This window comes from Micromesistius poutassou (genome assembly GCF_964030765.1).
Source record: "Micromesistius poutassou genome assembly, chromosome: 7".
In the NCBI taxonomy this organism is placed as follows: domain Eukaryota; kingdom Metazoa; phylum Chordata; class Actinopteri; order Gadiformes; family Gadidae; genus Micromesistius; species Micromesistius poutassou.
The window spans coordinates 19,009,367-19,080,503 of NC_140277.1; the positions used below are offsets into that span (position 1 = coordinate 19,009,367).

The window sequence follows — 71,137 nt, forward strand, 5'->3', positions numbered from 1 at the left end:
TTATCTAGTCCAAATATCTCGGGCTGGCCTTTCCTATAACTCTTTCATGCTTTCTGTAGTACTGCCAGCTGATTCCTGGCTGTTCCAGGTCTGTCCTCTCACTTTGGTTTCATCCTTCCTCTGGATTCATCCTTGGGCCAGTGGGATCTGCCAAAACCCGTAGAGGATCAGGAGGAGGCTCGCCAGCTTCAGCCTCATCATGTGGCTGTTGCTCCTGTTGGGGACCACAATGGAAATAAGACTGGGACTTTTGTGTTTCAATCCTCAATTGTATTCTTTTGTCTTTTCATGTGTGTGTAAGTGTGTGTCGATACAACAAATCAAATCAAAATCAAATCCTGGCTCGGCTGATCGGCTCCGGGCATCTCTGCATCCGGTTCCTCCTCACGCTCTGGAACTTGTGTTTCTATTGTTGGAATATAAACTCATGTACAGCAGTGAGTGGACAAACATATTTTCTTAATTCTATTTCTTATTGCTCTAATGGAGGTCCCGTATGGGGCCTTGAATAATAGGTGAAGGCATGGGTCGACCCGTAAGCATTTCATGCGGGGTTAGATGCATCATTCTATTAGCATGCATGTGATAACTCATTAGTGGTAGTGGTAGTGCATCTACACAAGTCAATTAAGTCAAAAGTTTGATTACAGTATCCACACTTTGCTCTAATTTCTCACTACTTCCCTCTTTTCTTATTAAATGATAAGCAAACCCAAAAACGCCATTGGTGCAACCAACCTTGATGTCCCTAACCTTAACAACCTTTAAATAAAACCAATCTGGTGGGAAGGGAAATCAAAGCCAGTATATCCAAAACCAAAGGTCGATATTAGTGGGGTTTACCATCAGCCGCCCGAAACCAAACTGTTCCCGAAATTAACAAAGTTATGCACTAAACCGAAAACGTAACTTGAGTTAGTATATACCATTTTATAAACGAAAACGTGTCTCATTCTGAGTCCACCACTTCCGCTGCCTGAGCCAACATATCTGACTCCTGTTCCTCCTCCACCTTTCACCCCACCCGACTCTTCCTATGATGGTTGGAGCTCGTCACTTCACGATCAAGTGAGTCAATGCTCACAGTGACTCTGCCAAGTAATCGTGACTGTGCCTGCCTTAGGTTGTCCCTGGTTTCAAGGTGGGATCTTACCCGTCGTTGGCTAACCAGCCTTCCATACTGGCTTACTGCAGGATGCCGTGCCTGGGATACAACCAATTTCCACCCATTAGGTGGAATAGATTGCGAAGTGGCGGGATGGAGACAGAGTCCTCAGCCCCAGCTACTCATGCAGCCAAGTGTGTGTGTAATGGAGACACATCAGGGCGGTTACCCTGTGTGTGTAAGTGGGCGGATGATGGGGCCAATCAGAAAGTAACTTTCTGTTGGAGTGAGAAGTAAAATGTTATCAAATGTTAACATGTTATGAAGGTAGTAGAAGTGGCATTTCAAAGGTAAACCCATTACTTCTGAATGTAAATTGAGAACCTAGCTTGTACGTTAGATCCCTTCCCAGCAGATGTAGTGCTAATCCACCAGTTGTCCTTAACCAAAGAGATTTACCCTATATTTTAATTGGTGTAGTCCCACTTGTACAGTTTATTAAGATTACGTTTTATTTAATGTATTTTTATTCTTATCCTTATCATATCCATATTTATTCAATTATCCTTTCCAGTGTAAATAATAATAACTTAAGTTAAATCACTCGGTTAATAACAACACTTTCTTAACTTCAATTGCAGTAACATTATTATTTTAAATTAGGTGGGGGTTATTGTTAGGGTTACTGATATGTATTCCCCTTTGATTGTGCATTGGCATTTATATAGGACCATGTGTAATACAGATTTAACATACTGGACCCTTATCATAGGTATAAAACAAAATTATTATGAATACCATCACTATTGTCGCATCAACTCATCAACGCTTCTCTTTTAATTAACAAATACTAAACCAAAAGAAAAACAAATTAGCCATAATGTAAATAACTGAACATCTTTTACAATTTAGTTGACACAAATGTAATTGTAATTAGTTATAGTAAAGACCATTTCCTTATTAAAGACCGGGTAAACCAAGAATAATTATGGGTTTTGAGTTTATAATACCACAGGAAAATATATTATTAACCACCCTGCCAAATTTGAAGGACTAAAAAAATCGCGAAGTATATAAAATTATGCTTCAAAGTTGATGAAAAATGAGCAGTAATCCCTGGCTCAGGACGGTGGGGGCGTGTGCGCTGCAGGCCAGGAAACCACGCCCACGCCCGTCTTCGGTCGGAAACTTAAATAAAGTAAACGAACCGTTAACGTTACGTTTCCCACTGTGGCATCCAGGGAAGATGCACCAACAAGGTTGAAGAGGCATAACGGGCAAGCTAGCTGCAAACTGACAATTCAAACCAGACTCGTGAGCGGTAAAACCATAGACGGGTGAAACCACAGAATGCTAGTGCGCGGTTAATGTATTTATACCTAGAGGGCAGCAGGGGGCGGGTTTATGTGAGTATGACCGCTTTACGTAAAGCGGTCATCGATGTAGACCCGCCCATTTTAAACCTGCACACAGAACATTCTCTGAGGCCTAGCTCCTCAAGGAAATGATGAATGGGAAAAATATTTTTTACATGTTTTGAGGGACACATTTAAGGCCTAATTAATATGATAAGAAGAAAAATACTGAATTTGGTTTACCCGGTCTTTAACTCTATTGTTTCATCTGAAATATGCTTCCAGAACCACCTTGTGTGTTCCAACACTCTGCGCAGGGGAGTAACCTCCCTTATCTCAGTGGCCCTGGTGAGGCCTACTACCCGGGCTTTCTCTGTCTTCCATCTCTCGCTGTCTAGCTCTGGCGTGGGCCTCTCGGCTCCCCTGGGGTTATTCTTCTTATGTATCACGGTACTTCCCTTTGTACCGGGTTTTTTCGTTTCTTCCTCTGGGTGGGCCTCTATTGGTCCTCTAATGTCAATTATTATCTCTAGATTATCAATTATCAAATTTAATATAATGTCTGTTATTACCGTAATACCGTAAGAATTTTTACATTTTTAATTTGTGCTGTCTTTTGGTACTTAAACCTCGTCAGGTCTGTTGAACTGTGCATTAACTCCGCCGTCCCCGAGTCCTTTTAGGGCGGGTCCTTCTGCTCAGATTGGTGAGAGAGGATTTTCCCTGAACTCTTAAAAAGAGTCCCCAGCGCTGGTTGACCCCTGGACTTCTGTGGACGAGCGGTGTGCATGCTATGGACAACTTTAAATGCTAATCGTTCATGTTATGGAGTCTATAATTATCCCTAAATCTCTCTGCTTGTCTCCCTGTGACTCTCTCACAGGTTGCATTCCTCTCTTATCTCTACTGTCCTTGCTGCTGGTGGACAGCGGCTTGCCTGCTTGGGCGTTGGCTGTTGAGTGCCTAGCTGCCGTGGCTCTCAGCTAGGCCGGGGTGTCTGATTCGGGTTTTGCCTCTGCCAACTGTGGGTGCACGTTAGGTACGGCCATTGTGTCTCGAAGCGCACATGTTTAGAGGGGGTGGTGGTAGTTCCTCTTCTCGGCCAGCAGGGGGTGGTGTTAAAGTAAAACTTTTATTATAAGGACTACAAATTTGTCAAATGGGAGAACTTCAAATATGGCGGACAGGGGGACTACAAATCTATTGAATGGGAGAACTACAAATATGGCGGACAGGGGGACTACAAATCTATGGAATGGGAGAACTACAAATATGGAGGACAGGGGGACTACAAATCTATGGAATGGGAGAACTACAAATATGGTGGACGGGGACTATAAATGTTGGGGGACTGACAGCTCTACGGGGGCCCTGGTTTACCTTACAGATAAGATTGGAATGTGGTCTCTCCCTATCCTCTCTCTATCAAGCTCTCCTTGTCTCTCACTCTCTCTCACCTCAACGAACACACACACTCATTGACGCACACACAGCCTCTTTTTCTCCTCCTCGAGCCGTCTTTCACGCAAACGCATACACGCACACGCTCTCACTGACCTTCTGAGGTACTCTTACTCTCTCTCTTAAGCTGTCTTTCACGCAAACGCACACACAAACACACGTTGACGCATACACGCTGACACACGCGTACACACTGGCGTCCACACTCACACAAACGCACATTGTCGCACCCACACTGACACGCACGTACACACTGATGCACGCACACGCTCACTCACAGACGCACATTTTCTGACACACACACACACACACACACTCAGGGGGCCTGGACAGAGATATATGCCCAGCCACTCACACCTAACTAGTGAGGGGTAAAAGGTGTCCACTATTCCTGTCTACTGTGGTCAATGTAACTATCCGTCTGCCACGGCATCCACAATCATCAGACACAGCAATACAGTGTTGAGCGTAACAAAGCAAGCAAGCGTTGCGCACATAGCAGGGTTATTTGCACAAAAAATCTTACTATCCAAGCAGGGTAGCACAATATGATTAACAGTGTTGCTGTGTCAGAATCCAAACAGCACCTTATCACAGCAAGGAGTATCTTCTCTGGGCCCGCCAGACTTATACCACACACAGTTCTCCCCCGACTCGAGACAAACAGAGCCAGACTTATATAGCGTCCCCCGACTCAAGACAAACAGAGCCAGACTTATATAGCGTCCCCCGACTTGAGACAAACAGACATACAATTCTGGCCTCTTGCTTTCAGGACACACTTTTACCAGATTTTTTTTTTTTTTTTTTTTTTTCAATTCTTAGCGAGTTCTTAGCGATTGTTCAGTTTCACGTCAGTTATCCGATATGCGTTTTCTTACCCCAGGGCCGGAATCATGGAGCGTTGGCTGTCCACCCCTTCCACCTAAGTTTTCTATACCTAAGTCCTATGCAGATTCAGCCTTTTAGACAATAGGTTCTGCTCACCTGTTTTTGTGGCCACGTGGATGGGGTGGTGAGCCTCGCGCCCACCGCTCGCCTCTGGCCCTCCCGGTCCCTGACCTTTCCTCAGAATCACCGTCGGGGTCACCAAATTGCCGTGTTCTTTGGAAAATCAGGATCAGAGTCAGGGTCGCTTTTAACTCACTCTATTTGGTTAAAGGTCCGGTATGATGTATATGAAGCAAAAGGAGGGGGATTGTACGAGCACATGTGGAGATACACTTAGTAGGGCATTTGATAAAATGCGTTACCTGGAGCGTTCTGCCCCCTTGGACTATGTGTTGTGACTTTATGAATGGGTGGGCGTGGCCTCCGTAACGCGCTCTGATTAGCTAAGCATGGTGCTGAGCTCCCGCCTTTTGGATACCCGTATGTGTGCTCGGTGCTGGTCCCTTGTGGCTATGTGTAGGTATTACTTATTTTCGTGGCCTTGGTCCCTGGACTTCTCAGACACCTGGCCTGCTGATGTCACAATAATTGATACGTGTATGAATGGCTCTACACATGAACGAGTTATTCCCGAGTTAGTCACCAAGGACATGTCCGGCCTGATGTATGCTAGAATATGCTACAATGCTAAAATACGCTACAGGTTGTATACAGCCTCAGCCATGTAGGCCTGGAATTGGGCTCTAGTCTGCGGGGTTGACAGGGCAGTAGTAATGAGGCCATTAACTAGGGTGCGAGTGCCAGGGATACAGCAACACCCCAAGATCACCAGGATGGCCCCGGCCACTGCTATGGAGGTTAGAGCTGACACAATAAGCCCTTGCCATTTACCAAGCATATTCTCCTACAGTTTGTAAAGGGGTCATTGATGCCGGCATTTTTGGCTAGTTCCATGCTTAGGGCCTGTAATCCGGGAGCGTACCTATGTTCCCCGGGTCCTATGTTCCCCGGTCGCGACTGTGATCCGGAAAAAGTTCTGCCTCAAGCGCTAGGATTGGACAGGCAGCCTGTCAGGCAAACTCACACGCTGACTCCTAACCCTAAACCTAACCCTAACCATAACCGTAACCCTCACCCTAACCCTAACCATAACCCTAACCATAACCCTAACCATAACCGTAACCCTAATATTCATGACTCTTCCGGATTACACCTACGAAAAACACATTCGCTCCCCGGTCACATACAAAGCGGGGAACATAGGACCCGGGGAACATAGGGATGACCCCTATAATCCAGCCAGTTCTTTAGTGACTGATCCATCCGGGGCAGTGTTATTGGGGGTAAATGTACAGCAAAGGTCACCAAACATTTTACATACGCCCCCCTTCTCTGCCAGGAGCATATCTAGGGCCATACGGTTCTGATGAGCCATAAGGGAGGTGGCATCTAATTGGGTGGCTAAGCCTCCTACCACATCACAGGTCAAATGTACAAATCACTGCTGGTTGTAAAAGATGTAGTTTATCCAGTCTACATTTTTGCTGATGGTGGACCACCAAAAGGAGAAATGACTCAAAACTTGCTGTCACCAGATTATGAGCTTTAAACTCACTGCTCTGGGCAGCCCTATGTCCTCTATGTACACCTGAGGGTTGAATGACCCTCCTGGGACTGTACTTCTATTCCTATTCCTGCATTAATGGAGTAATTTAGTCGTTTTTATAGTTTTTATAGCTTTTTAGCTTTTTTATAGCTGCTAGGCGTAAAGATTTGACCGTTCAAAGCGGGATGTTTATTGCGGAGGACGAGCCGTGGCTGCAGTCGCCATCGTTATTTCCGGTAAGTGCACCACAGAGTATTGGATTTGTAACAACACTGACATCTGAAAATCGGAGCACTTAGTGAGTGCGGATAGTGTACTACGTTTAAGTGTACTCATGGATATCGGAACACAGCATTGGTGATGTTCTGCGTATTTAGCTGGGCGTGCCTATGGTATCGTGTTTTGACGTAGGCAACCTTGGGTTCAGCAGAATATGCCAATGTGTTATGTGCCCCCCCCCCCTTGGTCTGGCCTTGGTTTAGTTCGTCTTCAGGTGGGTCTTGATTTGGTCCTGACTCGGTCTGGTGTGCTCTACCAGCTCTGGGGTTAGTTCTGATCTTCAAGCCCCAGTGCAGCTCGTATAAATAGCTGCCGTTTGTTGATACATGAGAACATGAACACAGCTGGTGCACCTGTGAAGATATCCCACACACATTTCTAGTTGCACTTACAGAGCTGGTGTGACCTTAGACAACGGGCCAAATAGATTGTGAAACTGAGCACCACCTGTCATGGCCACAGGCTGAAAACAACCAAACGTTAGGTGCCCAAGCCCCCCCCCACCGGGCTTGGGCACCCAACGATTCAGGACCAAATCAAGATCCACCTGAAGACAAACTAAACCAAAGCCAGACCAAGGAGCACCTCAAGCCCAAACAGAAGTCCAGAAGAGAACCATGGAGCGCACTTTCCTCCTCTCGGTGGCCTTCATCTTCTCCAGCGGCCAGTGCCTAGATACGGACCCCTCCAGGGGCCCCGGCGCCAGCCTGGCCGTCTGCTAGCTTGACAGCTGCTCCCTCATCAGCGAGCAGATCCTGGAGCTGCAGAGGCTGACCCAGGAGCAGGCCCAGCAGCTCAAGGCTTTCACCGCCGTGCTGGGCCACCCCCTCAGCCCCGTCTCCATTGACACGGCGGTCAAGTACCCGGTGATCATCTCCAACATGGGCAACGGCTGCAACCCGGCCACGGGCATCTTCACCGCCCGGGTGCCCGGCATGTACCGTCTTTAGCTACACCATGTACAACGATGGGAATACACTCTCAGCGATGTCTCTGATGAAGAACGGCCAGGCTAAGATGTCCACCTGGGACACCATCGGGGACGACCGCCAAGACAGTGCCACCAACGCCGCCGTGCTGCAGCTGGAGGCCGGAGACAGCGTCTACACCCAGCTCTACGCCAACCGCCGGCTATATGACGACGGCGGCCACTACAACACCTTCAGCGGCCTCCTGCTCTTCCCTCTGTAAAAGGCCCGTCGGCCATTTAGTGAGTTGTGAGGTTGATTTGCCAGTGTGATGGTGGGTGAAAGGAGGGGTTGGCTGGATTGGCAGTTTTTGTTGACAAAAATATATATTTTGGCTCTGTATAAAAGTAATGAAAAACTTTAATACAAATAAAATAACATGCCCACTGACATTTTATTTGAGTCTCACTCCAGCCAAAGTCCCAAAGTTGGCAACCCTGGGTACAAGTTAGCAGCCGGTTTGATATTCACCGGATATTTGGTTTTGATTTACCACGCAATCGGATTCATCAACACAATTGCACTACATTACGGTGTTGACGACACCGTATCGATAAAAATCACAAAGACATGTTGCTGCTATCGATGTCTGTGCGAGAACATCTACGTTGTGGCTTCCTGCTATCTGTTTAAGGGACCGTCTACAAGTTACACCCACAGACTGGTGGCATAGACGTTACCATGGAATTGTTCCAGGACAGAAATCACAAAAGAAATCAATAAAAATACATTTTTCATTCTGATTGTTGTGGTAGTTGCCAATGTTGGGCTGCTACTTACTACAGGTAACACTTGTGATTTCTTTCCTGAAACAATTCCATGGTAACGTCTATGACCTAATGTTTATTTTCTTGTCTTCTGCTACTTTATTACCGTATGGAAGGGGAGATTTGGAGGTGCCTGGTATCAGGTCTTGGTAAGCCTACAAATCCCAGGTGTGGAGACTGCAATGAAACCACACAGACTCATGTTGGCGAATGAACACAAAGATGCTCCCCTAGGCAGATTGCTGCATGACATTCGCCACTTATTCAAATTGTAGAGGTTGAAGCAGTCTGCATTTTGGTCACTTGCCATAACACTGTCACACACAGTAACATTTAAATTGAGTTGATGTAGACAGCTCTTTTGTTTGTCAGATTTTTTCAGGGTTCAGTGCCTGTTTGTGAGAAACACACACACACACACACCACTCATTTTATTCTGTAAACCTTTCTGCATTACACATAATAAATACAATAATCTTACCAGCAGGTGACATGGGCAGTTTGTCCTTGAAATAACCTCTCAGACGGGCCTCGTCTCTCTCCAACTGGGCTGGGGGTCTCCGGCTCACTCTAAGACAACGGTCATTTAAAAGCAGTTCTACAACTACCTCTAGTGTAGCTAATGCTGCGGATCACTCCTGCCATCTCAATGTATGGATTTTAGCCTAAATTCTGTGTCATTACCGTCATGACGGCTTCGAGTGGGTGTACTTTTCGCAGGGTTCGCAGGTGATTTGGTCCTGACTCGTTGGGTGCCCAACGTTTGGTTGTTATCAGCCTGTGGCCATGACAGGTGGTGCTCAGTTTCACAATCTATTTGGCCCGTTGTCTAAGGTAACGCCAGCTCTGTAAGTGCAACTAGAAATGTGTGTGGGATATCTTCACAGGTGCACCAGCTGCGTTCATGTTCTCATGTATCAACAAACGGCAGCTATTTATACGAGCTGCACTGGGGCTTGAAGATCAGAACTAACCCCAGAGCTGGTAGAGCACACCAGACCGAGTCAGGACCAAATCAAGATCCACCTGAAGACGAACTAAACCAAGGCCAGACCAAGGAGCAGCTCAAGCCCAAACAGAAGTCCAGAAGAGAACCATGGAGCGCACATTCCTCCTCTTGGTGGCCTTCATCTTCTCCAGCGGCCAGTGCCTAGATACAGACCCCTCCAGGGACCGCAACACCAGCCTGGCCGTCTGCCAGCCCGACAGCTGCGCCCTCATCAGCGAGCTGTCCGCCATGCGGGAGCGTCTGGCGGCCGTGGCCCGCACGCAGGATGGCCTGCTGGAGAGCGTCCGCTCCCTCAAGACAGAGATGGCGGCGAGCCAGACCGAGCTAGGGGTCTGCAGCACCCAGACCCAGGAGCTGCAGAGGCTGACCCAGGAGCAGGCCCAGCAGCTCAAGGCTCTGCAGGAGAGCACATCGGCCGCGGTGCCCCGGGTGGCCTTCACCGTCGCGCTGGGCCATAAACTCAGCCCCGTCTCCATTAACACGGTGGTCAAGTACCCGGTGATCATCTCCAACATGGGCAACGGCTACAACCCGGCCACGGGCGTCTTCACCGCCCGGGTGCCCGGCGTGTACTACTTTAGCTACACCATGTACAACGATGGGACTCCAAACTCGGTGGTGTCGCTGATAAAGAACGGCCAGAGGATGGTGTCCACCTGGGACGCCCGCGGGGACGACCGCGAAGACAGTTCCACCAACGCCGCCGTGCTGCAGCTGAAGGCCGGAGACAGCGTCTACACCCTGCTTTACGCCAAACGCCAGCTATATGACGACGACATGTACTACAACTCCTTCAGCGGCTTCCTGCTCTTCCCTCTGTAAAAGGCCCGTCGGCCATTTAGTGAGTTGTGAGGTTGATTTGTCAGTGTGATGGTGGGTGAAAGGAGGGGTTGGCTGGATTGGCGGTTTTTGTTGACAAAAATATATGTTTTGACTCACAAATACAAATAAAATAATATCTATAATAATATATCATTAATTCTGTGTAGTGTGTGTTTTTTGAAGATAAATAGAAGGGGAGAGAGGGGTTACAAACGAGATGCAGTGGGTCCTGTTAACTGGATAAGTGGTGCAGTTTGGGCGGGGTTTTGAATTAAATGCCTCTCCTGTTAGGAGTGATAGAGGTTTATAGTTCTTCTTTTCCTTCTCCTTAAAACTTTGTATGGGCTGGTTTTCATTGACAAATAATAATAGGTGTGTGAATAAGATGTGTTTGATAAATAGCACATTTTATTGACTTTATATGAAATAGACTTTAACTTATATTAACATGCGTCTGTTTGGAGGACGATTGATGGGGTCACTGGAGCTTCTGGTGAAAAAAAAAAAAATCCAGAACTTCTAGGACTTGTGCTCTCTTAATTTTTTAAAATATGGTAAAAACCACAAACAAACGGCACTAAATGTGGCTAAATTACCTTAAATGAACTCTAAAGTAACTGAGAAATATTTAAAAAGTCAAAAGGGGTCAAACTAAGACGAAAACAGGAGCTTAATGACGCAAGCTTAATGACAGACAATTCAAATGTGAAAACTCATCCTTTTATCCAGTCATTAGAGGAATATAAGGAGATGTTATGATGTTGATTCAAATTCAAAATAAAATCATCAAAGGGATGAAGGAATCAGGCAATGTCCCGATTCAAAGAAATCTGAAAAAGAATCTAAAGGGGTCATATTTTGGGGTAAACAAGATAACCCTTTTGATAATGAATTGAACAAAATGGGCTTAATGTAGCTTCAAGTGGCTTAATGGCCTTAAACTGATTCAAAGAAATCTGAAAACAATCTCAAGGATACCCCTACATGCCCCTACACCCTCCTAAATACATGCAGTATTTAATTGTTTTTGATGTGCAGTACATAAAAGAATGTGTACAATATGAATATGTGTGTGTGTGTGTGTGTGTGTGTGTGTGTATGTGTTATTCTACCTAAATAAAAAAGTTCTACTTCTAGTTTGTGTTCCTACTAAATGATATACATGCTTTTAGATGATTGAGTCAAATAAAGCCCCTATTTTAGCATAATAGTTTTTTTTGGTGTGAATATTTTTCAAAACCATTCTTACCAAAAAAGGTAGAATAATCAGAAAATGAAATGCAAGCACAAAATAGAACTGGTTCATTTACCAGAATCCAGAGTGCTGCAAGCAGCTGGTAAAGTAAAGGATATATTATCTCTTGTAGTTTTGGTATTTTATCACTGTAAGAGAACTTGTAAATGCGATTTATATCATGATACAATCACTGAGCTACTAAGCTAAGCTTCAAGCAACTACTGTATTGGTATCGCCGAACCCTCGCCTGTCTGACTGTCGCTGAACCCTCTCCTGTCTGACTACACTCCTGTCACTAACCCCTCTCCTGTCTGACTACCCTCCTGTCGCCGAACCCTCTCCTGTCTGACAACCCGCCAGCCTTCAAGCCCCTTGTCTCGCCTTAACATATGTGTCACTATCAGTAACGATACTTTTATTCACACTCTGTCTCTGCCTCAATCTGTGTCGAGCATTTGGGTCCACTCGCTCACTTCCCCGTAACACAGCAGGGTGTTAATATCCCATCATCGTCCTGCTCGGGCATGTGGCGGTCGTCCTCGGGCGCACCTTGCTCTCCCATTCCAGTGTTCTTTGGAAAATCAGGATCAGAGTCAGGGTCGCTTTTAACTCACTTTATTTGGTTAAAGGTCCGGTATAGTGTAGATGAAGCAAGGCTATATATGTGTCATAACATGTTTTCCTTTCAGCACCTTTAGGTATAGAAAATAAAAAGGCAAGCGGGGACATCCTTCATTAGCCCCTGCCAGGGAGGCACATGGGAGTATGGGCGGTAACACCCCCATACTAGTTTAAAACCTGTTTATTCAATGGCCCTGGCAGGGCGCTATCCTGGTGAGCATGAGCAATACAGCGGGAAATATTATTGCAAAATGGCATTCTCCCTTAACTGGATTATAGGCTATACAGCAATTTTCAAGCAAACTCAACATGTAAAATCAATTTAAAGCACACCAACCCAGAATATCCAATCCAAAACAGTCTGCACAGAAGTCTTCTATAGTTCCCTCAAAACTTTCCCTAGTCTCAAATTCTCGTGATACATAAGGGGCGCGTTGGCCGGGGGGGCGAAATCTATCATAACAGTCGATGGTCCATACTGGGCAGCCATCGACGTAAATGGCCCATCTACCATGGGGATGTAACCTGATAGCTACTCGTACTGGCATTCTGGGGACCTAAAATTGCGGGAGGCCCACTTTCACCCCCTCCTCGTACCGGTCGTCATACGGGTCCTCAATTGCTAATAGGGGCATTTGCACAGCCTCCTCTTGTTCTCGGGTCAGGGCGGTGGAGATCAAACGGTCACACAACGTGCGGGCGCACGGAATACAGCAACACCCGCAACATACCAGAATGGCTGCAAACGTTGCGAGTGATACCAAGAGGGACAGGATAATACCTTTCCATTTTCCAAACATGTTATTAAACCAGGCTTCCAATCAGAGAAGGGGTCATTAATGCCGGAGTTCTCTGCCAATTCTAATCTGAGGGCCTGTAACCCTGCCAGCGCTCTGGACACCGACCCCTCTGGAGCTGTGTTGTTGGGGATAAAAGTACAACATGTCGTCCCTATCATCTCACACACCCCTCCTTGCTCTGCCAATAACATGTCCAAGGCTAGCCTATTCTGATCTGATCTCATTCGGGAGGTGGCATCTAATTGCTCTGATATTTTATCTAGTCCAAATATCTCGGGCTGGCCTTTCCTATAACTCTTTCACGCTTTCTGTAGTACTGCCAGCTGATTCCTGGCTGTTCCAGGTCTGTCCTCTCACTTTGGTTTCATCCTTCCTCTGGATTCATCCTTGGGCCAGTGGGATCTGCCAAAACCCGTAGAGGATCAGGAGGAGGCTCGCCAGCTTCAGCCTCATCATGTGGCTGTTGCTCCTGTTGGGGACCACAATGGAAATAAGACTGGGACTTTTGTGTTTCAATCCTCAATTGTATTCTTTTGTCTTTTCATGTGTGTGTAAGTGTGTGTCGATACAACAAATCAAAATCAAATCCTGGCTCGGCTGATCGGCTCCGGGCGTCTCTGCATCTGGCTCCTCCTCACTCTCTGGAACTTGTGTTTCTATTGTTGGAATATAAACTTATGTACAGCAGTTAGTGGACAAACATATTTTCTTAATTCTATTTCTTATTGCTCTAATGGAGGTCCCGTATGGGGCCTTGAATAATAGGTGAAGGCATGGGTCGACCCGTAAGCATTTCATGCGGGGTTAGATGCATCATTCTATTAGCATGCATGTGATAACTCATTAGTGCTAGTGGTAGTGCATCTACACAAGTCAATTAAGTCAAAAGTTTGATTACAGTATCCATACTTTGCTCTAATTTCTCACTACTTCCCTCTTTGCTTATTAAATGATAAGCAAACCCAAAAACGCCATTGGTGCAACCAACCTTGATGTCCCTAACCTTAACAACCTTTAAATAAAACCAATCTGGTGGGAAGGGAAATCAAAGCCAGTATATCCAAAACCAAAGGTCGATATTAGTGGGGTTTACCATCAGCCGCCCGAAACCAAACTGTTCCCGAAATTAACAAAGTTATGCACTAAACCGAAAACGTAACTTGAGTTAGTATATACCATTTTATAAACGAAAACGTGACATGTCTCATTCTAAGTCCACCACTTCCGCTGCCTGAGCCAACATATCAGACTCCTGTTCCTCCTCCACCTTTCACCCCACCCGACTCTTCCTATGATGGTTGCAGCTCGTCACTTCACGATCAAGTGAGTCAGTGCTCACAGTGACTCTGCCAAGTAATCGTGACTGTGCCTGCCTTAGGTGTTCCCTGGTTTCAAGGTGGGATCTTACCCGTCGTTGGCTAACCAGCCTTCCATACTGGCTTATTGCAGGATGCCGTGCCTGGGATACAATCAATTTCCACCCATTAGGTGGAATAGATCGCGAAGTGGAGGGATGGAGACAGAGTCGTCAGCCCCAGCTACTCATGCAGCCAAGTGTGTGTGAGCCAACTGAAAGGGACTGAGTTATCAACTTTTCCAGTTTTTATATGTGCATAATGCTTTTCAGAGCAAGAGAAGCGATTTTTGACCAACAAGTGTTTATGACCCTAACACGTGAATTGTGCTCAAAACCAATGCTCTTCACTTCCAAATGGTGCTCTATGGCCTAAATAACCCTATTCAAGCTTAGTCACACGTTTGCATTGAAAGGGACTGAGTTATCAACTTTTCCAGTTTTTATTTGTGCAAAACGCTTTTCAGAGCAAGAGAAGCACTTTTTGACCATTAGTAGTAGACTAGCCGACAGCCTGCCCTGTGCTATAACCAATCGGAGGAGAGCCCTTCTAACCAATCAGAGGCGAAAAGGGCGGTACGTGCCCCCTACCATCCTACGAAAACAAAGTCAAGGCAGCCACGATTCCGCGCACGCCCGGAACAACAGACACGGAGGGTACGGCTCGGTACGATCCTTCTGTACTCCTCCTTGCCCATTTGGGAAATGTCTGTCCAGCACTGTAGTATTCCATGGTTTGTGCCGAGATGACTACTGGTCCCATGTTTGATGTTGTGCAGAGCTCATGTTCTGCTATGCGTCCCACCCGACGCCTCATGTGGTAGAGAACCCATAGCTCGGTGTCGGTGTGTTTGAGATGGAGGATGACACGAGGTGTGGGGGTCGGCGAGCAGGACGAGCGAGGAGGAGGCGGGGGCGGAGACAGCGGAACACCTGCACATCAGGTGAGAACTTTACCATTATTGACCGGCGCGTCTCAGATCAGGCGTGCGTTGCGTTAACACAGTGCATTCTGGGATAAATGCCGCCTTCAGAACAGCTCGGAGGTTCGGGAGCTCTCACGTGTCTTTACGTAAACCTTCCCTTCTTCCGAAATAAGAGCGTTCAGGAAACGCCCCTCAGAAGTGCGTAGGCTTCTACATGAAATCGTTCTTGAGACTAGACTTCATAACAACAACAAGAATGGACGCCCGCAGGGACCTCTTTGCGCTTCTTTGCTGAATCAGATGAATCGGTTACTAGAACTGCTTGCGATGGTTGAACATGCGCGAGAATTTATCAGGTGATGTTTATAATTGTAAGCTATAATGTATCGTAATGCAAATGTCAGAATGGGTGTTAAGTTCTCCTCTAGTGCTTGCTGCAAGTTCACTACTTCTCTATCATTGAAATGGGCAGCCATTGTTGTGACGTAATCTCGGAGGACTCGGGTTGCTTTATGGTGCGTTCCAGACGCCTCGGACACCAGCCTTCCGAGGTCCAAGTGGGGAAATCTCCCAGCTTTCTTGCATTTCTCGGAGGCACGCCCCCTTTTGGTCGGTCCCCTCGGAATTCTGAGAGTATACCAAGCTCAGTGATGGCACTCTGAACAAAAATTGCTGCACCCGTGAATAGATTTATTTTCTTTGTATTTGTACCACGTTGGTCATTTTAATGTTGATTTTAAATGCTCTTACACACTTGATTACATTGCTACTTTATTCCGGTCACCAATGTATGCTTTGCACGGTCTTGCTGTGCGTGCAATACAATGTAAAGTTGTGTTGTCCGTTTACAAGCTGGTTTGCTAAAGAGGCTAATGTAGATAACAATAACAATGACTAGCCAATGACATGACACGATCACAAAGACGAACGGGAACACTATAAGTGCTACGAGACAGGAAATGACGTCACAAGTGAAACCCGGAAGGTTGGTGTCCGAGGCATCTGGAACCCACCATTACTTCCGCACGAAACTCAGAGCGAAAACTCAGACCCAACAAAGTGTTCAAAGCACTTTCCTCCAAGCTTAAGGTCCGAACCTCCGAAACTCCCTGAAACTCAGAGCGTTTTGAAGGCGGCACAACCTCCATAGACATATAAAGAGTAGACGCCGCATTGGCTGCTGTGTGCAAGAAATGAGGCCGCCATCTCGGAGCGGTCATACTCTTGTTGCGTGGCAGCAGAAGACACAAGATGCCAGAGCACTGTGCAGCGTGTTACTGCTCAAATCGGCGGACCATCGCAAACAGGGCTCGGGGGATTAGTCTTCAGGAGGAGACACAGTTTGGCATCGACAACCATCAATCTGACTTGTTGTCATTGGTTGTGTCTGTGTTTCACAAGTTAAGGCTGCACCACACAGACCTCTGAAGAATAAGTCCCGCCTCCGAGGCTCCGGTTCCCTCGGGTCAAATGTCTGGTCTTTTTGGATTGTAGATGCCGTTAAAGTAGTATTAATAATCGTTTACTACTTTTTAATGACACAGACAATCCAAAAACCCAGTCGATACTAGATGGAAAAAGTGTGTAGTTAAAAACGTGACGCAGCTTTTACTTCTCCACCTACAGAGTTTGTTATGTACGATCATTCATAAACCCCGTGTTATTTCACATAGACGTTTGACCGAGGGAACCGGGAGCCTCGGAGGCGGGACTTATTCTTCAGAGGTCTAATGCCAAACTCGCCTCTCTTGAACTGCAGAAAGGGAGCACGAGAAAGAAGCTCTGCAAAACAGTCCTCTTTCAGGGGTTTTAGCTCATACAAAAACTTTCATGTGTTTATATATAGATATCTAATGTATTCATATATTGTTCATGTAGGCTATGTATATATTTATATATAGCCTAATCGTATATTGTTTCTTCAACTTATTAAAATAGCAAACTTTACTGCCGCTATCTGTTTCTGCTTCTCTATCATATTTATAGTGTGTGATTTGCAAAATACCTATCATAGCCTACATCACATATCATAGGGTGACCAGACGTCCCCGTTTTTGGTTGCCTGTCCCTGGCTAAATACAGAAAAGTCTACCCAGTCCCCGTTTTGTTTTTAAAGACATCATATCATAGCTATATGTATGACCTTTGCGGCAAAAAAAACGCTCTCTGTTTGGTATTCAGTGAGCTATGATTAATTAAATGCGCAGACAGTTCATTGAACCCACCAAACAGATAACACTGAGTGGAGCGGTCGACCAGTCAAAGGTGGCGGCCCCACAGCTTGTCAGCACCAGTAGGCAGTAGCGGTTGATGCTGCGTCTATTATTTATTATGTCTATGCATGCATGCGCTCAAATAGACCTCTGAAGAATAAGTCCCGCCTCCGAGGCTCCCTCGGTCAAATGTCTATGGGAAATAACGTGGGGTTTTTGAATAATCTAACATACCAAACAAAAGAAGTAAAAGCTGCGTCACGTTTTGAACTACACACTTTTTCCATCTAGTTTCTACTGGGTTTATGGATTGTCGGTGCCTTTAATGTAGTAAACGATTATTAATGCTACTTTAATGGCACCGACAATTAGGCCTGGGCAATAAAACAATAAATGATCGCATCGTGATAGACTTTTGATCAATATAAAAAATGTTCAATATATATCGATAAGAGACTGGACCACTGAATCTAGCAGCTGGGTTTGTTACACAAACACAGTTCAATACTTATTTACAATATTTGAGTGTTTTTCATTGTTGTATCGACATTGGAATATTTATCAATGAAGAACAGTGGAAGTTCATATTAAGTGTTAAACAGAAATGTTTAAATCCAGCATGGTAATTCCTAGTCTTTTTAGGTCATTAAAATGATCAATAGTTATCGATATCGATCAATATGATCAAGTAATATCGTGATATGTCTTTCAGCCATATCGCCCGGGCCTACCGACAATCCAAAAACCCAGTCGAAACTAGATGGAAAAAGTGTGTAGTTCAAAACGTAACGCAGCTTTTACTTCTTCGCCACCTACAGAGTTTGTTATGTACGATCACTCATAAACCCCATGTTATTCCCCGTAGACATTTGACCGAGGGAACCGGAGCCTAGGAGGAGGGACTGATTATTCAGAGGTCTATGCAGGCCATCTTAAACGCAGCCACTAACAGCAGAATACTGGCCAATCAGGTTAGAGCTTTACCATTATTAATAACCAAGCAATTGGTTAGTTATAGTTATACATCGTTTCACATTAATTCATGTTTTGTTATTTCTCTCAGTATCCCTATCCCACCAGCAGCAGTATGTCACTCTGATGCGATTCCTTCACAAGCAAGGATTTGACTGTGTGTTGCAGCCAGCCAATTTTACTGGTATGTCACTGTACCACTGTCACAATCATACCATCTATGAGCTGTTCCCAATGGTTATTTAATATACAGAATGAAAATGTACATGATAGGACAAGTGTGCTCCAGGGGACACGTTGTACATTCTGTTCATACATTCATGCATTTACAAATGATGCACCTAAGATCAAATTCCTCTATGTATTTGCCTTATCTCTCTAGACACTGGGAGAGGTCTGCAGGCCAAAGAGATCATTAAAGTAAGTTGTTTCATAACAACCAAGGAAGAATGTTGTTTGTCAACTCATTGACTAACATCTTAAGTCAACCACGAGGATGCAATGAGCAGAATCAGCTCTCATCATATCAAACACATTTTACGTTTCTACCTGCCACATCCAGACAGTATAGATAATATTGCTCTCTTGTTGTCTTTGTCTCAGCCAGACGACCTGATTATCTCTCTGCCAGAAGCCTGCCTGATCACCACCTCCACCGTATTGGACAGCTACCTCGGGCCGTACATCAAGAGGTACTCACTCACTATGTTAGCTATGCACTACTAAGCTACTATGGATGTACTTTGTGTGCATGGATAACATTTTTGGGGAATAATTTTAGATTTATTTATTTTGGTTTAAGCCATATAACTTCATATCAAAAATCCTATTCAAAGCTGCGGTTAGCTTAAGTTTCATTAAGATACAAATGCATTAGGCATGTTTCAGATCGCCTGCATTTGAGCGCATGCATGCACGACACTTGAGAAGATCCGCCGGAACTAGTCAGAAACACGTCAAGTTCCACCACGTCAAGTCGGACACAGGTGCACTTCTCGTAGTTTGAACACACATCGTTTGGGAGAGGGCACGCACGCCTCTTCGAAAGGAGTTATGTCATTTCTCACGTGGGAAATTCCCTGTGGTAATTCCAACCAACCAGGGCAACGTTTTGATATGTTGAGGGGAGCGTCTTATGTCTGCATTTATTTGAGACCATGTGCACAGAAAAGCAGACGGAGGGAGTTGCCCTGGAGCTCCCGCGAGTTTTTAAAGCCATGTGACATGATGTCGCATAGGGAAGTTATCGCCAGCATTTCTGACGATTTTATCCCAGAATTCATTATGTTATGCGAGGCAACGCAACGCATGCTTGATCTGAAACACGCCTATTTTCTTTTGCAGCTGGAAACCCCGCCTCTCTCCCTTATTGGTTCTCTGTGTCTTCCTGGTGTGTGAGCAACACAGAGGAGAAGAGTCTGATTGGTTCGCTTATATCAACGTCCTGCCCGCAACATACACTTGCCCTGCCTATTTTAGCAATGATGTCATCACGCTCCTGCCAGCCAGCATACAACGCCGGGCCCTAGATCAGAGAGAGGCAATCAATGATCTTCATTCCTCCAATCAGGACTTCTTCAGGTGAAACTGATGCATCAAGGAAATTTGCAAGTCTGCCTGTTTTACTTTTGTAGGTTAAATATCTACAACACATTTAAATGTGTGTGTTGTTTGTGTTTGGTTCCAGACTGGATATTCTTTATAAACTCTGCGTTCTTCTTATTGGCTGGTCTAGGTCCGTGCAGCCAATCCTGAGCCGGGCTGCGGAGGAGGTGTTGACCTATGAGGCTCTGAGGTGAGTTTATCCTATTATTTCAAAACTGCTGATTCATGGTGGGTTTTGATATCTCTGCACTGGATCTCAATGCTATTCCTCTGCCGCCCCTTCCTCCGCCCTTTCTCTCTGTAAGGTGGGCGTGGTGCAGTGTCAATACCCGCTCAGTCTTCCTGTCCCGCCCACCCAACCGCTTCCTGTCTGGACAGGATGTGTACGCTCTGGCTCCCTTCCTGGACCTGCTTAACCACCGGCCGGACGTGCAGGTACCGATCGCCCCAAAAAGCAAATGCTACATTCATGAAAAAAAGACATTTCCAACGTGACTTTGCACAAGACAAATCTCATTGGTTTGTTGGACAATAGAGTCAACCTAGCTCTCTGATTAAAAAGGTTCTCAAGAACGAAATACACAGGTCAAGCTATCAAGGGATTTTTTTCTCTTGTTTTATTCTGGCACACTTTTGCCCCCAACACATTGTAGGTCTGAATTTGATTTAGTTATGTTTGACTGGATCTTCAACTCAAGCCACTAGAGGGTTAAACTCACACTGTTAGTGTTGTTGTTGTTGTTGTTTGTTTCAAGGTGTCAGCCAGTTTCAATCATGTGACTGCGTGCTACGAGATCAGAACTGTTGCCGGAATACAGCGTTATCAGCAGGCCTTCATTAATTATGGTTCCCATGACAACCAACGCCTGTTGATAGAGTATGGCTTTGTTGCCCCCGGCAACCCCAACAGTGTGGTCTATGTGGATGCAGGTAAGTTCCAGGTGATAAGTTAGTGGTTGTATTTCCCCCACTTCCCCCGACCTCACAGGCATTTGGCGAGTGAAGTCTTCCTGTTGTTGTCCCTGCCATAACAACCATGTTGAATCAATTGGTTAATCTCATTAACCAATTGATTCACTGTCTAGTAGACTTTGGCTCCTTATGTCACCTGTAGAGCAATCATTATGTAAAATATTACCATGTTCCTAACAGACAACTTCATATATATACACTACCGTTCAAAAGTTTGGGGTCACCCATACAATTTCATGTTTTCCATGAAACTCACTTTTATTCAACAGTTTCAGCCGTTTATTTCAGCTGTGCTAACATACATCATCAATTAGTCTTTTAACACGATAAGATAAACAATGCACCAGTAGAACACAGGAGTGATGGTTGCTGGAAATGGCCCTCTGTACACCTACAGTATGTAATATTCCATAAGAAAATCAGCCGTTTCCTGCTAGGATCGTCATTTACCACATTAACAATGTCTAGACTGTATTTCTGATTAATTTAATGTTATCTTCATTGCAAAAAACAGTGCTTAATGCTAAAAATTACTAACTAAATTATTAACTCTTTTTTTTTGAATGGTAGTGTAGAAATGTATATCCATGCATCTTAAGAGAAGAATGAGAGCTGCATTGTAGGTTTAGTCTCTATTTTTGCTTAGCACTGTTCCTCTACTCCAGAATGGAGATCAGAATGGAGGTTCATTTCTCTCTGGCTTGTTAGATTTTTTGGGATTTGGGGTAATGTGTTGGGAAATGTATCCAGTGAGTGATGCTGGAGTACAGTTAAAAAATCTCCTTTTAAAGGTCAGCATCGAGTCTCCTCTCTCTGTTTCCCGTCACTCAGATCTCCTTCAACAAGTCCTGAGGGGCGCGCTTGACAGGAGTGTAGACCAAAAGATGAAGTTTCTAAGAGAAAACAACTTCGCCCAGTAAGTTGTTTGATCATCCACCCACACACTGTAAACCCACATGTGTAAATACCAATTTGGGATGTCATTTGTATTAAATGTATGTAATTCCACATGTTTTTTAGAGCTTTGTGCTGTAGTTTTTTGAAAAATAATTGTACTAATTATTTTTAGTATTATTTTTAGTAATTGTTAAAAGGCCGCCTCATACCTCCGGTTCCGGACGAAATTCGTCCGTCCGTACTAAACGTTGTCTCCGGGACTACCCTTCATACCTCCGTCCGGTTTCAGCGTTGTTATGGATGTTACGCAAAACAACCTCTAGAGGGCAGTGACTGTCGTGTATAAAATGACCGTATCTGTAGAGGAGATGATTTTGCTCTGTCATCTGGCACAAAGTGTACGCGGCGGTGGCATGTGGCACCCCTCACCAACCTGCAGATTCTCTGCTCAAAATTTAAATTCTGAAAAGTTTTATTGGCATGAAAAATATAAATTTGCATTTCCAAAGCAGGTGAACAATAAAATAATAAGGTCAGGTATATAGTATAATATAAGTATATAAAACGTTAAAAACAAAATCTATATACATCAGATATTATAGGCCTACTATTCTCTCTCTCTATTTTTGCGAATGGTTGGACTTCTGCCTCTACTGCCGCCTCGCTCTCCGGTGGTAGTGCTCCGGTTCGTCCGGAGCACTACCACTCGGATTCGTAAGCTCAGAGGCGACGGACCCACTGACGGACGAAACGACCGCCGGGACCGGACGAAAGCGTCCGTATCCGTATTCACCGTAGGGTGGGAATGGGCCTTTAGTCTCTGGATATGGAAGACCTACGATATGCACACCCAGATAACATGCCTCTGTGTCCCTCTCTCAGTAACCTGACTGTGTCCAGCGATGGCCCCGGTTGGAGGCTGATGACTGCCCTCAAGCTGCTGGGCCTGCCGCAGGCTGCATAGTAACCACCCTGCTCTCACCACACCGACACAGATGGCACTGGTCTGCTGTCCTGTTGAGGGGAATCATCGTCGTTTGTTTGTTTGTGTTGCGGTAGTCCTTCCTGGAAGGCTGTGTTGCTTGGCCAGTCAGTGTGCGAAGACGGCGAACAGTGGGCAGGTAGGACTGCCTGGATACTCTGTCAAAGACTACTGCAGGACACAAACACGTCCATGGAGAAGGCAAGTACACACACACACACACACCAGAACCTCTTCGTATGGTTTACTGTGCACCGTAAATAGCACTCACTGTGAACCTGTTTTTATTGGAACGCTTTGGTGGGTGAAAGTAGGGGCCAATTTGAGAAATGCGATAACCTTAGATGTGTGTGTGTGTGTGTGTGTGTGTGTGTGTGTGTGTGTGTGTGTGTGTGTGTGTGTGTGTGTGTGTGTGTGTGTGTGTGTGTGTGTGTGTGTGTGTGTGTGTGTGTGTGTGTGTGTGTGTGTGTGTGTGTGTGTGTGTAGATATCCAGTCTCCTCCAGCATTGTGACAAGCCAACAGAAGAGCAGCTGGGTGTGATCAGGTCACTCCGGCAGGAAGAGCAGAACATTCTGGAGAGTTGCATGCGCGTGCTTCATAGCATACTGGGAGAGTATCACCCAACCACAACAGGGCCGATCACCCATTGGTGTTCTGGGATGCCAATCACAACGGCCCTTCTGGACATGGGATCAAGTCTGCTTGAATAGTCAAGTTTGGAGCAGGTGCTGGATATTAAATCTATTTTGTCAAAATATGCATCTGCATGTTGAACCTTCCTTTTGTGTTCTGGTACAAATACGTAAACAAAAGACACATGCAGGATTGGTGGGACTTGGTTGAAATGCATTTTACGTCGTAATGTACATGAACTTAGTCCTTGGTTTGTTTTAAAAGGGGATTTGGGCATTTTCAATAAGACTTAAATTAAAGTGCCTCACATTAAAATGTGATGCAGATTTTTCTCAAAGGCAAAGGTTTGATAACACATCCTTCCTACACAAGGACTGTAGATGCTTACTGTGCTAGAAATGGCCACGTGGTTGTTAGAAGATAAACGTGGGTTCTCTCTCGGATGTATTTGAATTTTTTGTCTCAGATCCACAGAAGCAGTAGCAACCAGTAACCAATCTTCTTTCCATGCGCCCAATATCTATCCCACATTAATGATTAGTTTAGTAGTTTTGATGCAACACAAAAATAATCTGTTTATAATATTCAAAATATTATTTATTGAAAGAGTATACACAAACTGATCTTAAAATATTATATGCAACCCAACTCAAACATTTTAAATCACTCACAGAAGAAGATTAAATGCAGAACTTATATTCACAAACCTGTGTACATGTCAGCTAATAAATAATGTTTTATTCAGGAAAATATTGTGGTTATATTGGGACTGGATGTCAGGTAACAGAAGCAGCCTTAAAGCAGGATCACAGGGTTGGGTTAGGGAGCGGGCTGCTCAGGGACTCTTGGTGGACAGGCACTGGTTGACCACCTCCAGTAGCTGGGAGTTCTCCAGAGCTGCCGCCACTCTTTCCTTGTCAGCAAGCTGCTTGTTTACTGAAAAGAACAATTAAACAGAACAAACCCTTCTTTTATCAACCAGCACATGAAAAGTGGAAATGATCCATACCTGGGGCCTCATTTATCAACCGTAGTGCATACGAACATTGCCACGCAAAGTAAGGAATTTACCAAAATGTAATTATACTTAGGAATATGTGTAAATATAAAAAAAGTAAATATCACAGCCCTGGCCATGCATACGACCCAAATCTTGTGGTAGAAGGTGATATTTCAAACAATCAACATCCACATATGTCCTGTTTCCTTTAATTTGAAAAAAATGAAATTACTTCTGTCTAATTTTAAACAGACAAATTGGTGTCAAACCCTATAAGAGACAGCTGTGAGAAATGTTTCTCCGCAGGTAGTGCGTTTTCAAAGACCGCGCTGACGTCTCACGTCTGGGCTGTGACTCCCGACCCGACTGAATTAACTGCATCAGTCACTTTTTCCCATGCAGCAAGCTTTCTTTTATTTGTGACGCCTCCTGCACTAAGTCAACCAAAAAGTAACTTTGGGTTTAATTCAACCTTGTTTATGAGCGTTTCAATTTTAGTGTTGGAAGTTTATTTTCTTCCCTCTCATTGCCATTATAGCGGCGAGGGGGAAAACACATTCACATGGTTGATGAAGGGATGCGTTGTGACCTCATCCTCATCTTCAAACCGCTTATCTGGGGTCGGATCACAGGGGAAGCAGCTCCAGCAGGGGGCCCCAGACTTCACTTTCCTTGGTAAGGAAAGTCTGACCATATATGGTTCATTGGAGGTGTTTCTGAATGCAAATGGTCTGAGCGGGAACGCGCCTGGTACTTAACAGGTGGGATTTAACAAGATTTATTACTTACTGATGTGCGTGATAAATACAGATTATTTTGTACTTGGCACATCCTAAATTTCATTGGTAATAGAATTTAGATCCTTTTCTACGCACGGTTGATAAATGGGGCCTCCAGAGTTTACAGTATCCAATGGATCTTATAAACCACCAAGTGGAATTCATTAATAATTTGGGCCTTATCTTCACCACAAGCATAGTTTGCAATTCAGTCCTCAAACTGCTAAGCGCCACACAGTCTGCAGAGTACCTTACACAATCTAAACTCCACCTTGTCGATTTAGGTTTGCTGTAGAACAATTGTTGATATACTGTTATATTAACGTGACCACGTTATTAGTGACTTGATCCAAACCTTGCTTTTTGATTCCACTATTCTACCCTGGAATTTGATTGGTCTCAGCCTTACAGAGAATGTTTTAACAAAATGTTTCTGCAAAATATAGTATTATAATTAACAATAAACTTGAAAGAATGTGTACTGATCTACCCATCACTTGGAAAAATCAAGTAAGGGAATACTATTTGCATAACCCTTTAATTACTATACCAAGCACTATTCCTATATTCAATTTAGACTTTTATCCAGATAAACGTTATGTCTCACCAGCATCCTCTGAAGCATGAGTCCCCGGGGTAATGTTCACATTAATCTGAAGAAAGGCAAAATAAAAAGTAAAAAAATAAAACCAAAATAATCAGACGAGTCACATTCAAATGTTCAACAACAGAAAAAGGTAACATTTGTATTTACAAATCACATGACAAAGGATCAAATTTAACCACTGCTCGATCTCAACCTGTGTCACGCAACAATCCTGGCTAGTAACCAACCTGCAGCGGTGATGGAAACGGAGAACAACACTCGATACACACCTTGAACCTGTCTGATACACACCTTGAACCTGTCTGATACACACCTTGAACCTGTCTGATACACACCTTGAACCTGTCTGATACACACCTTGAACCTGTCTGATACACACCTTGAACCTGTCTGATACACACCTTGAACCTGTCTGATACACACCTTGAACCTGTCGGGCAGCGAGCGCAGCAGCTTGACTTTGATGGACAGGCCGATGAGAGTGGCCATGCTGCAGTGCGGGATGGTGGGAGTGAACTCGATGCCCACGGTACTGTCTTCATCGTTTACCTGGAGGAGGGATGTGGGGGTCAACTGTAAGATAACATGCGGATAGACGATCCAGTGTCACCCCCCAGGAAATGTCTTAGTCGAGGTGGTAGCCGCCCAGAGCGAGGAGGCTCGGCGCTGTGCACCGGGACAAAAAATGTTGGGGTATTTTGCTCAAAGATGCCAATACACACTAATGAAATAAACAATGTTTATTTGAATACAAATGGAGCTTCTTATTTATGGCACAGCTGACAAGAAGCATCCGCGCATGCCATCTCGCGTGGCTGTGCAAAGAACAGTTCCAGGCATAGACATAATAAGAACTAGAACGTCCAACAGGGGACTGTGTAGTACAGCACAGATCCACTGAGTTTGGCACATCCGTATTTTCAGTTAGAGCCACAAAGTCTTGGAACTCAGTACAGAGCCAGATAAGAGAGTGGAACATCTTTGCTGTTTTTAAATGTAAGATGAAGTCATGGCTGAAATTAACCCAAGCATGTACCCATCATGCATAGACAGTTGTCTTAATGTTGTGGTGTCCTAATGTTGTGCTGTTGTTGTTGTTGTTGTGGTGTCCTAATGTTGTGATTTTATTGTTCGTATTATGTTGCTGTGTTTTTACTGTTGTAGAATTGTGTGTTACTGTTCTTATACTTGTACTTGTCTTATACTTATAGTGTTAGGTTTTCCTTTTGACAGAGATCCTCTGTTTCCTGCCCAGGGACTACAGATGGAAATTAGCTTATAGCTAACTCTGGTACTGCTAATGAGCTGTGCATTGTCCCTGCTAAATAAACAAATAAATAAATAAAGACACTCATTGGCTGCTGGGTGCAAGAAATGCGGCCGTCACCTTGGAGCGGTCATACTCTTGTTGCGTGGCAGCAGAAGACACAAGATGCCAGAGCACTGTGCAGCATCTTCCTGCTCAAATCGGCGGACCATCGCATACAGGGCTCGGGGGGGTTGGTTTTCAGGAGGAGACCCCGTTTGGCTACTCTCTTTTTCTACTCTCCAACTACATAGGCGGTTAGGCACACGCATCTGTACCCTACGTATAAAAAGTCGTGTGTATAGCTTATACACACGACATTTACATTCATTCAAAATATTAACATACTAATTTTAAAATGAAAGAGGCTGGGGCTTAGTTTTATATAATTCGTTCATATTGTTCAGTAGTATGCCTACATGAGGCCGTAAAGCAGTTCCAATTGCAGGTGCGGACTCGCACCTGCAATTTTTTGTTGTTGACATGCATCTATACATTATGAATAAATCCAGACAGTGTATACGGTATTGCGTAAAAACCAAAGGTCCACTCACCTGGACTCTGACTTGCTCCACCACATTGAGTTCTTCCAGAGACAGAGGATGTTCTGGGTCGTTGATGGATCGGATCAAATGTAAACTTTGTTAAGGCTCAAAGTCTTTGAAGGAACTGGATCACCACACTGGTTACACCACCTCACTGGTCAGCAGCACACTGGTTACACCACCTCACTGGTCAGCGCACTGGTTACACCACCTCACTGGTCAGCACACTGGTTACACCACCTCACTGGTCAGCGCACTGGTTACACCACCTCACTGGTCAGCAGCACACTGGTTACACCACCTCACTGGTCAGCGCACTGGTTACACCACCTCACTGGTCAGCAGCACACTGGTTACACCACCTCACTGGTCAGCACACTGGTTACACCACCTCACTGGTCAGCGCACTGGTTACACCACCTCACTGGTCAGCAGCACACTGGTTACACCACCTCACTGGTCACCTCACTGGTTACACACCACCTCAGCAACATGCTTTAATTACAGAATATGCAGACGCCACGAGTACCTCCTCTGATGCATTATAATGCTCAGCAATAAAGGATATCGAACACCTCCCTGTGGTCGATGGTAATGATCAATAAAGGATATCGAACACCTCCCTGTGGTCGATGATAATGATCAATAAAGGATATCGAACACCTCCCTGTGGTCGATGGGGTCGTGGACCTCCTCGTCCTCGTCGGCCGCGGTCCACAGCCTCGCCCCGGACCGCTGGAACACGACGGGGTTCTCGTTCTCCAGCATGCCGGACATGTTGAGGACCAGTGGCGCACAACGAGCACGACGACTATTTATCAGACCGAGGACACTGCTGCAACCGCTCGCAACCACCAGCACTGCCACTCATTGGGTTGTGCTTCCTGTTGAACGGAAAACCGTGAGGACCAAAACAGTGTAGAGACTAGCCGACAGCCTGCCCTGTGCCATAACCAATCGGAGGAGAGCCCTACAGAGGCGAAAAAGGCGGTACTTGCCCCCTACCATCCTACGAAAACAAGCAGCACAAGCCCTGAGTCTGCTCAGCTTCGCACGTTGCTTCAACTCTCTACATTACGAGTAAGTGCAAATAAGTTTCAGCAGCTTCTGTAAATTGGAGTGTAGACATACGATGTTGTTATCAGGTGAACGAGTAATAAGTTCAAAAGTCAAAAACGAGATTATGTAACCATGACGTAGTAGTCTGAGAAAACCAGGATGAAATATCATGCATCCAGTCTGACCCTTCATGTGCAACAGTCTAGACTCGTTGATCCATGTAGGAACATGTTTTTATGTGAAATGCATTGCGAGGTATTAGTGGGATGTGCTGCATAATAATAGCAGGGCTACGCATTGGACGTGAGACAACCCATTCACACGCTCACACGCCACACTTTGTATTTCTCACGCAGAGAAATTACCAGGATAACGCCCACCAAGTAGACAACTAGTAACTAGTAGTAGTAGTAACACTGTGGAACAGGTAGGAATCAAATGGCTTCCCCGTACGTAGGGTGACCAGACGTCCTCTTTTGCCAGGACATGCACTCTTTTTGAGACCTAAAAATGTGTCCGGGCGGAATTTCAAAATCGTCCGGGATTTTTTATTAAAGCCTCAAACATGTTGTTCACATCAAATTTGCGTAGCGTTTCTCTGGGTCGTTCGCAAACTAGTTGGGCTACGCCATCCCCTACTACTATAGTTATATTGGCTTTGCATTGGTGGAAGTGAGTAGCGGGTAGTGGTGAAGTGAAACCTTCGGATTGTACGGTTTGACTGTAGTTAGTTACCGTCATGTTTTGTATATATATTGTTTACCATTGGGACAAACATTGACAAATTTATCCTCATGGGGGATAAAGTTGTATCTATTGAACAGGAAAAACAAAAACACTTGGGTCATCTGAAAGAAAGATTCGCACTTCACTTTACACACTTTACCACAGCATCAGCCTACTGAATCCCACAGATATATTTTAAGCATTGGACTGTATGCCACATAAATATGTAATTATGTTTTTGCACGTTTACAACGTTCAAAAGTTCAGGGGAAAGTATATTCCTCAATATATTCCTCCTCATTCCTCTATACCCCCATCCTCACCCCAACCAAACCCCCACCCCTGCTGCCGTCACCGCCGACAATAGTCACTATGAACTCAGTTAAAAACTTGAGAGCCCTGTAATAGTAACATCATATACGTTGTTTTTCTTTAGTGTTACAAAGTGCTCTGCACATCTCTTCTATTCTGCACATCCCCTACTAATTGTTTTGCCAGTTGATTAATTACACCAGGTAGTTGGTTATATTTAAGCTTAGTGAATGTCAGCATGACTAAGCATTTTTAACTGATGAACTCTGCCCTATATTTGTTAGGCCTATTGTGTAATTATCGTCGCATATGGAATGCAGGGTGTGTTCAGCATATTTGTATTATGGTCCTCTTTACTTATTACATATATTATCATATATTTCGTAATACATCTTCTGGCCCTGGTGTAGGCCTATTTGACAATTTTTTAAATAAAAATCAAGTGATTAAATTCCCTCATAAATGCCCTACCACTGGAGGTGAAAAACTAAGAATATGCCGGAAGAATTCTCTCCTCCCCAAGCCAAAGGTCTGGCTGGCAGAATCTTCTTTGTGACCGAGAGGGTCATAGGTTGCTAATGTTGATGTTTGTATCACAGTGCGTTTACATGACACCCAAGAAATTCGACTTATTGGCTTAGTCCAACTATGATTGGATTACTAAGATGCATGTATACACCTTAGTCGAGCTATACTCGAATCGAATTGGGTTACTCATAGTCAAATTAAGACCCCTAGAAAATAGAATAGTCGAGTTAAGCGTGCATGTACGGAGTCGAATTGGATTATGCGTTGAATTGCGTTCTGCGCATGCTGGAGATCTTTTCCCGGGGCCGTGAGCCGGAAGTAGAAGGAGACGATAGTCGTGTTGTTGTCGCCGTCGGAAAACGAGAAACGGCGATTTATTTAAAAAGGTGGTGCAGAAGATGGAGGAAGCCGGTGAATGTAGTTACCCCCTATAAGAATTGTGTCCCGGCCGCGGGAGCGCGCATGGCATGCATTCATTAAAGGCGGAAGCACAAGGCTGAATTAAAAGTACATGTTTTTCTAAATATGGGTCATCAGCGAGGTTGTAAAGTAATAACTTCGGGCACATCTGTCAAAATATTTTTTTTTCTCCCGGCATGTTTACGATCTTTATTCATTCCTTGCGATGCGGCGGGGAATGCCGTATACGGACAGGCGGCAGAGGGGCTGCTCCGGCGGGAGAAAGATGTTTTCAGCAGACAGCTGTCAACTCACGAAGCCGGTGTCGTGCATGTAGTTATCCCCTATAAGGAGTGTATCAGCCTCAACATGCATTCAGTACACACTACGCTTCGATTTCACCCAAGGCTGAATTAAAAGTACATGTTTTTCTAAATGTTTCTCATCAACGAGGTTGTAAAATAACTACGATCTTTATTCATTCATTGCGCCGCGGCCAAACTGATGGGGGTATTCTCTGATATTATGAATCTTACAGACTGTGTCGGGTTCTCCGACTCTCTGGTACTTCCACAACAAGTAAAGACTCCTAATGGGGTTTATCTCGACCATGGGGGGAAAGGAATTGGGGGAAATTAAATTTGGCTTTGACTCTGAAGTGCAGATTGAAACGCGACATGGAGGAGAAAGCGATGTTTCAGCAGACAGCTGTCAGTTCACTTGGGGTCTATATCATTTCTCCGACGCTCCATTGTTTCGACCTCTCGGTCGTATGCGGACTCCTCCGCCGGCAGAGCAACCAGAGGAGTCCGCATACGACGGAGACAAAATGACATGGACCCGAAGTGAACTGACAGCTGTCTACTGAAAACATATTTCTCGAATGCCGCCTGAGTTTGTTGTTGCTGGTGACGTAAAGAGGTCAGCCGGTGGCTCTGTTACCACTAGTTGAAATGGGCACAGCGCCACCTATCGTACCGGGGCATGACACGCGTCGGCCAATGAATCGATTTACTCACCGCCATGTATACGCGGACAATTGCAGTTTTCCAATTGAGGAGCATAGTCAAACTATGGCTTTAATTGAATTAAGCTGTGCATGTAAACGTACTGACAGATACTATGAAATAGATCTTTATTTCTCCAAAGGGAGGATTTTCTCAAGGGGCACCGAATAGCAGTTTAGGGGGTTTCAGTCCCAGGCAAAGGTTGTAGGTTCGTACCCCAATTCCAGCAGTCTACTCGGCTACCTAGGCATCATTGAGCAAGACAACCCCATGGCATCGTGTATCTGAATTTCCTGTCAATTTAAGCATGGGCTACATGGCTAAAAAGTAGTATGAGGTAAATAATGAAATAAACATGCCTCCATTAAAAATTGGATTTCGCCACATAACGGCAACTGGTAACACACACCCACACAGTAGGTCTACATTACATGACGTGCATCCATACGAGAGACTGTCTCCATAGTGCGACCAGGGTATATTTGATGGGCCCTGCCCTACATGCATGGCCCTGCGACAGGGTCGACTGGTGTCATCTTGACACACTTTGAAAACATGACCCCTAATTCCCAAAATAACTTATTTAATTAATTATTATTATTATTATTAATTATTTATTAATATTATTTTAAATAATAGCATGTTTATTTTGATCTAGCGTGGTAGTAGAACGCAGGTAACTGGGTGCGGTAACAACAAGGAACGAAGGCGCGGCGAAAATACACATTCAATTCTATTGCATCTGTGGAATGGATGAACGGTGCGGCGACGACAACCTGGGCCGCGCAGGTCTCGCGTGATTCTGGGTTCCTATCAAACTTCTACCTGCTAGAATTGTAGCATTCTTTGCACAAAAACATATATTATAAATTCAAGACACCATATGTGACATTCATGGCACAATTGAAACAGGACCAGAAAATCGTTTTCATCTGGTCTTCCAAATGCGTTATGAGAAATCAATCATGAAGGTCCCGTCCATGTACCGATAACGGAAGCATGCAACTTACGAGCTCTATTGTGAATGCCCCTTTACACGAGTAGAATATTTGTTTGGCTTTTGGTGAACGCACTGTGGCATCCCGCCACTTACACCTCGGCCCAGGCGGGTCCAAGGTGTAGTGGTGGACGGCGTATACCGCCGCCACCCACTTGTCGGCAGCAGAGAGCAGAGCGTCTCTCGCTCCAATCAGCGCGATTGGAGACACCTGGTGAGGGAGAGACAAGTACCTGGGGCCATCTTAAAAGGGGGCCCAGGAACAGACATCGGGAGGCCAGAGGGACTAGAGGCTCACGGAGACCCTAGAAGTGCTGCATTACATTGTATTTGCTGATCATTGCTATAAATGCCGTGTACGGCCTAAACCTTGCCCAGTTGTGCGATACTTGATTCCTGAACCACGCCACAGCGATAGCGAGTCACCACAGCACCTTAAAGGAGCATTTCACCGGTGGAGACATGAATCTGTATTGAAACACCTGCAAACTCAGAAAACACCTGCATTGATTTCACAACACATGCTTTGCAAATATTCACAACACGAGCAAATAGGGAAACGAACTGCAAGTAATGACAACGGAAATGTTTCCGGGGGGACCTGGAAACATTTCTGAATTTGCAGGTGTTTTGGAATTTGCAGCGCACGTGTTGTGTAATCGATGAAAGTGTTTTCTGAATTTGCAGGTGTTTTGGAATTTGCAGCGCACGTGTTGTGTAATCGATTAAAGTGTTTTCTGAATTTGCAGGTGTTTTCGGTATTATGCATGTGTTGTGGCATTTGCATGTGTTGTGACCCTTCTCGGCCACCGTACTAATACCTGAGGAAAACATACACTTTGCTGTGATTGTCTCACAAAGCTTTTGTGCAATCAACTACAGTGGTTGGGATACACACTAGTAAATACACTAGTAAAGTGGGTTGGTTTCTGACATAGGTCAGATGTGTAATGATAGTAAAAAAATATATATTTTTAATAAATTTTTACTAGCATTACCACAAACACACATTTGACCCGACCCGATTGAAGATTTCCTTAAAAAAAAAAAAAAAAGGCGTTTTAGAGTGATTTAGACCGGGAAAGGACCTCTGTCCCATCGACGTTCATTCATTCAGGTGGGTGGTTACCCCGCGGCAAGATGGCGGCATTGTTGACGCACGCCCTATAGGCGGGTTTGAGAATGAGGAACACTTCCTCTTACACTTCCTGCTTTAAAGCCGTTCAGCCTGCATTTCAGAATGTTAGTAAACAATCGCCGTAACGACACTTCCGGGTGGCAGAACGAGCGGCTACCACTGACCTGAAGCCATCCAGCCGGCTGTAAACACAAATATTAATAATGAATAATAATAAATAAATAACAATAAAGACTATGTCACACAGTCAACAAAACATTGTTGTTGATCTGAAGTTGAAACGATGACGAAAACTATATTAATATAATATAATATATTATATATATATATATATTAATGAGACGTCCCGCAAGAAGAAAATCATTAATTCAAGCCATTTACTCTGTTTTTTCGATCGTGGAAGGGTTTGTTTACTAGTGGTGCCATCGGAGAACGCATCGGCTTTTGCCACCCGGAAGAACATAGTGTGACGTCATGGTGAATTGCCGAACTGATCTGTTCTCTTCTCTTCCCCGCAGACATGTCTACTACTAAGGTTGCCGTGGTAACGGGCAGTAACAAGGGGATTGGTCTAGCCATCGTCAAGGCATTGTGCCAGCAGTTTGAGGGCGTGGTCTACGTCACTTCCAGAGACATGTAGGACCTCTGGGAGATGCTACTGTACTGCTTGTGATAAGAGCATTTGATGATCACCTCTTTATTTGTTTACACCATTTAATACGTTTCTGTATGTATTTATTTTGAATATTTGTAAGTTCACCAGATAAGGCACACCTACATAATATACTTATTTACTTTATTTTTTACACACTAAAGAGAACATATTCAGACATATTCAACAATATTGAAGAAGTGCACAAATCGCAGTGCATCTGATAAAAACAAAAACATCTGATGTTACATAAGTCTAGGCCTATGCAATTGGATATAGAAAATGAACTTCCAAATTTAGCGAAAAACATGACTTTCAAAAACAAAAGCCATGTTCGCAAAGTGGATTTGTATTGACTTCTAGAATTTGACCCAATTTGGTCAACGAATGACTGATGAATATAAATTAATCTCAACAAATCTAAAGTGAGTCAGAGTTAGTTTGAGGCATGTTTCTGTGGTTCTAGTGGACGGGGAAAGGAGACAGTGGAGACGTTGGTGTCGGAGGGACTCAAACCCATGTTCCACCAGCTGGACATCAACGAGCTCAGCAGCATCACGGCGGCAGCGGCGTACTTCAAAGACAAGTACGGAGGTGTGGACATCCTGGTCAACAATGCTGGGATAGCGTTCAAAGGTACTGCTGATTTGTTTCTTGTGCAATATTGCGTTATTATTTTCTGTCTTCGGCAGGGAAATTGTGACAAACCATTTCCTTTGCGATTAATAAAGTACTCTGAATCTGACTTGAATCAGATTCAGAGTACTATGGTGAGTACTAGGGTGTTATCATAATATAATTAGGAAAATATCCTAATTATATTATGCAAGTAAGGTGTCATGTGAATGTTGTTTTGTGTTGTCACTTACGTAACATTCTGGAGGTTTAAAGAGAGATCAGAAAAAGGGCAAGAGGGCAGATTTAGTCACTATACAACCCCAAAATCGTCCCTTATATCCTATATTTAGACACTAACAACCCAAAAATCCTCCCCTATATCTCTGTTCCCTCCCCCCACAGGTTCAGGTTACTTTATTTGTACCTGTAGGTAAACTTGTTTTGCAGTTTAAAAGTGGGCCTCCGTTACAGTTTCAGACATCACATACACACAAGCACAAATGGGACAGTCCCATAGGTAAAACAGTTAAAGTGCTCCAGTGCTAATCCCAATTAGGACACTTAAAACTGACCAGCATAATTCAGATATAGTAAAAACCAGATAAAATTATCTAAAAATCAACTAATTAATAATAATAATAATACATAAAAATATATGCTCCAGATATATTTTGTGCAAATTTCGCAGTTTCTACAGCTTGTTCATCAGTGTGATTACAGCTGGAACAAAGCTGTTTTTAAAACGCTTGGTTTTAGACCTTGGAACTAAAAACCTTTTTCCAGAAGGGAGAAGCTGAAACTCTTTGTGCAAAGGATGCAAACAGTCATTTAAAATTGGAGTTGGTTATCCGCTGTACCTGTCTAGTGTACAGGGAGGCCGTGTTCAGCTGAGATTCTCCTATTAACTTACTGGACCATTTCACCACCTGATTAAGTGAGTAGAAAGACTTCTAGTAGAAAGAACAGAAAGACTTCCAAACCATGAAACCAAAGAAAAGGATACAATAGATTCGATAAAAGCACGATAAAACAAGGTAATTTTGGTTTTATCCACAAGGACGCTGGTGCCCCTCTTTACACACAGTAATACAATTTTCTTTGAAGTTCAGTTTAAAAGCAATTATTGTTCCAAGGTATTTATACAAATCCACATATTGCACTGGTTGTGTTTTTATTGTTGTGACATCGTGGGGAAGCATGTTTTCTAAAATCAATTATCATATCTTTTGTTTTGGATATGTTTAATTGGAGATGTGACTCCTCACACCACTTCACAAAATCCTCAATTATCTGGCCATGCCTGGTCTCATTTTTCTGGAGGAGACTTACGATAAGTCAACTGCATACTTTATTATGGTCCTATTTTCATATTTCCTTTGACACATGTTGGTGTACAGGATGAAAAGTAAGGGTGACAGCACACATCCCTGTGGTGAACCAGTAGAGGACCAGAGTTGGCTAGAGAGTACTCCATTTACCCTTAACTCTCTGTGTCTTTCCAGTTAAAAAAATCCACATCCAACCCACAAGATTAAAATCTCGGTTGAATTGTTCTAAAAGCAGGCTTGCCAGGATGTGGGGTTGGATTGTGTTAAAGACAGATGAGAAGTCAACAAAAATGAGTCGAGCATGATGAGACCCACTTCCCTCCAATTGTTTCAAAAGTGAGTGGAGCAAAGTGACAGTGGCGCCCTCTACACCCCTATGTGGCCTATAGGCAAACTGCGTGGGATCAAGCACATTACCATACCTCACCAATTTCTTGAAAATTGTCATTATAATTGATCTAAGAGCCACTGGTCTAAAATCATTAAGGGTTTTTGGACCACTCGATTTGGGGACAGGGGCTACCACAGCATCCTTCCAGACTTGAGGGACATGCTCTGTCTGCAGGGACTTATTAAATATGTAATGAAATATGGGGCTCAGCTCTTTTGCACAGGATTTAAGTAGGTGGCCACATATATTGTCAGGGCCTGTACTTTTGTTGACCTTAAAAACCAAGTTCCTGAACCTCATGGCTAAAATCAAGGGTATCAAAATGATTATAAAAGCAATTAAGAGCATCAGCAAACTCAGTGTCTTGACTTGAAGTCCACTAGAGAGAGACGATTGCTGTTTCTCTGATTCTGGAGGCCCGTTGTGGTTTTCATACTGGACCAGGCTGAGCCCAGATTATTGGCAGCCATTTTATTCTCCAGTTCAGTCTTATATTTCTGTTTTGCTTTAAAGGTCCCATGGCATGCTATTTTATGGATGCTTTAATATAGGTATTAGTGGGCCCCTAATACAGTACTTGAAGACGTTCAAGAAATTCAGCCTTGGTGCAGAGTTACAGCCACTACGAGCCAGTCCCACAATGAGCTCTCCACAAACACGCCGTTTTTAGAGGCGGGTCAAGGTGGAGGGTGGGGGTGTGGCCCTGAGCAGCTTGTGGCCACGGTACCATGTACTAGTGTTTACAGTGGAACACTGAACACTCCGGGTGCTCCAGCGGGAGTCCTGGGGCTCTATATCTAAATAATATCATATTATATTTAAATATCTATGGAATATATATTATCATGGTCAAAAGCTGTTTGCGCCTCCAGATGATATTATGAATCTCAAACGACTGCGTCGGGTTCTCTGACGCCTCTGGTTCTTCCACTTCCACGTCAATATTAAGTACAGACTGAACCGCGTAATGGAGGAGAAGGGGATTGTTGCCCGCGATTGTTGCCCGGGGTTGTCTGCGTCGGTTGGTTGAGAAGGAATTGGGAACCGCGACATGGAGGAGAAAAGGATTGTTTTCCCAGGATTGTCCGTCGGAGCCCCGCTGCCCGCTGAACGCTGGCCGCCCCCGGGTCTGCCCCCGCCCAGCCCCGCTGCCGCTGCAGCGGTCCGTCGGAGCCCCGCTGGCCGCTGGCCGCCCCCGGGGCTTCCCACTGAACGCTGGCCGTGGCAGCGGGGCTCTGACAGACAATCCTGGGCAACAATCCTTCTCTCCTCCATGGAGAGGCGAGCCATTTGCATGTCATGAGTAAGAGCCAAAATCATGTCGTTCCTCCCCGCCCACCTCCTCCTTATACTAGAACAGAGAGAAACAGGAGCACCTCCTCCTCACTCTAGAGCAGAGTGAGACAGGAGCACCTCCTCCTCACTCTAGAGCAGAGTGAGACAGGAGCACCTCCTCCTCACTCTAGAGCAGAGTGAGAGAGGAGCACCAGAGCATTTTTTTCACCAAAACCGACTCACAGGGCATTCATTGCTACTAGTGACCACCGCAAAATGAATGAAAAAACGATGCAGTGACACCTTTTAAGAAGAGTTGTATTCAGGTGCCTGGGATTGACAGTCAAGATGGATTCCCTGAACCAGTCAGATATAAGCTGGGAGTAGTCTAAAATCTTCATTGTCTCTTACAGAGTCAGTTTGTGTAGTTAACCGTTTATCTATCTTGTGTTCTAGGAGCAGACACAACACCGTTTGCCGTGCAGGCAGAGGTGACACTGAGGACCAACTTCTTTGCCACCAGAGACATGCTGACCAACTTCCTACCACTTGTTAAACCTGGAGGTACAGCCACCAAACCACATGAAGGCATGGGGTGTGATAGATTGCTATTAATAATATCTCTCTGTGTGTGTGTGTGTGTGTGTGTGTGTGTGTGTGTGTGTGTGTGTGTGTGTGTGTGTGTGTGTGTGTGTGTGTGTGTGTGTGTGTGTGTGTGTGTGTGTGTGTGCACGCAGGTCGTGTGGTGAACGTCTCCAGCTTTGTCGGCTCCCGTGCTTTGAATCAATGTAGCCCCGCCCTCCAGGAGCGTTTCCGTAGCGAGGACCTATCAGAGGAGGAGCTAGTGGGACTGATGCAGCGATTCGTCGAGGAGACCAAGAAAGATGAGCATAAGAAGGGGGGCTGGCCCGACACTGCGTACGGAGTGTCCAAGACCGGTGTGACTGTAAGACTGATCGGTTTCTCTGCAATCCATTGATATTCCAGTGCTGGGTTCGCATCGACTCCAGGCCCCTCACAGTTTTTAAATGTTTTTTTTATTTTTAATGCATTTACAGCTAACCCTGAAGTACCCAGTCATACCCAGAAACCGACGGGGCTCACGTCTGGTTGTAGGGACCGGATAGGACAGCACGGCGGTTATTTTAGCGTCCACTGGACGGACCTGTCCGTGACCCACCTGTTTCCCCAGAGCGAATCAGAAAAGCCTCACCGACTGACGTCATTTGGTGAATTAGTATTCATGGCCTCGCCCACCTTGGCTTGCGACGGCCCACGGGAAGACAGTATTGAGTTTGTGCCTGTGTTATTTGTGGCGATAACAAATCAACGTTGCATCTCTTGGCCGAGAAAGAACGGCGGCCGGTGCACGGCGGGGGTTTCCCCAGATACGTGACTGTAGCCTTACCAGACTCCCACTTTGCAAGGTTTAGGGTCAAAGAGGCCTCCACAAGCTGTTGGAACACCACGTTCAAGCTGGCTAGATGGTCAGCCCAGGTGTCAGCGTACACCACCACATCATCAAGATACACGTTGCAACGGGGCACATCCCCCAACACCGGGTGCATCAGACGCTGAAAAGTAGCAGGTGCATTCCTCATGCCAAAGGCCATTACGGTGTACTGCAGGAAATGGTCAGGCGTTACAAAAGCTGAGATATCCGAAGCCCGTGAGGTTAAAGGAACCTGCCAATATCCCTTTAATAGGTCTCATTTTGTAATGAACACTGCTGGGCCAATGCTGTCTATACAATCTTCCATCCTAGGCAGTGGGAAGGAATCTGGTACAGTAGCTGCATTGACTTTGCGGAAATCCGTACAAAAACGGGCCGTGCCGTCAGACTTGGGAGCCAACAAACATGGTGAGCTCCAGGGGCTGCGACTGGGCTTAGCCAAACCATTTGACAACAGATACTCTGCCTCTTTTCTCATGACCTCCCTTTTTGCCATAGGGCAACGGTAAGCATGCTGCTTGATAGTGGCGGCATTGCTGACTTCGACATCGTGGCACAAAGACAAACACATTGGTGCATGATGGCACATCATGGAACAAAGTGGGACAGGAGTGAAGCAACCGGATTACATCTTCCCGCTGACAAAAGAGAGATAAGATAGATGTGTTCCTATTTCAGACATCGACTCTGAGTTCAGTAACCTGCCACATTGCGGACCGTTGGTAATTGAGGCCAAACCATCATCAGACATGGCTTCCCCACAAACCAATGAAGCAGAAATTGCTTCGGAAGCAACAGTATCCGAAGTTACCTTCTCCTTTACTTGGACCTCTTCCCTGGAATGATAAGGCTTAAGCATGTTGATATGGCATAGTCGTGTTTTTTGTCGGCGCTCAGGTGTGTGTATGATGTAATCGGTGATTGACACCTTATTCTTCACCACATACGGACCTGAGAAACGAGCCGTCAGAGCAGATCCAGGCAAGGGTAGTAATACCAGAACTTGATCACTAGGTTGAAACTGCCGTTCAACCGCTTTCCTGTCAAACCGTGTTTTCATACTCTCCTGGGATGAGGAGAGTGCCTCTTTAGCCAGCTGCCCGACGCAGACGCTCCCTACACTGGGAGACAAAATCCAATATATTAGTCTCTTGAGAGGAATCTGACATAAACCGCTCCTTCAACACTTTAAGGGGGCCACGCACGTTATGCCCAAACACCAGTTCAGCTGGGCCGAACCCGAGGGACTCCTGTGTAGCGTCACGAATTGCAAAGAGAACAAAGGGAAGCCCCTCATCCCAATCCTTCTCTGTATCATGACAGTACTTCCTTAACATCGACTTTAAAGTCTGGAGCCAACGTTCAAGTGCACCTTGGGACTCTGGATGGTACGCACTAGACACAGAGTGCGATATGCCTAAAGACTGCAACGTCTGTTGGAAGGTTTTGGAAAGGAAATTTGTTCCTTGATCAGTTTGCACCACTTTGGGCAACCCAAAGGTAGTGAAAAACTTAGTCAGAGCTTTTGTAATGGTCGGCGCGGTGGTCTTCCGCAGGGGAATTGCCTCTGGAAAACGAGTGGTAACACACATCACAGTTAGCAAGAACTGATTACCCGACTTCGTTTTGGGCAGAGGGCCAACACAATCCACAATGACCCGTGCGAATGGCTCACCAACGGCAGGAATAGGTCGTAAGAGGGCCGAAGGCACAATCTGGTTGGGTTTCCCCACCATCTGGCAGGTGCGGCAGGTGTTACAGAAACGCCTCACATCAGCTTTCATTCCTGGCCAGAAGAAATGTTTCAACATTCGGTCATACGTCTTCGTAACACCTAGATGACCAGACCATAGATGCTCATGCGCTAATTCTAGCACCTGCTGCCGACACCCAATTGGAACCACTAGCTGTTGAACCGTGCCCCAATCCTCAACTGAATCATCTGATGTTCCCATCCGCAAAACCCATTTACGCATCAACACCCCATCGTCAACACTGAAACACTGTTTCCTACTGCCCTTACAGTCGCCTCCCTTGACTGCGGAAAAACACTTTGATAGGGAAGAATCCCTTTTCTGAGCACTAATTAGTGCTTCACGAATCAATGACACTGGTATATCAGAAGCACTAACAAACTCTTTCAACTCCTCACTCCTTTGATGTGCAATCTACCAACCCGTCACCAGGTTGCAACACTCCCTCAGATAACACTGAAGAAAATAAGGAGTCAGACAACTCAACTTCTTGAGCCAGTTTTTTAGCTTGAGCCCTAGTCAAAACACTAACCTTAAACACATCCGGATGGTGATTAACCAGGTCATCAGGTCCAGAGTCATCAAAAGGAACACTAACAACCTCAGGACCAGGATAAACCTTACCTCCCGCTATGTCGTTCCCCATTATGAAGTCGACACCTTCGATTGGAAAGCAGGGGTGGACAGCAACTGGGAAGAGACCGGTAACCAAATCTGATGTAACATGGATATAATGTAGACGTGCGGGTACAAAACCCATCCCGACACCTCTTACTATAGTACTTCAGTACATTCACAATCACTCACAGGCAGGACGCTGGCAAGAATGAATGATTGAGAGCCACCCGTGTCTCGCAACACGGTGACTGAACACTGGTCCTCCGACTTCCCGGTGAGAGACACCGATCCGGTAAAGATGAATGGCTTAAAACACTCATCAGGGATGTTTTTATCTCCGGGCCGGCTACCGGAGGACACTGTTTTAATTAAGCCCATTCCCTTCGTCGGCCTGTAAGCTGCCCCAGCTTGTTTCGGACCTGGCACCTGCTGCTTACGCTTCATGGAAACGCAATCTGCAATGAGGTGACCAGGTTTGTGACAGAAGAAGCACTGTCTCTCCGCCATAGGACCTGACAAGGCTGCTCTGGGCTGAGTGATACGAGCGTCATCAGACCTCTGCGAAAAACCACGATGGAAGGGAGGGTCTGATTTACTAAAGACACTCTTGTGCATGAGAGCAAACTCCTCCGCCAGTGTAGCAGCCTGCTGTAGTGTAGCTACCTTCTGCTCATTCAGGTAGATCACAGTACGCTCAGTCACACAGTTTTTGAACTCTTCCACCAACATCAGCTCACGCAGTAAAGTATAGTCCTTTGCCTTACAGGATGCACACCATCTGTCGAAGAGGATCTCTTTCTCCCTGGCAAAGTCTATAAAGTTCTGGGTTACCGTTTTCCTGAGACTACGAAAACGCTGCCGGTAGGCCTCTGGCACTAGCTCATAGGCTCGAAGAACAGCGCTTTTTACCGTCTCATACACAAGACTGTCTTCCGTGGAGAGAAAAGCACACACTTCCTGAGCCTTACCAGTTAGTTTACACTGCAGGAGTATAGCCCACACATCCTTTGGCCAATGCAGAGCAACGGCAATGCGCTCAAATGCACCAAAGTAGGACTCTATCTCAGTCTCTCGAAACATAGGAACCATTGCCTCATTCTAACGAACGTCAAAGACGTTCTGACGATCTGACAGTGATCGTCTACCAGAGATAGAAGCGTCGGCTTCACTCTTCTGTAACTCTAACTGGCGCATCCTAACAGCCGTTTCTGACTCCAATTTCTTTAACTCGAACTCTGACTCAAACTCCAACTTCTTCCGTTCCAACTCTCTCCGGAGTTGAAACTCTCGCTCTTCCTTCTTATCCTGCGTCTCCTGCTGAAGACGAGCCACACTCATTTTCACCCGGGCACTTGCCATAGAACCCGGAGAGGTAGAGAGTGGCTCAAACCGTGGCATCGTGTACGGTTTTACCCCATCCCCACTATCCTCTCCCTCTGGAGTAAGACCACCCGGCTGAGGCTCAATCACCCTTTCCTGTCTCTCATCCGAGGACACCGCTGCCATAGCCCCAGCTATCGCACCAGGTGACTCTTCCAAAACCTGTGAGGCAAGAATTCCCCTCTCTACCAATCCTTGCAAAAGGACCGCTTTCAGTTTTTTCTTAATAAGGGACCTTGACACAGATACCATAGTACTCGGCAATGGTACACAAATCATCCTTCCTACAGCCATCAATCTGACTTAAAGTAGGATGAGCCACAAACTCTTCTATGCTAAATACTGCCATAATAGCAGAGGGAAGATAAGAAGAGCCACAAGCTAGTCATGTAGCTAAGCTACTAACAAATAGTGCAACAACACCAACATGTATATCCACTGAGCTTACTTCCTCTTTCACTGGTGACAAGTGCAATGAGCGTCAATGCTAGGTGCCCACACACACACACACACACACCAATCCCAAGCCCAGCCTTATAAAAAACAACTTCCCCAGCTTCTACCTAAATCTACCTGTCTTCTGGAGCTTGCCGGGCTCGAGGCGACTTGAAACGCCTACCTCCATCAGGGAACTAGTCCCCACCCAGGATTCACTCCGAAAACAAAAAAGGAAAAATAACAAATGAGTGCCTGAAGGAAAGACCAATACAGTCCAGCTGGACACTCCCCTACCTCACTGAGGAAGCCGTTTTAACTGTTTAGTTAAGACTGAACACCTGGCCAACCAGACAATGACACTCACCACGTAGCCACCACTGCTAATGCTACACCTACAAACCTGAGCTTTCCAATAGAACCAACTATCGAGCTACCCCTTGTCGGATCCCGGACGAGCCCCCACTTGTTACGACCCCAAATAGTATCCAGGGGGATCGGGGGAGTAACAAAGAATATTTTAGTTTCCGGGGGACAAGGAGGAGACACAGACAGAGGTAACGGTAAGCAAAAAGGTTTATTGACGGGCCGAAGAACTAAGAAGAGAAAAAAAGAGGAAAGCACAAAACAAAAGAACTAACTCCAAACCAACCAAATACTCTACTACTCAGAGCTAACAACGGCACTCGTCACTAGTTCCCACACACAAACAATCGTCGACTGCTTGATGGCACAAAAGGCCCTGTGCAGCTGTCTGCTCCCAGCTTATATAGCCATCAGGTGAGCACAGGTTCACTCAATTTCCTGATTGCCAGGGTTGCAATCAGAAAGGGGGGGAAAGGTCATCTGGGGAGAGAACACAGTGAAACACAAACACAACACAAACACAACACACTACGTCCGTAACATAAAGGTACCAAGTAGACTAAGGCCCCTTTTCCACCGACAGTACCAGCTCAACTCAACTCGACTCGCCTCGACTTGGCCCGCCTTTTTTTGCGTTTCCATTGGCAAAAAAAGTACCCGGTACCTGGTACCAGGTTTTTTTTTTTGTAGCACCTCCGTCGAGGCTCCATGCCAGCGGAGTAGGTACTTTTGTGTGACGTAAACAGGCTGCTGGCCACTGATTGGCCAACGGCTGCAAACGGGAATAATCACTCAAAGTTAAGTTGTGTCCGGCGTGGCTGTAGTCCACGGACCCGCTCCCGAGGGGGACACGGATCAGCGTTTCGCCGTGTGTGTCGCTCCTTTCCCGGGGCTAGAGTTAGGCTGTGCGTGGTTGTGTGTGTCCGGCGTGGTTGTGTGTGTTCGGTGTGGTTGGAGTCCACGGACCGGCTCCCGAGGGGGACACGGATCAGTGTTTCGCTGTTTCTTTTTAGTGTCGTTCCTTTCCCAGGGCTCGAGTTTCGCCTCCATAAACGTTACCGTATGACAACAATAGACGTGCAGTCATTGCGTTTTTTATTTAATTTTATTTCCCATTTCCCGTCATAACCTTACCCGGGAATCAGGAAATAGTCTCGATCAGATTTCCCGGGAATCCCGTCTCCCGGGAGTAAAACCTAATGACGACCCGCCCACGTTGAAGAGGTTCTTTTTTTAGATGGAAACGCGACGTGCCTGGAACCAAACTGAGTCGAGCCCCGCTAAGTCGTGGAGTGTTGAGCTGGTACTGTCGGTGGAAAAGCGGCATTAGGTGTTAGAATGTGCGGCTCTCTCGCTCTCTTTCTCTTAAAGGAATAATGCTGAAGAGAGAGGGATGGACAGAGGGATGGACAGACCAAAGAGTTAAACAGTCTAACATTTACCGTTTTAAAGGCGGAATGACAGACAAGTCTAACGGTTTCAAAGAAATGGTCCAGTGTAACAATTCACTTGAAGGAACAAACACCTAAAAAAAGTACAATAATACAAAAGTCCAGTCTAGCAGACCTCAGTCAGATGTCTCACACAAAGAGTTGAAACAGCATCAAGTACAGTGAGTTAGACAACCAGTCAGAGTTTAGTTCTAACAAATGAGCCTGGCCTCTGGAGACTATTTCTATCTTTCTTTCTTTATTTTTATATATATTTTTCTATATCTCCAGGCGCTGTCTATTATCCTGGCCCGCAGACTGTCAAAGGAGAGACATGGAGACAAGGTCACTATATTACACCTATATCCATATCTAGTCATTTCTGCATATTATTATAAAGCCCATAGCGTATGCAGTTATGTTCTGTGTTCCACTGCCAAGTGTGCCTTTATCCTGTTATGCCTTCCGTAATACTCTGCTAACATCGGTCACATGTCGGGTTTGTGTTCACCACTATAGATTCTGCTCAACGCCTGTTGCCCGGGCTGGGTGCGTACAGACATGGCCGGCCCCAAGGCCCCCAAGTCACCAGAAGAGGGCGCTGAGACTCCAGTCTACCTCGCTCTGCTCCCCCCTGATGCCAGTCAGCCCCACGGGCAGTTTGTGTCTGACAAACAAGTGCAGCCATGGTGAAGAGGACCAGACACCTTTGTGTCTGTTTGTCTGAACGTATCGGCATTAAAGGACACATACCACTTTGCAGAATATATTTTATTTGGATTTCTTCTCATAAAAAATAAACAATATTACATCTCTAACACTTTACGCTGTTTCCAAAGCCATCATCACTTTTGCTTCAGGAAGTGTGGTTTTGTACAACATGTGTGTTTCTTTAGTTTGTGCAACACTAACAAGGAATTCCAACACTAACCGTGAACAGGTTTTAAATCATGTTGATGCTTTTAATAAAATTAGCATTTTCTTTTCTATCACCATTTGCATTTTAATCTGTGCATCAAGAACAATGAAAAGTACACTGTAAATGAAAAGATATATTGGTCCATAACCAAACATGGGTCAGTAAATCTAAATATCCAGAGCGGTTGACCTTTTGTATGTGTCTGTGGCAGAAGGCAACATTGCTCAATGCACTCTTTTCGTCGTAGTCTAACTGGTAAAACCTCACAATAAGGGCATGTTAATTAACACCTTAATGCAATAATAAGCATTATTATATAGCATGAGAATAGCTTTAGAGTAAAAGATTAGTGGGTTCGGGTTAATTCTATCGGATCATTTATAAATTAAAAAATACCTTAACATGAACATCAATAGTAAATGATTACTAGACAACTTGGTTACTAGATTAACTTGGTTAATGGTTATTACTGCATTAACCAATGGTAATTCACTGTTAATCAATGTACCCTTATTGTAAAGTGTTATGGTTTACCTGTTTTATTTGATTATTAGTTTATATCTAAACTAAACTCAGACTTGTTTAGTCATAGTTTTTACACAATATATCCATGTCATAGTGAGACCCCAACCATCGTTAGCATCGTATGAGTTTCTGCTCTTCGTCAGCAGGATCAGTTTTGAGCCATCACCAAGATGATCCCCATCGAGACTAAACTAGGGCCATCGATGGTCTCTTCAAAACTGTTGGATTAGATCTGGCCATAGATGGTCTGTTCCAACTGCTTCATGCAGAGCTCGTCCTTTCTATTCATAAAACCACAGGACATCATGTGTCTATTTGCGCCCCGGTTTTTCTTTTTTTCAAGCGTCTCTAAACGGCTAAATCATCTGCCCTGGTTCGGCTGCTGGTCCCGCTGGTCTTACTCAATCGCCGCTTGTCCTTCTGGAAGAAAACTCCACTCGGGCTGGGCGCTGGGAATCCTGTTTTACTGTACTGGATCTGAGGAAAAGGAGCCTTCTTGTTGGAACAGTCCATCCTTTCACTCTGGAAGCCGCTGTCCTGCATGGGGCCACAGTCTCCGGTCTCCAGTCTGTCGTGCTGGTAGCAGGTCATCTGGAGGAAGTTCTCCTCCACAGCCATCTTGTGCATCTCAGCAACCATGTTGTCAGAGTTCTGCTGAGTGACCAATCGATCGTTGGGAAACGGGAGAGGTAGGTAACGTGATGTACCAATCACACACTGGTTGAAGTCTGGGGGTGGAGTTAATGGTGTTGGCAAAGGCAACTGCCCATTGCAGGGCGATATTCTCCCCTTGGTGATTATGTGCCTGAAACAGAGGGATACATTATTTTGGGTGATCTTTATGTTGAGAACACACACACACACACACACACACACAAACACAGGCTACCTGATGCAGTGTCTCCATGCAAGATGCTGGAGTTCGAGCACACTGAGGGCCAGGGAGACCACAGACACAGCCAGCATGAACACGATGAAGACGTTTTTCTCAGTGGGTCGGGAGATGTAGCAGTTGACTGGGTGAGGACACGGCCAGGCCTGGAGAGATGGATCGATAGACGGAGAGATAGAAATACATAGTTGGGGAGAGAGACAGACGGATGATCAGAACAAGGATAACAAGATATCACCTGTGCCATTCCATCTGTCCTGTGTCTTACTGTTTATTATGAATGATTTGTAGTTTAGAGTTTTTAATACCTGGCATATAAAGAGAGGATGGAGGAAAATTCCGTACATGAAGTACTGCAGACACAAGAACACCACCTGCCAACAAGACAACATAGCTGATTGAAATAAGGAAGACACAACACAATCATAACCAAATCTGTCTATAACATCCATGTCTGAGGTTTGAGCACCACACCAAGTGATGAGCAGTCTCTCTGTACACAGTAAATGTATCATCAAATATTCATCGCTTATATGTCAGTGGTCTCCCCTGACCCCGGACACGTATCAGGTGACCCCCCCGCCCCCCCCAGGTGTGAGTTAAATTTGAGTTACGGTCAAACATACCTCCATGATGCTCCGTATGAGAATACTGAGGATGTAGGTTCGTAACAACGCCCCCCTGAGGAGGATACGCCCTTTCTCTCCTCCTGTTTCTCCTGCTCCTCCACCCCGCTCTCCCTTTGCGTTCCTCTCTCCTCCTTTTTGTCCTCCTCCTCCTGGGTCCTCCTCTCTGCCGCCGCCCTCCTCTTGGCACTCCGCCTCTCTGCTCCTCCGCTTGTCCTCGCGCCGTACGATGTGCATGGCGTGGCCCATGTAGATGAGGCTGGGCGTGGACACAAACACGATCTGGAGAACCTGGAGGTGAGGGACAACGTTGAGGTGAGACCAGTGGCGGTTCTAGGGGGGGGGGCCAGGGGGGGCCAGTGCCCCCGTAACTCTGAGTCCGGCCCCCCCTGTGGCCCCCCCAAATGAGCCAACCCCACCCCCCGTCAATAATTGCGCCCGCAATAGCGCTCGTCCGCGATCCAACCCCCCCCCCCCTCGACAATTTCGTTTGTGCCCCTCTAACAGAAAAGCCGGCCCCATCTCGGCCCCCCCATTAAAACCGGTCTAGAATCGCCACTGGGTAAGACGACACCAAACTGGTCACCATCAAGCGAGGCTGATTATCAAGAAGCATGTTTGGACATTTTGGTTGAAATTTGTCAATCAGCAATCAATAAATATATAATTCTGACAAAATAAAGCAAACATTCTGATACCTGTGGCTGTTGCAGGCCTGTAATAAGCCTGTTCCTCCAAATGCCCTACTCTTTCTTCCAAGGAAAACTACTCTCCTACTCTAGCTTCAATCAATAGGATGCCGGAACATTAAGGCTTTCTATTGATTGATCCTGGTCCCATGTCTTGGATCAGATCAAATTGTCCTAGGTTAATGCAGTGTATGCAAACTATGGCATGTGCTTTCTATGTGCTTTTCTATGTGCTTTTCTATGTGCATGTGCTTTATGTGCTTTCTAGTGCATTGATTTTCGGTGCCGTTAAAATAGCATTTATAATTGTTTACTACTTTAACGGCACAGACAATCCAAAAAGCCAGTCGAAACTAGATGGTAAAAGTGTGTAGTTCAAAACGTGACGCAGCTTTTACTTCTTCACCACCTACAGAGTTTGTTATGTACAATCATTCATAAACCCCATGTTATTTCCCATAGACATTTGACCGAGGGAACCGGAGCCCCGGAGGCGGGACTTATTCTTCAGAGGTCTGTTATACCACAGTTAAGGGGCGTTGTCCGTCCCTCTGCTGCGCGTCGGGACGGCGACCCCCTTAACTGTGGTATAATGAGAACATTTCACTGACTGAAGTGATCTATTGCTTTTATAAAACGGTTACGTAAGTATGGCGAAATGAAAGTCATAGACACCCTCAATTTTGAAAAAGCAAGGGAAAGTCAGAAATGCATTTTTTTTAACAAATACAAAAAAGTAGTCCCTCCTGGCTGGCTGCAAAGTGTACGGCGGTTGCTATGCAACACACTGTAGCATCCTTCAGAGAGAAGGCTAGAGACGGTAGCTTGGTTCGCCGGCAATTTAGCCTACTATGGAGTTCACTCACCGTGTGCCTATTGCTTTACAGCATTTCCACCCTCTCCAGCAATCAACATATTTTTAGGCTTCAGTGAACTATGCTATTACTTTTATATATAAATAAACAACAGTTCAAGTTAGGCGCGGAGTGATACTGAACTCTGTAAACTGAACGGGCGTCATAGCTGTGGGTATACGCTCAATATACAACAGTTGGGAACCAATCAGATCACTTGATTTAAGCCACCCGTTTTATAATCATCCATTGTCCCCGTTCCGCATGCAAATTAACTTTGCGGGCAACCGTTGACTGTGACTGTGTTCGAACATAGCAACTTTCGCCACCTGTTCAAGGAGATACGGACTCAATATCTTGGTTAAATGCACTTGATTTGTTTTGTGAAGACATCTGTGGCTACTGTTTATTCATTACTGTGTTGTAAGGAAACTATTTTTACTGTTTGATGTTTAGGTTATCTGCTGGCCTGCAAAGCAAATATTACCCTGGGACGTGGTAGTGGTTAAAACTGAAGGCTGGTTAAAACGGAAGGCTTACTTTCAGGCCTTAGAAGGCATTTAGTGCTTGCCAGGACTTCTGGTATTATTATGTATTTTATTGCTATTTTCATTATTATTTCTTAAATTGCCCAATGGAACTGCAGCTTAATTGAGTTTCAATAAATGTATTGTTACTTTTCATTATCGGTCATAATGGTGGTACTTGGGGAGACGAATATTTTCTTAGGTGGTACGCGGTATAAAAAGTTTGAGAACCAATGGGTTAAGGCATTCTATTGATTGATCCTGGTCCAGTCTTGAATCTGATCAAATTGCTCTGTATAGGTTAATGTATTCTATTGAGGTTACCTGGTAAACCGAACCTGCCAGCAACGTTTTTATGTCAAACATATGTCTTGGGTCCTGCCCCCAAAACTGGTCGTAGAGAGCGACAGTTCCTTGAGCAAGAGAGCGTAAGCTCAAACAGACAAATAGCCAGCTCCTAAATGGAAACAAAGTGGGCTAGAAGCCTTCTCTATCTACAGTGCAAAGGGATTAGCTACACCATGCACCATACCCAGTATCTGATATGTGCTATGGGGAAGGCCCGGTCGTAGCAGACGTTTTCACAGCCGGGCTGAATGGTGTCACAGTTGAAGTCCTCTTGTTCGTCTCCCCAGGAAGACTCGGCCGCAGTGCCCAGGACCAGAATGCGGAAGATGAACAGAATGGTCAGCCACACCTGGAGCAGCACGGAGGAAACACAACGTCAGCCACACCTGATCAACATGGAGGAGACACACCGGTAATCCTAACCCTGGAGCCACATGAAACACAACTGTAAGCCAACACAACCGGAAAACACAACCCTAATGCCGCTTTTCCACCACCAGTACCAGCTCGACTCGACTCGCCACGCCTTTTTTGCGTTTCCATTGGCAAAAAAAGTACCCGGTACCTAGTACCGGGTACTTTTTTTTTGTACTACCTCCGTCGAGGTTCCAAGCAAGCGGAGTAGGTACTTTTGTGTGACGTAAACAGGCTGCTGGCCACTGATTGGCCAGCGCTGTAAATGGGAATAATCACTCAAAGTTAAGTTGTGTCCGGCGTGGTTGGAGTCCACGGACCCGCTCCCGAGGGGGACACTGATCAGCGTTTTGCCGTGTGTGTCGCTCCTTTCCCGGGGCTAGAGTTAGGCTGCGCGTGGTTGTGTGTGTCCGGCGTGGTTGTGTGTGTCCGGCGTGGCTGGAGTCCACGGACCGGCTCCGGAGGATCAGCGTTTCGCTGTTTCTTTTTAGTGTTGTTCCTTTCCTAGGGCTCGAGTTTTGCCTCCATCAACGTTACCGTATGACAACAATAGACGCGCAGTCATTGCGGTTTTTATTTTATTTTATTTCCCATCATAACCTTTCCCGGGAATCAGGAAATAGTCTTGATCAGATTCAGATTTCCCGGGAATCGCGTCTCCCGTGATTAAAACCTAATGACGACCCGCCCATGGTGGAGAGGTTCTTTTCTACAACCCGCCCACATTGAAGAGGTACTTTTTTAGATGGAAACGCGCCTGGAACCGAGTCGAGTCGAGGCGAGTTGAGTGGAGTCGAGCTGATACTGTCGGTGGAAAAGCGGCATAACTGTACGTTCACACCAAACGCCACATTTGTCGCGGTGTCGCGGTGTCGCTTGAGTTTTGTCGCGCGACAAGTCATAATCCGTCACTGTAGTGATTTGTGCAAGTTTTATCAAGTGAATTTAGTCGCACGTGTATGAGGACGTTGAGTTGTTGTGGAAGTACCAGAGACGTCGGAGAAGCCGAGGAGCACACAGCTTTTGGCCGTGATATTATATATTATATGATATCTCGGAGAAGCCGAGGAGCACACAGCTTTTGGCCGTGATATTATATATTATATGATATAGATATTTATATATTATATTATATAATATCATATAATATTATATATAGAGCTCCGGGAGTCGCAAACGGCAACAATCACTTTCTCCTCCATAGACCTCAATGGAGGAGAAATAAGTCCCGCCTCCGAGGCTCCGGTTCCCTCGGTCAAATGTCTATGGGAAATAACACGGGGTTTATGAATGATCGTACATAACAAACTCTGTAGGTGGTGGAGAAGTAAAAGCTGCATCACGTTTTGAACTACACACTTTTTCCAGCTAGTTTCGACTGGGTTTTTGAATTGTCGGTGCCGTTAAAGTAGCATTAATAATCGTTTACTACTTTAACGGCACCGACAATCCAAAAACCCAGTCGAAAAAAAGTGTGTAGTTCAAAACGTGACACAGCTTTTACTCCTTCGCCACCTACAGAGTTTGTTATGTACGATCATTCATAAACCCCGTGTTATTTCCCATAGACATTTGACCGAGGGAACCGGGAGCCTCGGAGGCGGGACTTATTCTTCAGAGGTCTATGCTGCGGTTCACTGTGGAGTGCAGTGGCAAAGTTGAAATATTTAAACTCGAGCGAAAGTGTCGCGTCGTGTCGCTCTACTAAATCCTCGTGACCGCGCTTGCCCGTACCAGGGCGTTCATGCTGCGCCATTCATCAAGTCGCGCCGCAGGTCTTTCTAGCGACAAAAGTCGCCTGATATGCGTCTCTACGTTGACTTTGTATGGAGTCACGTCACCTCGTTGCTTTTGGTGTGAACGTTCAGTAATCCGAGAGCCACATGGAGTCTGGCCTGAGAGGAAAGGACTTTGTTTGCAGCATTTTAATAATACAATATCTAAATCTAGGCCAATACTTGGCCAATGAATGTGTGTATGAATGTGTATTTTAACATGCCTGTGCGTGTGCGTGTGTGTGTGTGTGTGTGTGTGTGTGCATGCCACATATGCCTGGTACCTTGCCAACAGAGGTAGAATGTTCCTGTACTTCTTCAAGGAAGTTTCCCAGAAGGCTCCAGTCTGCCATGACCAATCAGAGCCCAGCGGACGGTGGTTAGTTTGGTAGTAACCTGTCGGAAGGAAGAAAAGTTTTCTTAGTGACCACAGTATTTGTTCTCAGGAAGTTGTTTGGGATATTTTTATGTATTTTGGCTTATATCAGTGTTAAAGTCTGGAACCACTCAATTAAAGATCCCATATCATGCTTTTTTAGGATTAATAATTGCATTTGGGGGTACTTCTGGAATAGAATAGTTCTAGAACTGTTCATTTCTGCAAAACCAATTTCAGCGTCTTTCAGAAACAGTCTGATTTGTATCATGTTGCTTTAAGGCCCCCCTTCCGAGTAGCCCAGCCTGCTGTGGTTGGTCAGCACGCTCTCTCTGTTGCGATTGGTCGAACACTTTGCGCGTGTCGGCAAATTCACCCCCTCGAGAAGTTGTAAACAACTCACTGTCTCTACAGTAACAACGCAGTGACATCAACATGGGTGTTGTAACCGGAGAGACGGTGAAATCCGCAAGCTACTGACCATCATGGGAGAAAAGGTGATGCAGTCGCATTTAACGAAGAGGGGGAAAGATGGTGGCGATCTACGAGAAAGCAGCAGGGGAACTTTCCTTACGAGGTTTTCGTCTGTATAAAAAACATGTCAGCAAAATAAAGAATATGTTGGCGTTTTTGCACTTGTAAATAGTAGCCTACACTGAGATGTGGTCTACTCATTCCTGCATGTGAGTGGCTTGAATAAAAATAAAAATAACATTCAGAGTCTGCAAATTATTCTAAAGAGGTCTACTCTCATGCGTAGCCCTGCCTACTCTGATGAACTAAGAAAGCCGAGTCTGTGACGAAGGCGGATTATACTCCCTCGGTTTTGCTCAGGCAAGACAGTGAAATTGCAGGGTGTGCCAAGCCGCTATTGAGGGGTGTTCTCAGTATACATGTATTCGTTACATGTATACGTTATATAACAGTCTAAACAAAAAAAGGGTTCAGGAAAAGTCAAAAAAGCATGATATCACCCCTTTAATGTTTTTTGATTTCCAAGGGCCGTTATCAACAGGCGCAGACCAAAATGTCTCTGGACTCAATTGGTTAGTCCGACAACCAATCAGAGCAACGGAATGTATGACACATTGTGGTTGTTTATGAAAATCCCTCCACAGCTCCCATAGGGCCTGGGCCTGAACAGTCATCGTCCGTCGTCGTCCATCGTCAGATCGCCCCACATTAGATCAACGCTTGGGATTGGCCCGGGCCAGGGTGGCTAGTAATCCTTCTGACGGGAGGGGGGCCAGATCCTCGCAAGAGCAAATAAAACATGAACTCCCAGATTAGTTTGGTTCCTAGGCTCATACAAATGTACACTTTAAGCAGGTTTCTTAGTTTTTCGATGGCAAACATTTAGTAGTTTTGAATTTGGAATTGTAGTTTGGAAGGATTATCAACGTTGCCTTGCTTTTCCTGCCATCCACCCATTTAGTGGGTGCGTGCGTGCATGCGTGTGTGTATGGGAAGCTAGGTGGGGTCATTGTAGTTTAAATGTGTGTTACCATTAGGACCTCCTCTATAATGTCTCCCAGGGTCTATTGTAGTTTACATGTTTGTAACCTTTAGGATCTCTTCTATAATGTCTCCCAGGGTTTATTGTAGTTTAAATGAGTGTTACCTTTAGGTCCTCCTCTATATGTCTCTCAGGGTCTATTGTAGTCTCTGTAGACCTCTTCTATAATGTCTCCCAGGGTTTGGTTTATTCTGACTCAGGGTTCCCACGCGTCCTCTCTCTGGGGAAGGAAATCAAGACATAGAGTAAACACTGCCACGGAAATAACACAGTTACATACCTCACATACTGGCTGTTTTGTCTGTCTGTGTGTCTGTGTTTATATATGGATAGTATGTCTATGTGGCAGAGGCCGGTTCTACCGCTCGCGGATCTCGAACCTGCCACCTCTTGAACTACGACACTACCGGCATGGGAGTGGAACGCTCTAACCACTGAGCTAACAGCCCAGGCTTCTGACTCAGCGGCTAGAAGCGTTCTTACGGCTAGGGGGTGTGAGGATTTACAAACGTACTACCGCCAGCTAGCCCAGGCTAGTTGGCATCCGTTACACTCACCCCCCTAAATCCTCACTCCCATCCGGGTCACGGCACCAATGTAGCAGAGGCCGGTTCGACCGCTCGCGGGTCTCGAACCTAGGGGGTGTGAGGATTTACAACGTACTACCGCCAGCTAGCCCAGGCTAGTTGGCATCCGTTACATATGCATAATTGCATGTTTACGTTTCCAAATGTTCTACACACAAAAAAAAAAATGGCTGACGCAAAATCATATAAAATATCTATAATAAAATTAACTATACTTTATACATTCTTTTTTTGTTACAACGTGGTCATGCACGTTTGTGCATTGTGCATTTTGTTATTAACAATACAGGAAACACAAGGGAACAATTGTAATTGGCAACTCTTTCTCTCACTTACACACACACACTTTACCTGGTTAGATGTAGAGGAATATAGCAAGCCGTCCAATAAAATGAATCCAGACCAGAGCAGATATGGGGAAGACGGACTCTACCAATTGAGCAAGGCAGTACTTATCCAGCAGCAAAGCACGATGTGTATGTGTTTGTGTTGATACCAAGCTACTCCAGTTGTGAGAATGAAATGTCCTTTAGGTCTACAAAAAAACGGAATCAAAATCAATGAATCATTACAGAAAAAAACGTAAGGTCTGGTGAATGTTGAGCTCCGGCGGTGATCCCATGGACAACAGACCTCCTCAAAGTATCCAAGTCACTCTGAGCTGTTCTCATCACATCCAAGCGCTCTGAAGGAGAAGAAGCGGCTCGTTAGACCGGGAGCAGAGCTCACCCACAGAGGGATGGACAGACAAGAAAGTTGAACAGTCGAACATTTTACCGTTTTAAAGGCAGAATGACAGACAAGTGTAACAGCTTCAAGGAATTGGTCCGGTGTAACAATCAGTTTAAAGGAATAATAATCCATCAATAACATAAAAAAAGTGCAACCATACGAAAGTCTAGAAGCCTACCTTTGAAGTCTACATCGGTCAGACAGTGTCACACAAAGAGTTGAAACAGCATCAAGTAGACGGTTAGCGAGTTAGACATCCAGTCAGTCAGAGTTTGGTTCTGCGAAGAAACAAATGAGCCTGGCCTCTGGAGACTTTTTATCTCTGCCTCTGATACTTCAAATCTCTCTCTCTCTCTCTCTCTCTCTCTCTCTCTCTCTCTCTCTCTCTCTCTCTCTCTCTCTCTCTCTCTCTCTCTCTCTCTCTCTCTCTCTCTCTCTCTCTCTCTCTCTCTCTGTCTCTCTCTCTCTCTCTCTCTCTCTCTCTCGCTCTCTCTCTCTCCCCCCCATTTAGGTCCTGTGTGTTTTTGTTTGCCTGGATGTGAGTCGTTGTGTTGTTCTTTCTTAATGTGTGTGTGTGTGTGTGTGGTGTACATGGGTGTGTACTCCTTGCCTCTCGACTGCAGAGGAAGACAGATATTGTGTTGGCATACAATGGCAGCAGGGTGCAGGCCTGCATTCCTTACAGGCTTTGTTCACCCAGTCAACGTGTTCTGCTTCTCTCTCCTGTACTGGTCTCTCTGTGGTTGAGCTCTGTCTCTCCTGTACTGGTCTCTCTGTGGAGGTGGTTGAGCTCTGTCTCTCCTGTACTGGTCTCTCTGGTTGAGCTCTGTCTCTCCTGTACTGGTCTCTCTGTGGTTGAGCTCTGTCTCTCCTGTACTGGTCTCTCTGTGGTTGAGCTCTGTCTCTCCTGTACTGGTCTCTCTGTGGTTGAGCTCTGTCTCTCCTGTACTGGTCTCTCTGTGGTTGAGCTCTGTCTCTCCTGTACTGGTCTCTCTGTGGTTGAACTCTGTCTCTCCTGTACTGGTCTCTCTGTGGAGGTGGTTGAGCTCTGTCTCTCCTGTACTGGTCTCTCTGGTTGAGCTCTGTCTCTCCTGTACTGGTCTCTCTGTGGTTGAGCTCTGTCTCTCCTGTACTGGTCTCTCTGTGGAGGTGGTTGAGCTCTGTCTCTCCTGTACTGGTCTCTCTGTGGTTGAGCTCTGTCTCTCCTGTACTGGTCTCTCTGTGGAGGTGGTTGAGCTCTGTCTCTCCTGTACTGGTCTCTCTGTGGTTGAGCTCTATCTCTCCTGTACTGGTCTCTCTGTGGTTGAGCTCTGTCTCTCCTGTACTGGTCTCTCTGTGGTTGAGCTCTGTCTCTCCTGTACTGGTCTCTCTGTGGAGGTGGTTGAACTCTGTCTCTCCTGTACTGGTCTCTCTGGTTGAGCTCTATCTCTCCTGTACTGGTCTCTCTGTGGTTGAGCTCTGTCTCTCCTGTACTGGTCTCTCTGTGGAGGTGGTTGAACTCTGTCTCTCCTGTACTGGTCTCTCTGTGGTTGAGCTCTGTCTCTCCTGTACTGGTCTCTCTGTGGAGGTGGTTGTCAATGGACCAATCACCTCCGTCTCTCTGTCTGCCGGTAGCAGTGGGCTGAGGGCCAGCGGAGGGATCTGGGCAACAAGGCTTCCTGTTTGCAGCACAAGAAACGCGGTTTCCTGCGTGCGCTCTCGCCAGTCAGAACCTCCCGTCCTCCACTCGCTCTGGTCCCATTACTTATTGAACCTTCTAGTCAGAATCTCCAGTCCTCCACTCGCTCTGGTCCCATTACTTATTGAACCTTCTGGTCTTTCTCTTCTCCTCTTTGTCTGTCACTTTCAAACCTTCATGTTGTTCTTGTTCAACGCCAGAAATGTAATACCATCCAAGACTCATTGTCCAGAAGGAACACCTTGTAACCAGCGACTGGACGTTTCATACGCTACATTCAGTGTCAGAATGGTAGGAAGCATGCATATGGCGCTGAAAATAGGGCCGTATTTTGGCACTCCTCAAAATTGGTTTTATATGGATTATTAAAATGGAATAAGGATTATATTGTGATTGTGAGTCATTGCTCCTGTGGTCACACAGATAAAAAACCATGTGCTGTGTGTGGCGAGGCACATGGCAGCCTCAGACTAGCATGGGACTCTCAGACCACCACAGATTCCCCAAATAGATGTGGCAGAATCTCAAGGCTTGTTTATTCCATAGCAAAGCTTTAGGGACATTCTTTAATACTTTTGGGCAAACATGTTGTGCTATTAATAAATCAGCTGCCTGCCTATTTTTTGTGTGTGTGTGTGTGTGTGTGTGTGTGTGTGTGTGTGTGTGTGTGTGTGTGTGTGTGTGATTCTGGGTCTAATGGTGTGCCAATATTTACATTACATTTATTTAATGTAGAAATGTGTACTTGTATACAAGTGTATACGTATTTGTTCATGTCTGATGCATGTGTGCATATGTGGTGGCATATGTGTCTATCTATAAGTTTTCTAATTGGGCATGTGTGAGATTTTTGTAAAGTTTGTATTTTACAGTAAACATAGGGCATAAACAATTCTTTGATTACCCTGGAAGCAGTTGCTCTGTTTTTGTTGAAAACCAGTTTATAGCTGAGCTTAAAGGTTCTTTGCCTGCAGAGCCGATGTTACAAGCTGACATGTCAGAGCTCTTCTTCTGAGTGTGTGGTGATTGGTGCTGGTTTGTGTGCATTGATTTCCCGATGAATCACAGGTGCAGCCTCACCCAGCCCCAGTGTTCAATCGGCTTCAACCAGCCACCGGCCATCAGGGATACAAATGAAAGTAAAGCTAAATAAATACATAAGAATAAAACCTAAACATAAATTAGATTAGTAAGTAAAACCTCAACCTCAAGAACTGTTGTATTTTGAGTTAGAGAGTTTGAGTTTGAGATAGTACTACACAGTACATGACAAAAACCAGGACCTAAAACTATAAAAAATATATATATACATTTAAACATGTGGGCCTTAAAAAGCCATCAACAGACTGGCCTGGTTGCCCAAGTCTCCAGTCTTCAGTCTCCAGTAGGACCAGGACAGCCAGTCTACAGTAGAACCAGGACAGCCAGTCTACAGTAGAACCAGGACAGCCAGTCTACAGTAGAACCAGGACAGCCAGTCTCCAGTCTACAGTAGAACCAGGACAGCCAGTCTACAGTAGAACCAGGACAGCCAGTCTACAGTAGAACCAGGACAGCCAGTCTACAGTAGAACCAGGGACAGCCAGTCTACAGTAGAACCAGGACAGCCAGTCTACAGTAAAACCAGGACAGCCAGTCTCCAGTAGAACCAGGACAGCCAGTCTACAGTAGAACCAGGACAGCCAGTCTACAGTAGAACCAGGACAGCCAGTCTACAGTAGAACCAGGACAGCCAGTCTACAGTCTCCAGTAGGATCAGGGACAGCCAGTCTTCAGTCCACTCTTCTTCTGGTTTCTTCCTAACAAAACAATATAAGATAGCTTGCCTTGCAACCTATTGAAAATAATGTCAATAAAAATAAAAGCTCTGACTTCTATCACATTAAACTCCTTTGGCAGCAGCAAACATCTTAAAATTTGTAGAGAGGCACAACCAATACATAAAAAGTAATAAAGTGGATCAACAAGTGGATTTGATTGTTTTTCATACAGTGCAACTGCCGCAAAAGACGATAGACTGCTGTTTTGGAACAGTCCTGCTCGCACACTCGCTGGGATGGTATGTTTTCAGATGTTGAGATTAGTTCAGATTAGTTGTGTTTCCCATTCGTGTTGGCACCAACCGACGGCATAGTTTGCAGAGGGTCTTATATTTTGCTTCATCACTTTTTAGATATCCAAACCACTTCCATATAATGGATATTGTGTAACCTTTTTTATCTACAACTTCATCTACGGAGGATAATGTAGGTTCACTCGCAACATCCCTGCTCGTTTCTTCGCCCTCTGTTGTTCCACTCATTTTATCTTTTCAGTCGCCGAAGTCTTATCCTCTTTCCTTACTGCTGGAAGCTCAAACATGCACGTCGCACCAGGAAATGGGCGTGTACTTAGACATGAACCGCAAAAAGTGCAATCTGACTGGTTGTTTTTTAGTGTGTTTTATTTCATTTCCATATCGAGCATTTATGTCGAAAGCTTATCATTGTAATCAACGTGAGTTTTATCGCAATTAATAATCGTATTCTAATTATTGCCTGGCCCTAGGTTATGATAAGACCAATCTTTTAGCGTTCACCATGAATGACTCTTAAAAGCAGTGCCAACATTTAAATATTTTTTAACCATTCAGCAAACAAAAGGCAACAGGCTGATTATCATTTAGGGTGCCACTCAATGACATGCAGAAGCGTCATCAACACGCCCACTCAAATGGTGTGAGAAATACCGACTTTCTACTCCTCATTCACATATAAGGTCATTTGCATTTCCTACGGAGAAATTGGCAATGGCTGGGGCAGAATGGCTCTGCTTACTAAGAGCAACCAACATGTCCATCAGGAATCCTGAAGTAATACCTGTGGCTAAGGAAATTATAGGTGGAATGTAGAGGTACGTCTTTGGAAGCTACCATCAACCGTCCCTTGGAACCATTTCCTTGCCAACCTTAAAAATAACACAACTGACAGTTATGGAATAGCCTCAGCTTAGATCTGCTGATAGGCTTTCATGACTGTAAGTCAAATGGCTGAGGAGTTATGAGTCTTTAGAGTTTTCAATTAATTGCTGTAGCACCCCCTATGGTCCTATGTGGATGAACCATATGGATTTAGCCAGGTTAACCTTGACCTATGCTTCTTTAAGTACACCAAGTTTGTGTGATGATTGACTCAAGTTAAGCCCGCCTTTAGTCACCTAACATTGAGCGTAGGATTTTCAGTTAATTGTTATAGCGCTCCCTATAGCCCGATATAGATACAATGATGATTGCTTTAAGTTAACCTTGCTTTTTGGCATTAAGTTAAATTTGGACGATTTTTAGCCACTGGCAGCCATGTTGTTTTGTCAATCAACTTCATTTCACTTGAGCAGTTGAAACTTTGGTCCCCAACAGCCACTAAGTCACCCTATTTGAAAATATGTTGACTTTTTCTTAAACCACACCCCTTTTAGAAGTCAATGGCTCATGGGTGCTTTAAAATGTATTGTACAGACTCATCTTTATGTCAGATTGAAGACATTGGTCCATAGATGATATGGGCTAAAGGATTTTTGTCAAAGTCAAAAAACCTGGGATCCTTAGGCAATTTAATGTTTTTAACTAAATTAAAGATGGCTGCAAATCTGGTCACCGGAAGTCATAGGTTCTTGAGGCATATTTGTTCACCATGAGGATATGCATGTCTGAACAAAGTTTCATGACTAAGTCAAAGCGGTTACGAGGTATGCTTGTTCAAAGTTTGCATTTTTGGACAGTTGCTATAGCGCCACCTTTGGGCCAATCAGTGTAATATTTGCTGTCTGTTAATGTTGAGTCAACCTCTACAGCTGTAGTAAGTTTCATAAAAAGCGTGCGAGCGGTTTAGGCTGTGTAAGTCAAACGTGGCGGAATAATAAAACGAATGATTACAATAGGTTGCCTCGCACTTTGTGCTTTGCTTTGTGCTAACTCTAACTCTAACCCTAACCCTTAAGACCGTGACGCAGACCATAAAGAGTTGACAATTAAGACCGTGATGCAGACCATAAAGAGTTGACAACGCTGGAATAGCCTCAGCTTGGATCTGGTGATGGGCGAACAAACTTTCATGACTGTACGTCAAAAAACCTGGGATCTTTAGGGAATTGAGTGTTTTTAACAAAGTTCAACAAAATAGTCGCAAATCTATCCAAATAAACTCATAGGTTATTGAGACATATTTGTTCAGCATGAGGATATGCATGTGTTAACAAAGTTTCATGTCTGCCTAAAGTGATGAAAAGTAGCCCAATTGGGAGGGGAACAGCCCAATCTTGCAACACTGGTTAATGTTTTTGGGGAAAACTGATCCAAAATTTGATCAGGATGATCAGCGTATTCTGGAGTTTCTAACCGTATAGATTTGCATAGCTGTTTCGATTAGCAATACTTGTAACACATTGGGTTGGAGAGTTCAAAGTTTAAAATATCCTACCCGGTAGAGAACAAGCAAAAACATATTGTGGGATAAATTGGCAATGGCTGGGGCAGAATGGTTCTCTGCTTACTAAGAGCAACCAACCTGTCCATCAGGAATCCTGAAGTAATACCTGTGGCTAATTAAATCATAGGTGGAATGTAGAGGTACGTCTTTGGAAGCTACCATCAACCGTCCCTTGGAACCATTTCCTTGCCAACCTTAAAAATAACATAACTGACAGTTATGGAATAGCCTCAGCTTAGATCTGCTGATAGGCTTTCATGACTGTAAGTGAAATGGCTGAGAAGTTATGAGTCTTTAGAGTTTTCAATTAATTGCTGTAGCACCCCCTATGGTCCTATGTGGATGAACCATATGGATTTAGCCAGGTTAACCTTGACCTATGCTTCTTTAAGTACACCAAGTTTGTGTGATGATTGACTCGTTAACCCCGCCTTTAGTCATCTAACATTGAGCGTAGGATTTTCAGTTAATTGTTATAGTGCTCCCTATAGCCTGATATAGATACAATGATGATGATGATTGCTTTAAGTTAACCTTGCTTTTTGGCATTAAGTTAAATTTGGACGATTTTTAGCCACTGGCGGCCATGTTGTTTTGTCAATCAACTTCATTTCACTTGAGCAGTTGAAACTTTGGTCCCCAACAGCCACTAAGTCACCCTATTTGAAAATATGTAGACTTTTTCTTGTTCAGAATTTGATTCTGAACAACTTTTGTATTGGAGTCAAGATCATAGGAGTCCAATTTGATGTTGATATGAGCATTTAAGTCTTTTTGCGATTTAAACCACACCCCTTTTAGAAGTCAATGGCTCATGTGTGCTTTAAAATTTATTGTACAGACTAATCTTCATGTCAGATTGAAGACATTGGTCCATAGATGATATGGGCTAAAGGATTTTTGTCAAAGTCAAAAAACCTGGGATCCTTCGGCAATTTAATGTTTTAACTAAATTCAAGATGGCCGCAAATCTGGTTGCCGGAAGTCATAGGTTCTTGAGGCATATTTGTTCAGCATGAGGATAATCATGTCTGAACAAAGTTTCATGACTAAGTCAAAGCAGTTACGAGGTATGCTTGTTCAAAGTTTGCATTTTTGGACAGTTTCTATAGCGCCACCTTTGGGCCAATCAGTGTAATATTTGCTGTCTGTTAATGTTGAGTCAACCTCTACAGCTGTACTAAGTTTCATAAAAAGCATGCGAGCGGTTTAGGCTGTGTAAGTCAAACGTGGCGGAATAATAAAACGAATGATTACAATAGGTTGCCTCGCACTTTGTGCTTTGCTTTGTGCTAACTCTAACTCTAACCCTAACCCTTAAGACCGTGACGCAGACCATAAAGAGTTGACAATTAAGACCGTGATGCAGACCATAAAGAGTTGACAACGCTGGAATAGCCTCAGCTTGGATCTGGTGATGGGCGAACAAACTTTCATGACTGTACGTCAAAAAACCTGGGATCCTTAGGGAATTGAGTGTTTTTAACAAAGTTCAACAAAATAGTCGCAAATCTATCCAAATAAACTCATAGGTTATTGAGACATATTTGTTCAGCATGAGGATATGCATGTGTTAACAAAGTTTCATGTCTGCCTAAAGTGATGAAAAGTAGCCCAATTGGGAGGGGAACAGCCCAATCTTGCAACACTGGTTAATGTTTTTGGGGAAAACTGATCCAAAATTTGATCAGGATGATCAGCGTATTCTGGAGTTTCTAACCGTATAGATTTGCATAGCTGTTTCGATTAGCAATACTTGTAACACATTGGGTTGGAGAGTTCAAAGTTTAAAATATCCTACCCGGTAGAGAACAAGCAAAAACATATTGTGGGATAAATTGGCAATGGCTGGGGCAGAATGGTTCTCTGCTTACTAAGAGCAACCAACCTGTCCATCAGGAATCCTGAAGTAATACCTGTGGCTAATTAAATCATAGGTGGAATGTAGAGGTACGTCTTTGGAAGCTACCATCAACCGTCCCTTGGAACCATTTCCTTGCCAACCTTAAAAATAACATAACTGACAGTTATGGAATAGCCTCAGCTTAGATCTGCTGATAGGCTTTCATGACTGTAAGTGAAATGGCTGAGAAGTTATGAGTCTTTAGAGTTTTCAATTAATTGCTGTAGCACCCCCTATGGTCCTATGTGGATGAACCATATGGATTTAGCCAGGTTAACCTTGACCTATGCTTCTTTAAGTACACCAAGTTTGTGTGATGATTGACTCGTTAACCCCGCCTTTAGTCATCTAACATTGAGCGTAGGATTTTCAGTTAATTGTTATAGTGCTCCCTATAGCCTGATATAGATACAATGATGATGATGATTGCTTTAAGTTAACCTTGCTTTTTGGCATTAAGTTAAATTTGGACGATTTTTAGCCACTGGCGGCCATGTTGTTTTGTCAATCAACTTAATTTCACTTGAGCAGTTGAAACTTTGGTCCCCAACAGCCACTAAGTCACCCTATTTGAAAATATGTAGACTTTTTCTTGTTCAGAATTTGATTCTGAACAACTTTTGTATTGGAGTCAAGATCATAGGAGTCCAATTTGATGTTGATATGAGCATTTAAGTCTTTTTGCGGTTTAAACCACACCCCTTTTAGAAGTCAATGGCTCATGTGTGCTTTAAAATTTATTGTACAGACTAATCTTCATGTCAGATTGAAGACATGGGTCCATAGATGATATGGGCTAAAGGATTTTTGTCAAAGTCAAAAAACCTGGGATCCTTCGGCAATTTAATGTTTTTAACTAAATTCAAGATGGCCGCAAATCTGGTTGCCGGAAGTCATAGGTTCTTGAGGCATATTTGTTCAGCATGAGGATAATCATGTCTGAACAAAGTTTCATGACTAAGTCAAAGCAGTTACGAGGTATGCTTGTTCAAAGTTTGCATTTTTGGACAGTTTCTATAGCGCCACCTTTGGGCCAATCAGTGTAATATTTGCTGTCTGTTAATGTTGAGTCAACCTCTACAGCTGTACTAAGTTTCATAAAAAGCATGCGAGCGGTTTAGGCTGTGTAAGTCAAACGTGGCGGAATAATAAAACAAATGATTACAATAAGTTGCCTCGCACTTTGTGCTTGGCACCTAATAATAATAATATATTTATTTATACAGCACTTTTCAAAACAGAGTTACAAAGTGTTTTACAAAACAACAAAACAAAACAAATATCTAAGAACAAGTAAGTCAAATGTCAATGCATGCATATGAATACAATGATACATATGACAACAACAAAAATACAATAGATAAAAAGTGTACCGGGCAAAACATAGGGAACAAAATTTTAACTTAAATCAACTTTTTAAAAGCTTTGCGGTACAAGTGCGTCTTGAGGAGGGACTTAAAAGAGCACTGAATCGGCTAACCTTATTTGCTCAGGCAGTGCATTCCAAAGTTTAGGGGCTAAAAAAAAAAAAATCTTTCCCCTTTAGTAACAAGTCAGGACTCAGGAATTGCCAGTAGACCTTTGCCTACAGACCTTAATAGTCGATTGGGACAATAGGGCACTAGCATTTCATTGATGTAGCTAGGAGAAAGGTCATGGAGAGCTTTAAAAGTCAGCAATACAATTTTAAAATCAATTCTCCAGAAAATTGGGAGCCAATGGAGTGATGCAAGAATTGGAGTGATATGTTCACTCCTTCTGGTTCTGTCTAGGAGCCTGACAGCAGAATTCTGTACTATTTGAAGCCTATGTATGGACTGTTGGGTGAGGCAAGTGAAAAGCCTGTTGCTGTATGATGGTTTCTGTGTCTGTTGATGATAAAAGGGGTCTAATTTTGAAAATATTCCTTAATTGATAAAAACAAGATTTAACTAGCTTTGTGATATGTTTTTGTTATCAAACAGATACCAAGATTCTAGGCAACAGGCTTGACTGTATCCTGTAAGGGACCTAAAATGTAGTAGTGGCGTTCCACACTGTATCATGAGTTAATGAGCATGTTGTCTTGTAACAGGGTTGTAGAAGGGATCCTGAAAAAGCACATGGGACACAGTGGTGGAGAGCCAGGATATTATGGGATGGATTGAACCAGAGAAAGAGTGCAAGGTATATACAGAAGAGTGTCCGCATGCTCTGTACATAATTCCGGTCCTCACTCTCAAACAGATACCAGTCACTCACATGCTGTGTGATACCTCACTCTCAAAATATGTGTGTGCGTGTGTCTGTTTGTGTGTGTATGTGTGTGTGTGTGTGTGTGTGTGTGTGTGTGTGTGTGTGTGTGTGTGTGTGTGTGTGTGTCTCTGTTTGTGTGTGTCTCACACCTCTTGAATTATTTTTGGTACATTTGAGCTGATAACATACTTTCCCTTACATCACACATACATAAACAAAACACTCACTTTCTGTCCTACTCAACCTTTATCACACGCACACACACACACACACACACACACACACACGCACACACACACACACACACACACACACACACACACACACACACACACACAGGCTATTTAAGGGAGCACTTGATTCTCTGGTGTCAGAGCCAACACCAGAAGAGTGGAAGTATTTGTTCTTAACACCTCCTCTGACACCACCCTGCAAAAATACGTGTGGTGTGGTGATGGAGGTGGTGGTGGTGGTGTTAGTGGAGGTGATTGTGATGGTGATGGTGGTGGTGGTGATGATGGTGGTGGAGGTGGTGTTAGTGGAGGTGATTGTGATGGTGATGGTGGTGGTGGTGATGGAGGTGGTGGTGGTGGTGTTAGTGGAGGTGATTGTGATGGTGATGGTGGTGGTGGTGATGATGGTGGTGGTGGAGAGGTGATGGTGGAGGTTTGAGGTGATGGTGGTGGAGGTGCTGATGATGGTGATGGTGGAGAGGTGATGGTGGAGGTTTGAGGTGATGGTGGTGGAGGTGCTGATGATGGTGATGGTGGTGATGGTGATGATGGTGGTGGTGGAGAGGTGATGGTGGAGGTTTGAGGTGATGTTGGTGGAGGTGATGATGATGGTGGTGGTGGTGGAGAGGTGATGGTGGAGGTTTGAGGTGATGTTGGTGGAGGTGATGATGATGGTGGTGGTGGAGAGGTGATGGTGGTGTTGGTAGTGGAGGTGTTGGTGGAGGTGGTGATGATGGTGGTGATGGAGAGGGGATGGTGGTGGTGGTGGTGATCATGGTGGTGGTGATGGAGGTGATGGTGGAGGTTTGAGGTGATGTTGGTGGAGGTGATTGTGATGGTGATGGTGGTGGTGGTGATGATGGTGGTGGTGGAGAGGTGATGGTGGAGGTTTGAGGTGATGGTGGTGGAGGTGCTGATGATGGTGATGGTGGTGGTGGTGATGATGGTGGTGGTGGAGAGGTGATGGTGGAGGTTTGAGGTGATGTTGGTGGAGGTGGTGATGATGGTGGTGGTGGAGAGGTGATGGTGGAGGTTTGAGGTGATCTTGGTGGAGGTGGTGATGATGGTGGTGGTGGAGAGGTGATGGTGGAGGTGGTGTTGGTAGTGGAGGTGTTGGTGGAGGTGGTGATGATGGTGGTGATGGAGAGGTGATGGTGGTGGTAGTGGTGGTGGTGATGGAGGTGATGGTGGAGGTTTGAGGTGATGGTGGAGGTGGTGTTGGTGATGGAGGTGATGGTGGAGCTGGTGGTGGTGGTGGAGGTGATGATGGTAGAGTTGATGTTGGTGGAGGTGGAGGTGGAGGTGGTGGTGATGGTGGAGGTGATGGTGGAGGTTGAGGTGATGGTGGTGATGGTGGAGCTGGTGGTGGTGGTGATGGTGATGATGGTGAAGGTGCTGGTGGAGGTGGTGGTGACCTTCATCACTAGACCTTCATCACTTTTAGGCCCAGTACGATTAGGTCCGGTTGTGTAGGTGCGGTTAGGCGCAGCCAGAGCCCCATTGTATCAAACTTGGTTGCAGTTCCATTAGGGGGTGATCGAATGAGTGCAGATTGAATCTATGGGGCTAGATGGCTAAATGTATCTCTTTCACCTGCTTGTCGTTGAAATATTGCAGATTGTATTGCAGATTCCACAAGTTCAATATAGATTATAGTTTGGGCCGTAGTTTGATTATAGTTTTAGTACAGTTTGGGCCGTTGTTGGCCGTACACGCTAGCATTCTGCTAATGAATGCTGATTGGTCAGGGACCGACTGATTACGACCAGAGACCCCTCTTGATGGCATCTGAAGCTGAAGCACAATCAGAAACATTATCTTAAGGAGGACTTTCCGTCAAAGTTAATTGTTATATATTATATGTATATATATAATATATATTATTTATATATTATATATGCGGAAGTGCCAAAGTGACTCTGGCCGTAAAGCAGGACCTCTGGCAGTGACGTCATCATCTTTTTTAACCGATTTTTAGAACAGTGAACTTGAAGAATGCAATATTCAGCTGAGTGTATTCTTTTAGCGCCCCCTTTTGAATATGACTCTCAAATTACTTGACAAAAAATTACACCCTCAAAAAATTTGAGGGTGAAACCCCGTCGACTCCCATTCATTCTGCACTCACTCACATCTCAATGGACAGAGATGTCAGTTCAGTTGAGCCGGATGGCGATAGCCGCGGCAGCTACGTCAGCATCGTGACCTCATAGCAGCCCGACACAGGGTAGCCTGCTAATAAATCCAATGAAAAAGAAGAATGCGACACAATAAACAAAGAGCAACAATGTAGGACGTCCAAGAAGGACGGCAAACTTTTGTGCGACATTTTCTTCAATAAACTAAGCCGTTGTCCAGAAACCTTGCGGGTACTGTGTTTGTTTGTTATTATCCCCCTGTCGCACGGAAGTGACGATTCTGTCGTCAAATCAACAGACGGCATGTGTAACTTGAACTTTTTGGCACCCTTTCAGACGTCTTGGTACCCCAACGGAGGAGCACTGAGAGAAAAGTACGGCTAATCACGGCTAAATCCGGACCCCGCCCACTTTTTGCGGTGGCAACGCAAACCGTTCCGCACATACCTAACCGAACCGCACCCAACGGTGGATAATAATTACTAGTCATAATTACAGTCATAATTACAGCCAAGCAAAGCTTAATCACAGGATGAATAGGTTCCCTGATTAACCAGTACAGGGACATCAATTTGTTCTTCTTCTGCTGAACTCTGCTATACTGTTTGGCTGTTGCAGTAGAGAGGGGAATGGCAATGGCAGGTCCAGAGAACAGAGAGCTTCCAGAGGGCATGCCAACCCCATTGAGGTTGGCATGCTCCGATCCTTACTGTCACTGAAGGGCAGTCGGACTGCAGCAGAGCTACACTTGTAACTTTATGACACTATGGGCAAAGCAGTCACGCACACACACACACACACACACACACACACACACACACACACACACACACACACACACACCGTTACCACCCTTAATGGGTATCAGACATACAAACAAAAAAAAGGGATTGCAAAAAGGGATTGGAATGACACTTGCTGTTTAGAAAATAGGAACAAAGAAACAAATGAAGTCAAAGCTTCAGGGTAGCCAATGCCAAAATAACCCTAACCCTAACCAAAAGACCCCCTGACTTCTAAATAAAACCCACAGTCTGGGCTTAAACAAAAATAAAATTTGAAACTACGGCTGTGTTCCAAATCACATACTTTATTTTTTTTACTTGTACTATGTACTGCAAGTGTAGCTCTGCTGCACTCTGCTGCAGTGCGGTGTGGACTGCCCTTCAGTGACAGTTAGTGGTGGATTTCATGATTCGTTTGAATGATTCAGTTTGAGTCGGTCAGTTCGCCAAGAAGAGTCGTTCGCTCGTTCGTTCGTTCGTTTGCATTTCCGGTAGCGGTGAATCACGGTACTCAGTCACCGAGTCGGTCAGACTCAGCTCCTCCCTCGTTCTCATTCTCAAACAAATCACGATCGTGCAATGGTGCAAACGGTCATCAATCAACACAACATGAACGAGTGTGGAGACGAACTGAAACGGGGAATCAGGTCGGTTCGTTCATGTTAAAGAGTCGTTCGTTCGAACTGATTCGTTCGCGAACGAGCCATCACTAGTGACAGTAAGGATGGGAGTGTGCAGACCTCAGTGGGGTTAACACGCTCTCTGGAAGCTCTCTGGGCATCGTCAAGATATACATACTTTTTATTTTTACTTGTACTACGTACTGCAGCTTCCCGTACAAAGAACGTAGTGTTGCACACAGTATTAATAATAAAAAAAATTGGGATATACGGTGGATCTCACTGACCCATCGACAATCGTGTGCTCAGTCGACTCAGTCGGCAGAACAGCCTAAAGCATGCTGCCTGCATACTGCGCGTTCAAGGTTCAAGGTTCACCTTTATTGTCCCCGTGGGGAGATTTGTGGGCACAGTGCATCGTTGTTTTTATAACGTACACAGAGTACAACAAAACAAAAACATCCAGACAAACCAACATTTTAACATCGAGTGCTATGTGCCAAGTGCTTAGTGATAAAGTGCAGAAGTGCTAACCTATTTATTGCACATTATTCTATTGCACATTGGGACAAATGATAATTTAAGGTGGTTAGATTTGCATAACACCATACGGATTCTTCTCCTTGATGGCAGGGTTTCATATTCAGGGAAGAGTGGGTGTTGGGAGTCTAATATTATTTTCTTAGCTTTTTTCCTAACTGCCTGTTCATAGATGCTCTGTAT

At 44.9% G+C, this 71,137-nt stretch overlaps 5 protein-coding genes and 1 pseudogene across 7 annotated transcripts; 4 read left to right on the forward strand and 2 right to left on the reverse strand.

The window, feature by feature from the left end:
• The first annotated feature begins 7,314 nt into the window (after positions 1-7,314).
• LOC311350717 (complement C1q-like protein 2) lies at positions 7,315-7,888 on the forward strand (annotated as a pseudogene). Its single transcript has one exon. The product of its transcript is annotated as a complement C1q-like protein 2 (transcript).
• Positions 7,889-9,402: 1,514 nt separating this feature from the next.
• Positions 9,403-10,263, forward strand: LOC311350629 (complement C1q-like protein 2; the record flags this gene model as incomplete). Its single annotated transcript, XM_084470694.1, has 1 exon — positions 9,403-10,263. The coding sequence occupies exon 1, from the start codon at positions 9,529-9,531 to the stop codon at positions 10,261-10,263; it is 735 nt and encodes a 244-aa protein (XP_084326820.1). The 5' UTR covers positions 9,403-9,528.
• Positions 10,264-14,885: 4,622 nt separating this feature from the next.
• On the forward strand, positions 14,886-23,938 carry setd4 (SET domain containing 4). 2 transcript variants are annotated; one of them, XM_084470769.1, is made up of 13 exons: positions 14,886-15,219; positions 18,280-18,385; positions 18,478-18,570; positions 18,769-18,806; positions 18,990-19,078; positions 19,731-19,967; positions 20,122-20,181; positions 20,297-20,426; positions 20,747-20,921; positions 21,795-21,879; positions 22,743-22,823; positions 22,920-23,043; positions 23,329-23,938. In XM_084470769.1, the coding sequence occupies exons 3-13, from the start codon at positions 18,513-18,515 to the stop codon at positions 23,551-23,553; spliced, it is 1,302 nt and encodes a 433-aa protein (XP_084326895.1). In that variant the 5' UTR covers positions 14,886-15,219; positions 18,280-18,385; positions 18,478-18,512; the 3' UTR covers positions 23,554-23,938. The 2 variants fall into 2 exon arrangements, with proteins under 2 accessions (XP_084326895.1, XP_084326894.1); XM_084470768.1 differs by lacking the exon at positions 18,280-18,385.
• Positions 23,939-24,047: 109 nt separating this feature from the next.
• On the reverse strand, positions 24,048-28,611 carry ciao2b (cytosolic iron-sulfur assembly component 2B). The gene is made up of 5 exons (XM_084470801.1): positions 28,375-28,611; positions 27,723-27,807; positions 26,286-26,411; positions 25,863-25,908; positions 24,048-24,412 (listed from the first exon to the last, which is right to left on the reverse strand). The coding sequence occupies exons 1-5, from the start codon at positions 28,488-28,490 to the stop codon at positions 24,312-24,314; spliced, it is 474 nt and encodes a 157-aa protein (XP_084326927.1). The 5' UTR covers positions 28,491-28,611; the 3' UTR covers positions 24,048-24,311.
• A 65-nt stretch (positions 28,612-28,676) lies between these two features.
• cbr1 (carbonyl reductase 1) lies at positions 28,677-46,404 on the forward strand. The gene is made up of 7 exons (XM_084470775.1): positions 28,677-28,793; positions 34,398-34,515; positions 34,998-35,167; positions 38,600-38,707; positions 38,881-39,089; positions 45,871-45,924; positions 46,099-46,404. The coding sequence occupies exons 2-7, from the start codon at positions 34,400-34,402 to the stop codon at positions 46,270-46,272; spliced, it is 831 nt and encodes a 276-aa protein (XP_084326901.1). The 5' UTR covers positions 28,677-28,793; positions 34,398-34,399; the 3' UTR covers positions 46,273-46,404.
• A 967-nt stretch (positions 46,405-47,371) lies between these two features.
• On the reverse strand, positions 47,372-53,531 carry LOC311350704 (gap junction alpha-5 protein-like; the record flags this gene model as incomplete). Its single annotated transcript, XM_084470771.1, has 6 exons — positions 53,433-53,531; positions 51,144-51,308; positions 48,542-48,832; positions 48,224-48,289; positions 47,913-48,061; positions 47,372-47,828 (listed from the first exon to the last, which is right to left on the reverse strand). The coding sequence occupies exons 1-6, from the start codon at positions 53,499-53,501 to the stop codon at positions 47,372-47,374; spliced, it is 1,197 nt and encodes a 398-aa protein (XP_084326897.1). The 5' UTR covers positions 53,502-53,531.
• Positions 53,532-71,137: the final 17,606 nt, after the last annotated feature.

Excerpts from the sequence above, each read along its gene's own strand:
- setd4 (XM_084470768.1), top strand. The coding sequence starts at position 15,132 with ATGGAGGATGACACGAGGTGTGGGGGTCGGCGAGCAGGACGAGCGAGG. Across the intron at positions 18,571-18,768 it reads GCAGCCAGCCAATTTTACTG|ACACTGGGAGAGGTCTGCAG; the intron begins GTATGTCACTGT and ends TTATCTCTCTAG. Across the intron at positions 18,807-18,989 it reads AGGCCAAAGAGATCATTAAA|CCAGACGACCTGATTATCTC; the intron begins GTAAGTTGTTTC and ends TCTTTGTCTCAG.
- ciao2b (XM_084470801.1), bottom strand. The coding sequence starts at position 28,490 with ATGTCCGGCATGCTGGAGAACGAGAACCCCGTCGTGTTCCAGCGGTCC. Across the intron at positions 27,808-28,374 it reads CCCATCGACCACAGGGAGGT|TTTACATTTGATCCGATCCA; the intron begins GTTCGATATCCT and ends GCCTTAACAAAG. Across the intron at positions 25,909-26,285 it reads CGCTGCCCGACAGGTTCAAG|ATTAATGTGAACATTACCCC; the intron begins GTGTGTATCAGA and ends GCCTTTCTTCAG.
- cbr1 (XM_084470775.1), top strand. The coding sequence starts at position 34,400 with ATGTCTACTACTAAGGTTGCCGTGGTAACGGGCAGTAACAAGGGGATT. Across the intron at positions 34,516-34,997 it reads TACGTCACTTCCAGAGACAT|TGGACGGGGAAAGGAGACAG; the intron begins GTAGGACCTCTG and ends CTGTGGTTCTAG. Across the intron at positions 39,090-45,870 it reads TGTCCAAGACCGGTGTGACT|GCGCTGTCTATTATCCTGGC; the intron begins GTAAGACTGATC and ends CTATATCTCCAG.